This window comes from Hypanus sabinus, chromosome 5 (genome assembly GCF_030144855.1).
Source record: "Hypanus sabinus isolate sHypSab1 chromosome 5, sHypSab1.hap1, whole genome shotgun sequence".
NCBI lineage: Eukaryota > Metazoa > Chordata > Chondrichthyes > Myliobatiformes > Dasyatidae > Hypanus > Hypanus sabinus.
Window position 1 is genome coordinate 47784242 of NC_082710.1, and position 67755 is coordinate 47851996.

The 67755-nt window shown below is 39.7% G+C and overlaps 1 protein-coding gene across 2 annotated transcripts; it reads right to left on the reverse strand.

Moving 5' to 3' along the window:
- Positions 1 to 31881: 31881 nt before the first annotated feature.
- On the reverse strand, positions 31882 to 38126 carry LOC132393686 (GTP-binding protein Di-Ras2). Of its 2 annotated transcripts, none has more exons than XM_059969091.1 (2): positions 37909 to 38126; positions 31882 to 33723 (listed from the first exon to the last, which is right to left on the reverse strand). In XM_059969091.1, exon 2 carries the CDS (start codon positions 33696 to 33698, stop codon positions 33102 to 33104), a length of 597 nt encoding a protein of 198 aa, XP_059825074.1. In that variant the 5' UTR covers positions 33699 to 33723; positions 37909 to 38126; the 3' UTR covers positions 31882 to 33101. The 2 variants fall into 2 exon arrangements, with proteins under 2 accessions (XP_059825074.1, XP_059825075.1); XM_059969092.1 differs by lacking the exon at positions 37909 to 38126 and adding an exon at positions 34093 to 35153.
- Between the last annotated feature and the right edge of the window lie 29629 nt (positions 38127 to 67755).

Here is a 67755-nt window from a genome sequence, read left to right on the forward strand (position 1 = left end):
CGCCTCCTCCGGGCAGGCCCCCAAGCACACCAGCAGGATATTGGTTCTCTCTAGAACAGAAACGCTGCCCGTCTCAACAGGGTCCGGACACATCAGCATTAACGATTCCTGAACCTCAGTCTCCTCCACATTTGCCTCCAAGAACTCCATTTTCACTGACCAACAACCGTCGTCTGGATAATCACCGGCACTGGTACCCCGAATCTCCAGTGTTCTCAATGTCGTCAAGGGTAAATGCTTCCAATAATGGTTATGAAACAAACTGTACAGCAACTTAACTGGCGCCCCGGTGCCGAGGATGGCTTTAACTTGACTTCCATCCATCCGTAACAACACCTGTGCGCGTGGCCCCTCTAAGCCTTCAGGAATAGAGTCTGTTCCTTTCGGGAGTTCCTTGGTACATTGCTGGGAACGCGCTCCCCCAGAGACCCCAAGCCGTTCCCCCACTGGGCCTCCTCTAAGTTTCCCGACACCTCTTGAATCAACGGAACAACTGATCCCCTTGACAGATCCCCTTGGCACCACAGGCAATTTATCTGCCCCCCTAGGCAAAAAGGGATACCCTAACAACTTCCCACCAATCTCCTGCCACGGGTATGATAAGCCCCCCAGCTGCGGCATTTGACTTCCAGTCGAACCACACGCATTTTCCCACACTTTCCCAGAACTGGCAGCGGTCACTTCGAGGTAATTGCGCCTGACAGTTCTAACAAAGTCACCAGCCCGCCTACTCAAACTTTCAACCCGTCCCTGTCGCTTTTCCTCAGCCAAGTACTGCCACTCACCCAATAACTGAGGGGTCCGCTCCGCCCACGCTTCCGCCCCTTTAGGGCTGGACATTATTCCAATAACTGGGCGGAGCTCACCACTGCTGAAACATCCCAACCTGTCACTGCTCAATCTCCAAACAGTACGGACAACCCATGGTCCCACCACCATTTCGTCAGCACTAGTCGGAACTCGAACGACCTCCAGGCTAGCAACAGCAGCCACCCCACCCAACACACACGTAGCGATAACCAGCAATCACACACCCACAAAGGCACACCAGCTCTTCGCCGCAGACACAATTTAAATAGGGTGATCACACAGCCTCCACAGAAATCAACCCCGGACGAGCACCCCACAATGTAACCCCCTGGGTCGCCTCAGGCTCGCTCAGCTCGTTTCGTCTAGGGGAGCAGCCTTCGGCCCCGCCAAACTGGGTAATCAGCTGGTGTGGATGCTGTGGGATGTCCCCGCCTCGCCCACAAACAGACAGTACACCATATGCGATTAAATGAGTACAATTTATAAAGGTTACTATAACTAAGTGATTAATAACGATACAGTATATATGAAGAGAAAATTAAAGAAAAGGCACCAAACTTATCAAAGTCCAAACCACTTCGTGCACAGCCGTTGGAGCTCAATTACTGAAGTCTTCTGGCCACCATTCGATCCTCTCCGAACTCCTCGACTCGCAGCTCAGGACCCTCCGAACTCCTCAACTCTCCAAACAGCTCAGGACCCTCCGAGTGGTCAACCAAGCACATCTAGCTTCATCCCCCCCTCCGTCCTCGGAGAATCTCCTGGCCTCGGACCCCCCTTTGTGGTCCGATCCTCGCCCAGCTTAGAGCATTGCGTCCTCTCTCTCGACCCCCTCGCGCCGATCTGCCCAAAAGCCCGTCAACAAAAGCTTACAGACTCAGAAGAAAGAACATTAATCCCCATTTGGTTTACAAAGGAAAACCATTCTCGTTATCAGTAAATTAGCATTCCTGCTAGTTAACAAAAAGAAGAAACCCTCTTTACAGTTGTAATCATTGAGCTATGGGCATGTCCACACTGCTGTTAGGGAGAGTTCATGTTGGTGTACCATTCTACAACTAATATCTTGCCTATGTAACTACTATCATGGTTAAGCTTAGAAAGTGAGTTAGGTCACACAAAAAGATATGAATTGCTGTGTCTCTGATGCACCATCAACAACTCTCGGAGACAGGAGGTGAGCGATAGGCTTTTATTAGCAGCAAAACGGAGCACGGCATCTTGGAGACTGAGGGGGGAGCAGTGCCTCCAATCGCCTTTATACAGGGGTCTGTGGGAGCAGCCACAGGAGCAGTCAGCAGAGGGCCGTGTCAAGACAAGTATACATAGTTTACCACAGTATCTTTGTTTGATATACTGTACTTGCTGAGATTAAAGTGTAAATACCCCATCTACTGCAATAGGATTTAATCTCATGCCTCTGGATAAATTGTTCAGGTATCTGGATACTGTAGCAATAGCTTCAATAACTTAATATGTGAGTGACTAATTGAGACAGGTCTCAGAACTAGAGGGGTCCCCTGTTTTACTCCAACGTACTCAACCTACTATCCATAAAAAATTATAATAAGAAAGAAGACACAGGTGGGAGTAGTTGTGTGTGACTACTAGCAGGTATTTAACCAGCTCTTTTATAATAGCAGAAATTTATCCTAATTAGAAAGAGGAATCTAGGCATTGGAATTTAATGCTGACAAGAGTATATTGGGAAGTCAAATGGGGATAGCCAAGACAGAGTAGATGGTAGGGTGCTCTTGAACAGAGACCTTGGTGTTCAAGTCTATGGTTTCCTGAAATTGATAGACTGGGTGGTCAGGGCACAACAAATGTAAGTTGGGATGTTACATTGCAACCATCCAAAGAGCTCAAGGAAAGTATGGGATCAAAGAGTGTGTAAAGAGACAAAGAACTGTGGTAGACCTGATGAATGGAAATCGCATAGGTACCATCAAAGAGAGACTAAAAAAGTTAATGGGAGAAATAATTGATTATGAGAGAAAGCTAGCAAGTAAAATGAAAATAAACAGAAAAAATTGTTTAGAAATAAATAAAAAGGAAGAGAGTAGCTAGGACTAATATAGGACCCCAGAGAGTGAGATTAGAGAATTAGTAATGGAAAACAAGGAAGTGGCAGATAAACTAAATACAGTAACTACAGATATAGTAGATCAGTATTTATCATGATGAAGATCACTGCAAACATCCCAAAGATTTCTGATGGGTTAGATTAACATGCTATGGAAAAACCTGCAGCAATCACTATCATGAGGGACAAGGTATTAGGCAATCAAATGGAACAAAAGCAAGCAAATCACCAGGTCCTGATGGCCAGCACCCAAAGATTTTAAAGGAAACTTGATTTGGTATTGGGAAATGAACCTGGTCAGGTGTCAGATCTCTAAGTGAGAGAGCATTTTGGAGATAGTGATCATAATTCTATCTCCTTTACAACAGCACTGGAGAGAGAGATAGGAACAGACAAGTTAGAAAAGCATTTAATTGGAGTAAAGGGAATTATGAGGCTATCAGGCAGGAAACTGAAAGCTTAAATTGGAAACAGATGTTCTCAGGGAAAAGTACAGAAGAAATGTGGCAAATGTTCAGGGGATATTTGTGTGGAGTTCTGTATAGGTACGTTCCAAAGAGACAGGGAAGTTGTGGTAGGGTACAGGAACCATGGTGTACAAAGACTGTAATAAATCTGGTCAAGAAGAAAAGCTTACAAAAGGTTCAGAGGGCTAGCTAATGTTAGAGATCTAGAAGATTATAAGGCTAACAACAGGAAGGAGCTTAAGAAGGAAATTAGGAGAGCCAGAAGGGGCCATGAGAAGGCCTTGGCAGGCAGAATTAAGGAAAACCCCAAGGTATTCTACAAGTACGTGAAGAGCAAGAGGATAAGACGTGAAAAAATAGGACCTATCAAGTGCGACAATGGGAAAGTGTCTATGGAACCAGTGGAAATAGCAGAGGTACTTAATGAATACTTTACTTCAGTAGTTACTATGGAAAAGGATCTTGGTGATTGTAGTGTTGACTTGCAATGGACTGAAAAGCTTGAACATGCAGATACTAAGAGGCTGTGCTGGAGCTTTTGGAAAGCATCAAGTTGGATAAGTCACCAGGACCAGATGAGATGTACCCCAGGCTACTGTGAGAGGCAAGGGAGGAGATTGCTGAGCCTCTGTCGATGATCTTTGCATCATAAATGGGGACAGGAGAGGTTCCGGAGGATTGGAGGGCTGCGAATGTTGTTCCTTTATTCAAGAAAGAGAGTAGAGATAGACTAGGAAATTATAGACCAGTGATTGGTAAGTTGATGGAGAAGATCCTGAGAGGCAGGATTTATGAACATTTGGAGAGGTATATTATGATTAGGAATAGTCAGCATGGCCTTATCAAGGGCAAGTTGTACCTTATGAGCCTGATAGAATTTTTTGAGGATGTGACTAAACACATTGATGAAGGAAGTGCAGTAGATGTAGTGTATATGGATTTCAGCAAGGCATTTGATAAGGTACCCCATGCAAGGCTTATTGAGAAATTAAGGAGGCATGGGATCCAAGGGGACATTGCTTTGTGGATCCAAAACTGGCTTGCCCACAGAAGGCAAAGAGTGGTTGTAGATGGGTCATATTCTGTTTGGAGGTCGGTGACCAGCGGTGTGCCTCAGGGATCTGTTCTGGGACCCTTACTCTTTGTGGTTTTATAAATGACCTGGATGAGGAAGTAGAGGGATGGATTAGTAGGTTTGCTGATGACACATAGGTTGTGGGTGTTGTGGATAGTGTGAAGGGTTGTCAGAGCTTACAGCAGGACATTGATAGGATGCAAAACTGGGCTGAGAAGTGGCAGATGGAGTACAACCCAGATAAGTGTGAGGTAGTTCATTTTGGTGGGTCAAGTATGATGGCAGAATATAGTACTAATAGTAAGACTCTTGGCAGTGTGGAGGATCAGAGGGATTTTGGGGTCCAAGTCCATAGGTCGCTCAAAGTAGCTGCGCAGGTTGACTCTGTGGTTAAGAAGGCATATGGTGTCATCAATCGTGGAATTGAATTTAGGAGCTGAGAGGTAATGTTGCAGCTATATAGGATCCCGGTCAGACCCCACTTGGAGTACTGCGCTCAGTTCTGGTCATCTCACTACAGGAAAGATGAGGAAACCATTGAAAGGTTGCACAGGAGACTTACAAGGATGTTGTCTGGATTGGGGAGCATGCCTTATGGAAACAGGTTAAGTGAACTCGGTCTTTTCCCTTTGGAGCGACGGAGGATGAGAGGTGACCTGATAGAGGTGTATAAGATGATGAGAGGCACTGATCGTGTGGATAGACAGAGGCTTTTTCTCAGGGATGAAATGACTGCCACAAGAGGACACAAGTTTAAGGTGTTAGGGAGTAGGTACAGAGGAGATGTCAGGGGTAAAAATTTTTAAACAGAGAGTGGTGAGTGTGTGGAATGGGCTGTCAGCAACAGTGGTGGAGGGGGATACGATAGGGTCTTTTAAGAGACTTCTGATCAGGTACATGGAGCTTAGAAAAATAGAGGGCAATGGGTAAGCCTAGTAATCTCTCAGGTAGGGACATTTTCAGCACAACTTTGTAGGCCGAGGGGCCTGCATTGTGCTGTAGGTTTCTATGAAACTGTTGCAGAGTTAATGGAGTCCGTGCTTGAAGATATTCAAAACTCAGTTAGTTCTGGGAAGTTACCAGTAGACTGGAAAACTGCAAATGTGAAAGGAACAAGACAAGAAATGTGCAACTTAAACTTGCTTTTCGTAAGATTTGCTGCTGATTAATTGTTGGAGTCTATAATCAAGGAAGAGATAATTAGTAATTTAGAGGAGCTTAATGCAATCAAAACACGTTAACATTATGTAATGAATGACAAATCTTGTTTGGCAAATGTGCTGGAGATTTTTGTTAATATAACAAGCAGATTTGGTAGTGAGGTATATGTGGGTGTTGTTATTTTGGGTTTTCAGAGGCAGTTGATAAGATTGGACATCACAGACTGGTCCATTAGAGTACATGGCCTTAGAGTAAGTATATTGGCATGAACTGAAGATTGGTTCTCACACATAATACAGAGTTAGAATAAACAGGTCTTTTTAGGCTGGAGTGTCTCCAGGATCAATTCTTGTCCTTCAATAATATAAAATGTAAAATAATTACTGTGAGAGTGGGTTGGGTGTAGGGTGTAAGCTTATTTATTTCACAAAAACGAGTGTGTGAAAGCATGTTGAGATCTGGATATTTCGACTCTACAACTGGATGTATATCAGTATAATAGTTTCAGAAGTGGTTCAAAAATGATTCAGTGAGCTTTTCTCTTGATTGGTCTATCATGAGAAACTGAAGAAATTAAGTTTATATTCTTTGGAGTTTCGAAGAATGAAAAGCGATCATTTGAAAGATATAAAATCCTTAGACTGAGCCAAATGGTTGAAGTCAAGATGTTTTCACTTTTGGGAGAATATTGATCAAGGGTATATAATTACAAAGCTGGCTGGTGGCGTAGTGGCATCAGCACCGGACTTTGGAGTGAAGGCTCCCAAGTTAGAATCCAGCTGGCTCCCTTGCACGTTTTGCACCCATGCTGGGTTGAGCATTGAGCTAGCAACTCGGCTGCTAAAAAAATGTCCCGATGACTCCACTCAGAGTTAAGGGCTTTCTTCTTCTTCGTATAGTTACAGAATTAGGTGTGGTCATTTAAAACTAAGGCGAACAGGAATTTGTTCTCAGAGAGGGTGATGAATATTTGGATTCTACTTTTACTGAGAGGGTTATGAAGGCTGGATCGTTGGGGATGCTGAAAGAGGAAGTAGATACATTTTAGGAAAGGAATTGATAGCTGCGGAGAACTGGCACAGAAGAGATGAGCCCTCAGCCATAACAGCCTTGATCCTACTGAATGGTGGAACTAGCTTTAGGAAGAAATGGCCTACTCCTAAATATATTCTTATGTTGTGATACAAGTATGACATCTTAGCAGTATGCCGTAAGACTGACATCTGAAGCCAGGACGAAGTCATGGGTGTCACAGATAATATAATATTTCCTAATCTTCGTGATTTTTATGACCTGTGATTTCTGAAATCGTGCACGTTCTATAATTTTAATGGAGATGCAGGATTGAAGAATTGAACTCAATGTTTAAACTCATAATCATTCACAATCATTTACAATTGGGTTGTTATTCTCATCGTTTTATTTCCCTTTTGGCTCTCTTGATGTGACTCTAAGCACATATACTGTGACTGCTCTGTGATTTAGGAGGAAATTTTCCATGACAAAGCCTTTGCCTTGGTTATGATCAATTCTGTTGCCTGAGTACAGTCGTTAGAGATAATGGAAATGTCACAAACATAGAGAATCAAAGTACAGATCCCATGATAAACCATATATTTAGGAAATCAACATTCAACTTATTGCTGGGTTGGGTTTAAGACTCTGATGCTAACCACATTCATGTTGTTTTTTTTCCAGAGCACTGTTTGTCAATTTGAATCCTGAGCACAGATCTCTGACTCAACAAGTGGTTTGAGAAATCTTTGATCTTCCATTATCCCATTGTTCAGAAATCCCAATGATTTGGCACTTTCTCACTTGTTTTCCTTTCCCAAACTCTTTTAAAGTCATCAAGAACTTATCTCATTCCTTTTTGAATACCAGGGTCCTGTTCACCTGCTCCTTTAAACTCACCAGAGTCCCATACTCATCATCTAAACTCCTCTCTCTCCTCCCCTGCACTACTCACTAATTCAAAATTTTGCACCCATCCAACTAAGGGGAAAATTTGCTATTTGCTCTGTCTATGCTCCTCAACGTTTTATGCAGCTCAGTTCCATCCCTCCTCAGTCAATTCATAAGATTTTCCATTCTGGCCAAATCATCATAAACTTCCCCAGTGTTCTCTCCAGTGTAGTCACAGTTTCTCTGCAATGTGGTGGTTCACTTTTTGTCTCCCAGAGCTCTGTTTAACAACTAGATTTCCAGATGAAGGTCTATGACTCAACATTAAGTTATTCTTCCAGCTATATGCATTTGTTCTGCATTAAGTAGTATGATGTTTCGTCACTATCACGGAACATGGGTCAACAGCGTGTAATGCATTACAAGTACAAAACAAGTATAAAGCAATAGACTTAATAAATCTAACATTAAAATAACATTCCCAATAATATAATACACATTACATTTCTTGTGGACAAACCACTGAAGATGACCACACATAGTAAAGAAGCAGGAGTACAAATCTGTAAGAGTTCAGTGAATGAGGCAGCTCTTCCTACCCATGGCAAATAAACCCACTGTACCACTTAACAGTGACCATCAGACATTTGTGCACAATCAGGCCTTTCAACCCATCAGAGCACAGGGTGAAAGCTGGATATATAAAATTATTAACACAAAAGATTCAGTGAATGTTGGAAATCCAGAGAAACATATACAAGATGCTGGGGGACCTCAGCAGGTCAGGCAGCATCAATGGAAAGGAATAAAGAGTTGAAGTTTTGGGCTGAGACCCTTCATCAGGCCTAGAAAGAAAGTCCCAATAATATAAAATTGTTGCTGAATAGGTTTCTCCTGAGGATTAAAATTTCTATGATTCTACTCCATTAATTCCAAGATTGTCTGAAGCCAAGGGGTTGGTCCTTTGGAAGGAATTCAGCCTAGGGAAAGTGGAGGATTAAGGCTGGGGCAGAGAAGTGTTCATGCTGTTGTGATTACAATGTTGACCTGGAGGTTAGTGAAGAATTAACCAGGTGTGGGATAAAGTGCAGTTCAGCCCAGGAGTGACCTAGGATGGGTGTTCTGAGGACAAAACAAGGTGTAATTTCCCATTCACTGCATGGGAACTGTTAACATTTGATGTTGAATCCCATCAAGACTGCAAACACCACTGATGTTCAGAAATGCATCGTCATATTTTCAAAGTAACCTGCAATTATTTGGAAATGTTCATTATCACATCTCTCAGCATTAAATTGTTTTCAACTGGATGGCGCTAAAATAAACAGCACCAAGTAATTTAATTTCTAGGCCTTTGCCAAAGTGATAGGATTTCCTGCTGGCTTTCAGATTATCTTTAACTGGTGAAGAATGCTGTGGCCTGCCTCTGAATCAGATATAGTGTGGACAGCATGACTGGATTTTCCTCTCTAATTTTAGCACATCTTTTCACTGGAGATGGCCAGTTTATCTGTCTCCTGCAGATTGCACTTAATTCTGTGACTAAACATTTGTTTTTCAGACCTGCTGATATGTGTATGTACAGACAGCTTCTGACAAGTCGACATACACCTATCTCAAAGTTATTGGTATGCTGACGATAACATTAAGATTTAACCCCAAGGACTGCATCTGAGGGAAAGTGTTGCTTAGGATTTGCACTAATCTCCCCAGGCTACATTCAGTGGACAACTTATTAGGTACAAGGGGTACCTAATAAAGTTGTCACTGAGTATTTCTGCATGTTCATGGTCTTCTGCTGCTGTAGCCCATCCACTTCAAGGTTTGACAAGTCATGCATTCGGAGATGCTCTTCTGCCCCCCCCCCCCCCCCCCGTTGGTTATTTGAGTTACTGTTGCCTTCCTGTCAGATTCAGACTGCACTAGTCTGGCCATTCTTCTCTGACCTCTTTCATTAACAAAGCATTTTCACCCATAAAACTGCTGCTTACTGGAGGTTTTATTGTTTTCCATACCATTCTCTGTAAACTCTAGGGACTGTTGTGAGTGAAATTCACAGAAGATCAGCAGTTTTAGAGATACTCAAACTGTCCCATCTGACACCAACTATCATTCCATAGTCAAAAATCTGAATCACCTTCTGGGAGAAAAAAATCTTGCTCAAGACATCCCTAAAACTTTTTGACACCAATGATAAGGAGAAAGATTTCTCACTATCTCCCCTTTCTTTGCCCCTCATGAATCTAAATTAGATTCCACACTACTCCCCCTCTTCACAACCTACTCCACCCTACCTCCCCACAACCTCCTCGGCCTTATCTATTGAGAAGAAAATAATCCCAGACTATTCAGTTTCTCCTAGAGGAGGTATTTTCAAAGGAGATGTGAGGAACAAGTTTTTTTAAAAAACACATAGAGTGGTGGATGCCTGGAATGCGGTGCCTGGGGTGATGGCAGAGGCAGAAATATTAGTGACTTTTAAGAGATGTTTAGATAAACACAAGAATCGAGGAAAATTGAAGGATATGAGCATCGTGTTAACAGAAAAGATTAGTTTAGTTGGCCATTTGATTACTAATTTAATTAGTTTGCCACAACATTGTGAGCCAAAGGGCCTGTTACTATGCCGGATAGTTCTAACTTCCAATTAAATGATTGGTCCACCACTTCTGTAAAGTAAGTAGACCTGTGAAACTGTCTCAAGATAATTTTGCTCATTAGTAACACTCCCTGCTTTGAATCAAAGGAAAAGCCTTTGGGTAGAATTGGGCCACACTATTGACTAGGTGGAATTACCTTCTACCCAGAAGAAGTTACCTATAGTTGTGGGAGACCAATCATCAATTAAAGGTGTTGATTATATAATGAAAATTTTAAATTAGTTCAATATTGACTTTCAAAACTGGAAACTTAAAATTAAATAAATCTAAATGCTTAGTTATAAAAGGAGAATCAGCTGGGGTGGATTGGGAAGTTAGACTTACAATTTGGCTCCAGATAAGCAACATCAAACATTTAAAATTTCATATTTCTATTTATGTAAAAATCTTGCAAGAAAATGATTGCTCTAGTTCAGAATAAAATGGTTAAGAGGAGTATTAGATTAATAGTGACTTATAGTATTGCCAAGAAGAAAAGTACATGTAAACTTGAAAATGGGAGACTTCTGTAAGAGAAAAAAATCAAAGGAAGAAGCATGATGAAAAGGAACCTACTAAAACAAAATTAAGTACACCCTATCCTCATTATATGTGGGGGATACGTTCCTCGGAGTCAATGCATAATGTAAATAATTATTTAAATGGAGAAAACAGGGATGCGTTCCAGAGGGCTTCCTGAATATGCTTTATCCGTAACTTATTCATATTTTCATACCAATATGACACGAAAGCAGTACCACAAGGCAATATTCATATTATTTTGATCAAGTTAAGTTAATATTCAACATAATAAATCATAGAAAGTTAACATACTAGGGTGTACAATACTCACCAACAGTTGCAGGTGTGTTCACTCCGGGAGATGAGTGATTGTTGTGGTGTCGGGCAGCTTTACATGGATAAGGAGGATGGTTGTGGGTCGTCGGGATCATCAAGCACAGCAAGGGGTGAAGGAAGACTCAAAGAACTCTCAGAACTGCCGGCACCAGCAGATGACACCGGTTTGAAGAAAGTGGTGAGGGCTGTTTGCTTGGCAGCATTTTGTTTTTCAGCATAAATTTGCTTATAGGGAAGAAGGGTTGATGGCAGGGAACGACTCAAATGTTGACTTCATTTTAAACTTGGGTCCATGTCCTTCGCCATTTGTGCCAAGTGTTCCAACTTCCACCATTTCCTCACCGTTGGTAAACTCCTGGGATTTTCAAAATTGTCTGTTGCTTGCAGCATCTGAGAGATAGTTTGCTGTAAAAAATATGCCTTGAATGTAGATCACACTTTGGTCGAGTGGTTGAATCAGCAATGTTGTGTTAGGCGGCAGGAAACGCACAGTTATGTTAAGATGAATGCTGTCCAAATGCTTAAGATGGGCTGGCGCATTGTCAAGCAACAAAAGAACTTTAAAGGCAAGATTCTATTCCTGGCAGTAGCGTCCCAGAACTGTGTTACCTTTACCTAACGCCGCCCTGTTTATAATTTCCAAGTGTTTTTTCAAGTGTTAAAGTGATTCTCTGCTGCTTGGCTGATGGCCCAGTAATTGACATTGGATGCTTAGGAAACACAGTTTAATATTTCAAGCACAAAATCACTGCACTGTTGGTAAAAACTCAGAAGTTTAAGAGCGCAAGATCGTACATCCACACCTTGCCAAAACCAATGCGAGTCTGGCAGGAGTGAGATTGTGAAGCATTCACATGTGACTTGTATTGGCGGGAAAGCAGTGCTCCTCGCATGACTGTGAGCTATGGACGCATATAGAAACAGGTTCCTCACATAACTGTGAATCCGCATTGTCTGAAGATGCATACAATGAGGATAGGGTGTACCTGTAATTACTATCTCTCAGGCTCTTGAGCAAACCATCAGGTTCTAGCAAAAGGTGATAACTTCACACAATTTCACTTGCCCCATCAGTGAATTGTTCCCACAACCAACGGAGTCACTTTCAATTTCTCTTCATCTCATGTTCTCATTAATTATTGCTGTTTATTTATCTTTGAATTTGCAGTTTGTTGTCTTCTTTTGCAGAGAAGGACACTGGAATTGTAGTATTGAATAAAGATTCATAGTTAATAAACAGGAGTCTGATGTAAGCGTCATTGTTATCCAAAAGTTCCAGAGTGTAGGGTCACGGAGACAGTGCTTGCTGCGAACCTGATTTGGCAAATTGCAGCCCGTTGAAGAAGCTGGAGCATACCATGACCAGACTCTTGAAGCACTTGATGATGATGGATGTCAGAGCCAAAGGTGGTAGTCATAAAAGCACTTTATCTTAGTTTTCATTGGCACTGGGATAATAATGTTCTTAATGCTGATTGGAGTAGGGAGAGGTTAAATATGTCTGTATGTATTCCCACCAGCTGATCTGAGCAGGATCTGAGGATATTGCAGTGGCCTCTATCTAGGTCAGTCAGTTTCTGTGGATTCACTCTCAGGAAAGCTGATTTGACATCTGTGATCACCTTCCGTTTGAAATATGCATGGTATAAGTGTTTGCTAGGGCATTTCAGAGGGAGTTGAGTAGATGTTAGGATTACAGAGAATACTACAGCAAGCAAGGGAATTGGGGACTGCAGGAAAGTGGATTTGAGGCCAATAATTAGTCTTGGTCTTATTGAATAATTCAGGTTTGAAGCCAAAATGACATATTTTGGCCTCTATTTATGATGTCATGTATTCACATGATTTAAAAAAGGGTGGAACAGTATTCAGGGCTTCTTCATTAAAGTAGTAGCTGGCACCATTGAAGTCCCTAAAGGAACCCACAAAGCAAACCATTCCCCACTAATGTTCCTTGTAACCTATTTTTCACCAGTTCCCAAAAGTACCACCAGTATCTCAGAACAACATAATACAATTTCAGGGTTAGTTCACATTACTTAGAAAAGCTGATCAGGCACTTCCTATCATATGTTGCACTGGTGACCCTGACACAATTTCCAGGTAAGTGCTACAGAGGCAACAGCATTCCCTTAACCCTGGCACATACATTGTCTTATAGGCACAGTTCTACTACAAGGCACACCTCCCTCCCAAAACAACATGGACTGAGTCCCACATTGTCAACATGGGAGTTTTGCAAGATCAATAAAATGCTTCTGCTGTGTGAGCCCAACATCCCCATACTATTCCAAAACAATCTCTCCCACACTGAATGCCCCAAAACCTATATGGACCATGATATACCCCAGGCTCTATTATCTGCTCCTAGTCTCAGTTTCTGATTGCTTTTCCCTGTTAGCATTAGCCCCTCCCTCACAATATAGAGAGAACTTTCTAGCCTCCATCACATGCTCTCTCCTTCACCATCTGACAATTGCTGGCTAAAGCCCTAACGTTCTCTCTCCCTGCACTGCTCAATCCTTTATATCATCTACAATAACAAACCATCAGTAAGATTCCAAAGCACATTTCTCCCCTCACTCCCTACCAATGAACATCCTTTTCCATAACCTCAACCTCCCAAGCCCAGGAGAGAAAGACAAAGCAGTTCATTTGCAATTCCAAATATCCACATTGCCCTGACTCTTGTAGCTGAGGCTTTTCAGACACACTTAAAACATCCAGCAAATTATTTCTCAGTAATCCTTACATAAACATCACAGGCAGTCATTTCCAAACATTGCAGAGTGTAGATGGAAAACAGCAAAATAGAAGCTCTGGCTTTCAAGTGCAGAAGTTGTGTTTTGTTCCAATCCACTTTTGTTATTATTTCTCAATTGTGTTTTCTCCCTTTGATGTGTGACCCCTATTGTCAATTCTTTAGACTGTACAAAATGATGTAGCATATTTTATTAATTGGAGAGCTATGGTCCAGGTGCAGGTCGATGGGACTAGGCAGTTTAAATGGTTCAGGCTGGACTAGATAGGCCAAAGGGCCTGTTTCTGTGCTGCACTTCTCTATCACTCTATGGTTCATTTAAGTTTTGATACTTTGATCGTATTTTTTAGATCCTAACATTTTATCCATCCTTTAACAAGAATCTAACTTTGGAATCGATATCACAAGGGTCTGGAGTAGGTGAGGGAGGATTTTAATGCAACAATGTCTTTTTTTTGGTCTCAATTACAATCCTTATATGCTTTGATCCTTTCAAGCAATCAACAAGCTATCAGTCTCAGTTTTGAATGATCTCAGAAATTGAGCATTAACAACCATATGTAATAAAGAATTCCAAAAATACATAATCCTCTGAAGAATATTTTTTCATCTTTTAAAAGACTAATTCCTTATGATTGCTCTATGCCTCTTTGTTTTCTAGCTGGGGAGACAGTCTCTCAGGATCTGTTCTGTCGAGGCCTCCAAGAATTCTCAAGCATAGGCCCAGTTCTAAAACAGTAATGACAAATCAATACAAAATAGAAGGCTTTTTCTCCAAATTGCCTGTAGAATTTTTCCAGATGCCAATAAAAAGTAGTGAAGCTTTGTTATTTAAATCATGCTATGCATTGGATTTCAGGGCAATATATTAGAAATAGATATGTTAATAACTGTTAGCAACAAAATAACTATTAGTCTAGCTTAGTAGTTATTATTAATATAATTAGAACATTAAAAAAGGGCAAAATACTCATTGTAATTTGGTTATAAATATTAAGATATTATTATAAAGGAAAAAGTGTAATACCTATACACAAAAGTATGCAGTAATATTCACAACATAGTCATTGATGCCTATATTTATGGTCATCAGTAAGCTCTTGAGAATTGGAAGTATGATTACTCATCATCAGTTAACTTTACTACCATGTCAAAATCAGCTCTTTGCATGATGCAGCCACAACTGCAGCATTAGTATTATCTGCAACTGTAATCATAGAATATAATAGAATGATATTTTACTAGATCTACATTGCATGGTTTTCAATTTATTCAAAAATTTTACTTTCTGCAACTTCATTTTCTCCAAAAGATAGCAGCTATAAGATAAGCCATTTGATAATATATCTGCGACAAATTAATTTATTTAAACTATGTTAAGTGCAGAGCAATTTATAGTTGTAAAGAACTGTTGATACAGGGTCAACTAGAAAATAGACTGGTATTTAACTTGACACAAGGAAGAATATTTCCATACCTATAAATATTCCATCAGCCTAGCTGCCTTTAACATTAATGCCCAACTGTGTCCAAATCCTGCATAAAAATATTTTAATATGTTAATGAAAGAAATCATTGCATGGATAATGCATACTGTGAACAGACTGAAATGCGAATTATCCACACAGTTTAATAGCACTATAATTTCAGGCCTGATTGTGAAAGTGCAATTTGACTCCTAGGACTCAATATGTATTGATAAATTGTTAAATGGACCACATATTAAATAGACCAATATTTACTGCTGCACTTACACAAAAGATTTTCTCGACCTCTATCTAGACTCTGTACTTCTGTAAAATCATTTTGCTCCATTAAATGTAAACATTTTTTTAATACTACCATCTTGAATTACTGATCTGTGTTGACAATCAATGAAGGTCAGAAGCAAGGACAGCTGTAGTAGTGAGCCTAATGCATCTGTACACTGCCTGGTTAATGGGAAAGAGCCTAACTGGCAGGAAGATATATTTACCAGATCTGCAATTGGTCTAGTTCCATATGTCTGGATATTGTTCAACTTCTTTTTAAAAAAAGGGGAAATATCTTTAAAAACTATTGGATAAAATCCTTAATTTGAAAACAATAGCAAGATGGTACAGTGATTGAACAGCTACAAACATAGATTAATTAACCTTCTCATAGGCTGTAAAGAAGTTGGAATAGTATTTAATAGCGATAAAAAGCATGCAGACGACATACACTCTTCCAATCGTTCACACATACACTCCAAAATGCTCACTGATGCTCTTCTTTCTCACACTCATGTAGGAAAGGTTGCTTGCAGTCACATATTGTTGAGGAACTTTCATCCTCTTAGACTCTAGTGTCTGGATGAGAATATGCTGGCAATCATGAGTTGAATTTCAAGAGACAAAGGCCACCAGTAGTCAGGTATCACAGACAATGACAGCTAATTATCCCATGATCCCTTCTACTCTGTAACAACTAGACATTACCAGACCACAGGAGGTAGAGTTATTGTTGATGGAGCAACTGACTGAAAGGTTTAGGGGAAAAGAAAGCAGGAGAATTGGGAGTAAGTGGAGAAAGGAAGGTGAAAAAGGGAACTGAAGGATGGATAAGAGATTGAGAGAGGCAGTTGAGGGAGGGAAACTAAGGAAGAAGGGTCTGAAGGAAGGAGGGTGTGAGGAGGTTAAGGAAGTAATCATTAAAAGATAATGTGGGAAAAATCAAGTGCATTTAAGTCTATGAGTGTGCAATCAGTTTCACGTGTGTGTGATTAGACAGTAATGAAGGAAAAGTGGACCAGGCAGACTGAAAGCTGCAATCATACATCACACCTTTAGCAAAAACAGATTAGCAATCAGCGAAAAGCTATGGAAGCCAGTTCCACCAGTGTGATAAATGTTAGAAAGCTTTATGATTATCCACACATGAGCATGCTGAATTGAACACAAAATAACTCAGGGTTACATCTTCAAATGTATACAAAATGGATTTTCATGAGGTACTGTACTCTTGTCTGCACTTGTTTTTAATTGTTCAGGAAGGTGCAGATTAGCAGACATGGTGAAACTAGTTAAAACTGTAAACATCTTGATCAAACAGATGCATCCATAAGCTGCACACTGCACAATGCTCCAATTCTATAGTGTTATTTTCCTCCACCAACATCCCTGTGTCCCTATATCTTCAGAGATGGTAAATGAGCAACCATGAAAACAAATCTCAGTCTCTTTCAATATAATTCAGTTGTTGCAAGAAAGAATTTAAGCAACAATAAAAAGACTAGGTCAGTTGTCCTCTTAACCCTGCTCCTCCATTCAATAAGATTATGGCTGAACTAATCTTGGCTTCAACACTACTTTCATGCTTTGTTGCATTCCCCTTGACACCTGTGTAAATTAAATGACTGTCAATCTCTCTTCTGAATATATTCTATGGCCCTCCAGACCATTACAGAGACCTCATCTTCTGATGGACAAATTCTTCCTTATCTTCATACTAATAATTATTATTAATAGTGACTCCTTATTCTAATACAGTCGGCCCTCCTTATCCATGGGGGATTGGTTCCAGGCCCCCCCCCCCATGGATACCAAAATTCACGGATGCTCAAGTCCCTTATTTAACATGTATCAATGCAGTGGTCTTTCGGACCCAGCGGAACCCCGGACTTTATTTAATGTCTCCGTGCGGTGGACATTAGGACCTGGTGGCGTTGCTCTGAATCCGCTGTGTTTCTGTTCACGAAAATAATCACGATCACAATTGAAAATAAGGTGGAAGTAAAGCGATCGGAAAGAAGTGAAACGCTATCGGTCATTGGAAAAGCATTAGGCTACAGTCGGTCAACGATTGGAACAATTTTAATGGAGAATGTGAAAGGCCCTGCCCCGATGAAACTACAATTATTACTAAGCAACGCAGTGGTTAAATTATTGAAATACGTATGTTTCTTAAGTGTTTTATATGCATAGAAAGGTAAAATATGTACTACATACTAAGAAAATCGTCTGACTAACTGACGCTAAATAATACCGGATGTACTTGTTCCGATTTCAAATCCGACTTAAAGGTGGACTCAGGAACTGAACTCATTCATAACCCAGGGACTGCCTGTACTTTTAAGTCATTTCTAGATTACTTATAATACCTAATACAATGTAAATGCTATGTAAATAGTTATTATACTGTATTGTTTAGGGAATAATGACAAGAAAAAATAGTCTGTACATGCTCAAGCAACGAGTGCTGGAGAGAGAACTTCCGGGTTTTCCCGATCCGCGGTTGGATGAATCTGTGCATACGGAATCCGCAGATAAGGAGGGCCAACCGTAAAATGTAATGCTATGATATGAAGCATCCTCTCAGCATCTACAGAGTATACCTCTTCAGTGTCTTCAATGTTTCAATAAATTCACCTCACGTTAGTCTAATCTCCAATGCCCACAGGCTCAACCTTGCTTCATACATCAATTCCTTCATCTCAGAGATCAATGCTCTGAACTTTTTCCATATGGCCTCCAACCTAAGTATATTATTATTTAAATATGGAGATGAAACTGTATAAAGTACTCTAGGTATGATCTCAGGGTGTTTGATAAAGTTGCATTAAAACTTTAGTTTTGTAGGTTGTATATAATTTCTTGCAATAAAGGCAACTTTTCATTTATTATTCTTTTGATCCTACTGTACTGCAGTGTTCTGTAGACTCATTCTACTTACGTGACAAATAACTTTTTTAATTCTTGCCTCCAAAGAACATAAGAAACAGGACAGTAGGTTAACTCCATCCTTTGAACCAGATCCACTATTTGTTTGATCTTCTGCCTCAACAGCATTTTTCCTGTACTCGCTCCACATCCCTTGATTCCCTTTATATCCAGAAAACAGCTGATTTGTTTTGAATGAGCTTAATGAATGAGTCATCACAATTGTGCATGATGGAAAAGTCAAGTAATTCATGTAGAAAACCCTAGATTTTACACTTCATACTCAGTTTGCCAACTACTTGCCCTCTCTAGAAACCTCCATATACTGCATATCCATATATATGCTCTTTATACCCTTCTTTCAACTTGGTAACCCACTTATTTTTGTGTCATCAATAAACCTGGCTACAGAGCACTTGGTTCATCATCTTAATCATTAATGTAAACTAAAAATAGTGAAAGCCTCAGCACTGATCCCTCTGGCACCCTTCTGGTTACTGATTTTCAATTTAAAAATGACCCATTTATCACAATATTGTTTTTATGAGTCTGGTATTCCCCACACTAACTCTTATTTGTGCAGTAACCCTTTAAAGCTACTTCCTTTGGAAATGGCTTTGGGAACTCCAATATCACATCTATTAGCTTCATTTTCTCCACTGTTTGTTCATTTCTGAAAGAGATATAGCAAATCTGTTGAAAACTATTTATTTTTTCATGAAATCTCATCGAGTCTGCTGTATTGCCTTATGATTTTCTAAGTGTGCTAGTTGTAACCACCAAAACAATGTTTCCTGACAAACAAGAGGAAATCTGCAGATACTGGAAATCCAAGCAACACAGGCACACAATGCTGGAGGAATTCAGCAGGTCAGGCAGCATCTATAGAAAAGTGTACAGTCAACGTTTCAGCCTGAGAGCCACCAACAGGACTGTTGATGATGGTTCGCAGCCCAAAATGTTGACTGTACTCTTTTCCATAGATGCTGCCTGACTTGCTGAGTTCCTCCAGCATTATGTGTGTGTTGCTTAATAACGTCTCTCATCAGTTTCACAATGGCAGTCATTGGGTAACTGATTTTCTTTCCTGCTGCCTGACTCCCTTCCTTTTTTGAAAAGTGACATTAGTCAATAAGGAAAGTAGCAGCTGATTCACCCTTCCCATAAAGAAGCACTGGAGCTTTTTCAATGGCTTCCCTTTCCTGTCATTACAGAAATCATAGTAATCATCCATAGCAGGAATCAAATAATAAAAACCCACTTTCTTCTGGGACTCAAAACAACAGTTTATGGGCTAGGAATTAGTCCTTGTTCACTTGACACACTGTAATAGAAGGCATCTATTGAATCACACTTCCAAACTTCCGTTATACTGAATTAATTGTACTTGAATGAAGATTTCAATCCCTAAACCCAATATGTTATACCAAAAACATATCAGATGAATGCTGGATAAGCATCTTTCTCAATTACTCTTCTGCATCAAACTTTGTTTTAATATTTTTGATAACAAAGCTCTATTTCTACAAAAGAAACAATGAAGCTTTCTTTTTTGTATAAATGATGCAATTTAGCTGAAGCCTGGAACAAAATAATTTCAGGATCCTTTGATATAACTGAAGAGAGAAATAATGTATAATACAAAATACTCAAGATAAATAATGATAACAGATGGTATGACATGGATAGGAATCAGATGACTTTTCTTCTCTATTAGTATTTCATTTTGTACCTGAACACCATGTAATGTTTTTTTTTAATCCAAGAAGACTCTACTTGTTACCTACTTAAACTATAGTTGATGTAAAACTATAGATGATGTAAATGAATGAACGGAATGTGGTTTTGAGTGATTCAAGACTCGTATTTCATCCTAAGCCATAATTAAACAATTGGGTTGGTTTTAGAAATTCAAGATTTAGATTAAACTTTATTTGTTGTCTTTGGCCTCATCTCAAATTTGCAACAAGGCATTCAGGGTTAATTTAGAATCTGGAGTCCTCTCCCACTGGGAGCATTCTCAATGAAGTCCTGCAAGATGAACTTCCCACATCAAAAGCATCTTCACTGGGAATACTAAAGCCTGATCCTATGAGTAAATTAAATTGACATTTGGCTTAACTATTGCCCAAATATGGCTAAAATAAATATATTTTTAAAACTCTGTATGTGTCTGAAACAATGAGAAACAATAACAAAGGAGAACATAAATGCTTCTTCTCTCAGCCTGCTTCACTCAAAGGAAAACAAGCCCAACTTATCTAATTTCTTCCAGCTATGACACACACACTTCCATCTGCATCAGAGTGCTGCAGTGGAACTTAATATCATGGCTCAGATACCAGAAAGCCACTAATGTCAATCATTGATTGGTCAGGTTGTTGATTCCAAAGATCCGGACAGTTGACTAGTGATTGTAATAATGGTCATGTAAATTATAATGACCTGAAATTTTGTTAAGTGTGCCTGTGTTTTTGTATGTTTTTTTTCTCCTATAAGACATTCACCTATTATGATGGATGTGTAAGTTTTAAAAGTGAGAAGCAAGGTTCACAGGATGAGTGAAAATGATGGAAATATTTAAGGGAGGATTCAGTACTCATTGCCAGATTTAACCATCAGCTCTTCAACCCCCAATGTGTTATCATCTTAGATTCAATGAATTCCAAGAACAAAGAACCCATGCAGACAAAGCTGCAAACTCCTGATATTTCTCTTAATGAATGATTACTATACAGAAATTCCCAAACTGCTTCACAAGAGTTATCTTATGTCCAGGTTGGGAAGAAAGGCTTACCCATAATTTTTTTAAGCAGTTAATTCCCACACCTGAACTTACTTCAAAGTTCAACATACAAAGTAGAATTTATCGAAGTACATATATATTACTACATACAACCCTAAGATTCATTTTCCAATGGGCAGATTCAGCAAATCTACAGAATACTAATTATAACAGGATCAATGAAAGAACAACCAGAGTGCATAAGTTAACAAATGGTGCAAATGCAAATATAAATAAATAGCAATAAATAATCAGAACATGAGATGATGAGATAAAGAGTCCTTAGAGTGAGATCATTGGTTATAGGAACAATTCAATGATGGGGCAAGTGAGTGTAGTTATCTCCTTTTATTCAAGAGCCTGATTGTTATGGGGTAGTAACTGTTCTTGAATCTGGTGGCGTGAGTCCGGAGGCTATAGTACCTTCTACCTGATGGCAGCAGTGACAAGACAGCATGTCTTGGGTGATAGGGGTCCCTGATGATGGATGCTGCTTTCCTATGACAACATTTCATATATATGTGCTCAACAGATGGGAGTGTTTTACCCATGATGGACTGGCCCAAATCAACTTCCTTTTGAAGGATTTTCCATTCAAAGGCAAAGGTGTTCCATATCAGGCCTTGATGCAACCAGTCAACACACTCTCCACAAAACATCTATAAGAAGTTTGTCGAAGTTTGTCGAAGTTTTAGGTATCATGCTGAATCTCCGCAAACTCCTAAGGAAGGAGAGGTGCTGCCATGCTTTCTTCACAACTGCACTTACGTCCTCTGAAATAGTAACACCTAGAAATTTAAAGTTTCTATCCCTCTCCCTCTCGGATCCTCCAGTGAGGACTGGCTCATGGACCTCCAGTTTCCCTTTTCTGAAGTTTACAACCAGTTCCTTGGTCTTGCTGATATCGAGTGACGGGCTTTTGTTATGACACCAGAGTCAGATTTTCAGTCTCCCTTCTGTATACCGATTCATCACCACCTTTGAATTGGCCCACAACAGTGGTGTCATCAGCAAACATGAATGTGGCAATGGAGCCATGATTAGCCACAGTCACCGGTGTAAACTGAGTACTTGATAACAAAGATTAAGATTCACCCTAAAAAAAATAGTTCTTTTAGGGCCAGGATGACCAAAGCATATGTAGTCCCATTATATAAGACCAAACTGTGTATGAAGCATAAATCCTGAAATATAATTCTAACAGTAGTTTGTAGTTGCTAAAGGAAGCATCATATAAAACAACTTTCCAAATACCAGAATGAAAACTCATCCCTTACGGTGAAATTACCAAGAAAAACAATTAGTACCCAATAAAGCAGTAAAGAGTAGTAAAGGGTCTCAGCCTGAAATATCGACTGTACTCTTTTCCATAGATGCTGCCTGGCCTGCTGAACTCCCCCAGCATTCTGTGTGCGTTCCTTGGATTTCCAGCATCTGCAGATTTTCTCTTGTTAGTAAAGAATCACATGGATTTTAAATGGAAATTGTATTAATGTGTAAAAACTGCTGCTTCTGTTACAAGTAACCATTTCTGAAGTACTAAACTCTGCATTTACTTAACATCCACCTAGAAACAGAGTAGAGATTGTTGTACAGCAATAATAAGTAGGAACCCTTTGCTTTATAAGCCATTGGTTAGGGTGCACTTTGAGTATTGTGAGCAGTTTTGAGCCCCTTATCTGAGAAAAGGTGTGCTGGCATTAAAGAGGGTAAATGGAAGGTTCACGAGATGATTCCAGGAATGAATGCTTTAACATATGATGAATGTTTGATGGCACTGGGCCTGTACTCGCTAGAGTTGAGAAGAATAAGGATTGATCTCATTGAAACCTATCAAATAATGAAAGGCTGAGACAGAGTGGATGTGATGACGATGTTTCCTATTATGGGTGAGTCTACGACCAGAGGTCACAGCCTCAGAATACAGAGACATACATTTAGAACGGATCAGGAGGAATTTCTTTAGCCAGACGATGGTAAATCTGTGGGATTCATTGACATAGATGTCTGTGGAGGCCAAGTCATCGAATATATTTAAAGCAGAGATTGATAAGTTATTGATTAATAAGGGCATCAAAGGTTATGGGGAGAAGGCAGGAGAATGGAGTTGAGAGAGATAATAAACCAGCCATGATGGAATGGCAGAACAGACTTGAAGGGCTAATGCCCTAATTCTACTCCTATGTCTTACAGTTGTTTGGTGTTTTCCTTTAAGTAAAGGTGAACAATATAAATATCTGTTTCAATTTCCTGGATTAATAGCAGCAAAGATTGAAAATCAAATCTATAATTGTTCCATATTGGACTCTTGATTTCTGATCTATTTCTAAGATGACACACTATCAGAGCAATTATTATATTCTACACGCTATCATAATCTGTAACCTCAGGGCCCAACTTCTTCCTCACTCATCCATTACTATCAAGCCTGAAGATGAGCTCTGATTTAATGAAAAGAGCAGATGGGCAATCTGCACGTACAGTACTGGGCAAATGTCTTAGGCACAAATGCATACAGGGTTGTGGGACAGGTGATGGAGAAGGAGTGGTGGGGTGGAGGTACATCCAGCCCTGAAACACTAGGCAAGGTCATTTGATTCCAAACATTTGGTTTATTGATCGTTACTGAATGCCTCTCTGGTGCTTCCTGCTCCCTCTCATCTCTCCCTTCCCCTTTTACCAAACATGATTCCACTCTGCCTGCACTTTCCCACTCTCAGTCCACAATAGAGACCCAGATCAGAATCAGGTTTATCATCGTTCACGTATGTCATGAAATCTGTAGGTCTTATTGCGGCAGTGGTACAGTGCAATACATTACTACAGTAAACTGAAAAAGTCTTCCGCACCCTAGCTCTAATATATATATATGTGCCTATGACTTCTGCACAGTACTGTATATAATGTGAAATGCATTTGAAATAACTATGTAATTGCACAACAGATCTTGTTGAAGCTATGTAATCCCTCCACATTTTCTGTGAATGGTAATGAAAAATAAAACTACGAAAAGGATGAGGAGACTTCAGCAATGACAGAACCTAGCTAGTGAGCGCTAAAGAAAAGGACGAAGCATTCATAGATACATTCATCCAGAAATGATGAATGGATGATCCATCTTGAATTTCCTGTCCATCGATGACGCCAATTTCTAGTCCAGGATTCCCTACATGGGGTCCACAGACCCCTTGCGTGTTGGTATTGGTCCAGGGCATGAAAAAGGTTGCGAACATCTGTTCTAAACAATTAGGTTCACTCTACATGATAACAAGAATGGCTGAGAGCACCAGATATAGCAGAGGACAAACACTCTAGAACTCAACTGTCTATCCAGGCATGAACTGGCACACAAGAAGCAACATTCTTGCCACTAATGTTATTATTATTAAGTGAGATGGACTGAAATCACTTGTCCTTGACTTTCAATGACATTACCGTTGCTAAGTCCCACGCCATAATTTTCCTGTGATTATCACTGTCCTAAAACTCAACTGGAAAGGCCACATACTATAAATGGAAACACAAGGCATTTTTCAGGTGCTGAAAACTTCAGAGAAACTTACAGAAAATGCTGGAGTAACTCAGCAGGTCACGTAGAATCTATGGAGAGGAATAAACAGTTAATGTTTTGGCCAACTGGTGGGAGTATTCAAGACATTTTAAACCTCTCACTGCCACGGGTGGAAATTCCCAGTTGCTTTAAAAGGGCAATAATTGTACCAGTGCCTCAAAAGAATAATGTGAGCTGCCTTACTGACATTCACCTGGTAGCACTCACATCTACAGTGATGAAATGCTTTGAGAGGTTGGTCATGACTAGACTGAACTCCTGCCTCAGCAAGGACCCGGACCCATTGCAGTTTGCCTATCGCCACAATAGGTCAACCGCAGATGCAATCTCAATGGCTCTCCATGTTGCTTTAGATCACCTGAACAACACAAACACTTACATCAGGATGCTGTTTATCAACTATAGCTCAGCATTTAATACCATCATTCCCACAATCCTGATTGAGAAGTTGCAGAACCTGGGCCTCTGTACCTCCCTCTGCAATTGGATCCTCGATCCTCGAGTTCCCAACTGGAAGTCCATAATCTGTGCGGATTGGTGAAAACATCTCCTCCTTGCAACACTGGTGCACCTCAGGGGTGTGTGCTTAGCCCACTGCTCTACTCTCTATATACCCATGACTGTGTGGCTAGGCATAGCTCAATACCATCTATAAATTTGCTGGTGATACAACCATTGTTGGTAGAACATCAGGTGGTGACGAGAGGGCGTACAGGAGTGAGATATGCCAACTAGTGGAGTGGTGCCACAACAACAACCTGGCACTCAATGTCAGTAAGATGAAAAAGCTGATTGTGAACTTCAGGAAGGGTAAGATGAAGGAACACATATCAATCCTCACAGAGGGATCAGAAGTGGAGAGAGTGAGCAGTTTCAAGTTCCTGGGTGTCAGGATCTCTAAGGATATAACCTGGTCCCAACATATTAATGTAGTTTTAAAGAAGGCACGCAGCTGCTATTATTAGGAGTTTGAAGAGATTTGGTATGTCAACAAATACACTCAAAAACCTTTATAGTTGTACCGTGGAGAGCATTCTGATAGGTTACATCACTGTCCAGTACGGAGGGGGAGTGTCTACTGCACAGGACCAAAAGAAGCTGCAGAGGGTTATAAGTTTAGTCAGCTCTATCTTGGGTACTAGCCTACAAAGGAGCGGTGTCTCAGAAAGGCAGCATCCATTATTAAGGACCTCCAGCACGCAGGGCATGCCCTTTTTCCACTGTTACCATCACAGACTCAGCGATTCAGGAACAGCTTCTTCCCCTCTGCCATCCGATCCCTGAATAGACATTGAATCTTTGGACTCTACTTCACTATTTAAAAAATATACAGTATTTCTGTTTTTGCATGATTTTAATCTATTCAATATTCGTACAAAGAATACCGAATAACATTTATTTATTTAGTTATTTATTTATTTTTCTTCTATATTACGTATTGCATTGAACTGCTGCTACTAAGTTAACAAATTTCACATCACATGCCGTTGATAATCAATTTGATTCTGATTCCTTTACATCAGTGAGACTCGACGTAAATTGAGGGACTGCTTCATCAGCCACCTTCCTCTAGTCATATAAACAGCTCATTCCACCACAAAAGGCAAGATTTCCTAGTGACCACTCATTTCAATTCAACTTCCCATTCCCATTCTGACATGCCGGTCCACGGCCTCCTCTACCTTCATGATGAGGCCACCCTCAGGTTGGAAGAGCAACACCTCATATTCCATCTGAGTGGCCTCCAATCTAACTGCATAAACATTGCCTTCTCTAATTTATGGTAATTTATTCCTCCTTCCTCCTTCTTTCTTTTTACATTTCCCATTCTGACTTCCTTCTTACTCCTTCACTTCTCCTCATCTGTCCATAACTACCCTCTGGTGCTCCTCTTTCCCTTTCTCCCATGATCCACTGCTCTCTTCTTCTTCTTCAGCCCTCTACGCCTTCCACCTATCACCTGCCAGCTTCTCATTTCAATCCCCTCCCCCACCCCCACACTTCCCCCTCACTTGTCTTCACCTATCACCTGCCAGCTTGTACTCTTTCCCTTCCCTCACCTTCTTATTCTGGCCTCTTGCCCCTTCCTTTCCAATCCTGATGAAGGGTCTCAACCCAAAATGTTGATGGTTTATTCCTGAGAAGAGAAAATCTGCAGTTGCAGGAAATCCAAGCAGCACACACAAATGCTCGAGGAATTTAGCAAGCCAGGCAGCATCAATGGAAAAGAGTAAATCGTCGACGTTTCAGCCTGAGACCCTTCATCAGGAAAGAAAGAAGTCCTGATGAAGGATCTCAGCCCAAAATGTTTACTGCTTGCTCTTTTCCATAGATGCTGCCTGGTCTGCTGAGTCCTCCAGCATGTTGTGATTGTTTATTCCTCTCCGTAGATACTGCCTGACCAGCTCAGTTCCCCCAACTTCATAAATAGCATGACTACTAGAGAAGATTAGAAGCTGGGACTTCTGCATGAAATTACTCAACTCCTTACATCCCAAGACTTCTCTAATACCTACAAGATACAAGTCAAAATGTCAGGCTTCAGTTGTACAGCAAGTACAAGTACAGCATCAACAGTTTGCAACCATTTCACCACCGATGCAGCCTACTTCACTGGCATGACAAAGCTGCCCTTCTGCATGAAATTACTCAACTCCTTACATCCCAAGACTTCTCTAATACCTACAAGATACAAGTCAAAATGTCAAGCTTCACTTGTACAGCAAGTACAAGTACAGCATCAACAGTTTGCAACCATTTCACCACCGATGCAGCCTACTTCACTGGCATGACAAAGCTGCCCTAAGCAGCAAAATGCTCTTCAGTTAATCATCCAGGCCACATTGACAGCACCTTTCAAATTCCAACTTCTATCACCTAGGACAAGGACAGCAGGGGCTTTGTAAGTTTCAAACCACCTGGGTTTGTAAGTATGTCACTGGTCCTTCGCTGTTGCAGGGTCCTGGCACTGCCTGCCTAACTGCACGTTTTCACCAGAAAAGCTGCAGTGACTAAAGAAGGCAGCTCACAATCTCCTTCTCTGCAGCGATCAGAGGCAGGAAACAAATGCTAGCTTTCCCAGCAATATCAAATCCTGGGAGTTGAATTAAGCTTAATTAAACTTAAATTTAATGATATTTAATATGCAAATACAACCAACTCAAAAGAAATAATGGCTGATTAACTTTCTTTCTGCAGTGTTAGTAGAAAAGAAATTTCACTTTGAGTCATTCAATCAGATTTTTTTCACATTCACCTGAAAAGGTAGTTGAGTTCTTGAAAAAAATCTGTAAAATAAAACACACTATTAATCTTTAGCTTTTCAGTGTTTCAAGGATGTGCCTGCCTATGTTACTTGAACAATTCTTGGAGTGTGATTTGAAACTGAACGGTAAAAAAAAGGAGTAAAATGGACCAAAATAAAACCCAACTGGATGGGAAACAATCATATAAATTTTGCACGAATATGTAAAGTGGTACTTTGCAGTTGGAAGTGACCTAAAGTCCACATCTAAAGTCCCCAAATCGCCTGTTTTATTGATTATTTAAGAGAATTCCATTCCCTCCTACCACAGAATTTTTGCCTCTTTAGAAGTATTAAAACTTACCAGTTATAGATTCTGTTTCCCTGGGAAGGGCATTAGTGAGTCTTTAAACTCCTTCAAAAGTTAACCAACCATTCTTTCATCATAAAATGATTGTAACATTGATGGTGATTTTATACACATTCCTCTTACACTATGAGACAACATTGAATATTTTGTTGAAATAAATCAAACTACAAATGCTGCAGATTGAATCTTTTAGGTTTTCTTTCTACTTTACTGACACTGCAAATATGTTTCCAGGAAACTTTATTTTTCAGTACAATTATCTTCATTTCAAGCAAGTTCCTCTCTTTCGAATTCTGCACTACTATTATATCTTTAGTTTCTGTGTATTTTTTCCCAATTCACCATTAGATTTCCATCATGAATTCTACTCATTCTTTGAACATATACATTCATTCTTTTCAGTATAGAAAATAACAAAACTAAGTTTTCTTACATCGCTGCTTTTTCAATTAGATGTAAATATTTGCATCTGGTTTCTCTTTAACTTTGAGTATGTGTAGATGCACACAGACCTGGGATTTGCATGGCTGTTTCTTAGTTCAGTTCAACAAAATTAATTGGTATTATTTTAATACCCCCTTGAACGTCATGATAATATTGTAAATCTCAGACAAAATTGCTTATTTCCTTGCCATTACTTGTGAATCTATCCTCTACAACCATGGAAATATTCATTCACATTTTCATTTTTATTAATTTATCCTAAAATATTCTTCATGATGCCTTCATATTCTTTCAGCTGTCCTGTGCTCTTACTGTGTTAATTATTCTTTTTGTAATAATCTACTGTTTATCTACTCAATGTATTAACTTTTAAGCTCATTGTGCATTCAACTTTTTATCTAATGTTATCTGATTATGGACAAAATTTGTTCATATATTTTTATGATGTTAAATATTTTTCTAGAAGTCTGCTGATTACATTTTAAATATCTTTTTATTGTACTTTATAAACTATACACTTATACAGTCATAAATTAATTGAAACAGCTTGCTTATTCGACATTATAAAGTAAATGATTGTTTTACCTGAAGATGCTGTTCCTTTGTAATTATCTTCCAAATGATTATAAAATGTGATTTCTATTTAAATTTTAGACTTCTTAAATCCCAGAAACATGTTTGTTACTTTTGATATTAAAATAAGTTCAATCATTGTCTTCTGAAAATATAGGTACAAACGTCAAATGTTTTGAACACAATTTAACAGAATTAATACTAAATAAAGATTTATCTTTCAATTAAATATCCTCCAATCCCGTAATTTTTTACCCTTGTTTATAACAATAAGTTGCCTTGAAACTTTTGGTGAAAATAGCTTAAAACAAATCTTTTGCTTTTCTAGTCTCACCAATAATTACTCACTTAATGCTTACAAGCACATTTAAGCATGGTTCTGAAGCTAATATACTCTCAATGGCTACTTTATGCGGGTCACCTGTAATCTGCTCATTCATACAAATATCTAATCAGCCAATAATGTGGCAGCAACACAATGCTTAAAACACAATGCATTGACCATCCACACATGGTTGAGGTTCAGTCATTGTTCAGAGAAAACATCAAAATAGGGAAGCTACATGATCATGGAATGAATGCTGGTGCCAGAATGGGTAGTTTGAGTATCTGAAGAACTGCTGATCTGGGGTTTTCACACATGATGGCCTCTAGAGTTTACACAGAATAGTGCGAAAAAACAAAGATATCCAGAGAGCAACAGTTCTGCGGCTGAAAACACCTTATTACTTAGAGAGGTCAAACTGACAGGAAGACAACAGGAATTCAAATAATTATGTGTTATAACAGTGGTATGCAAAAGCACACCTCTGAATGTATTACCTGTCCGCTTGAAGTGGATGGGCTGCAGCAGCAGGAGACCACACCAGGTTCCACTCTTTTATCTAGTGAAGTGGCCACTGAGTGTATATTCTCCTTCAAGCCACATGAAATATGTGTCATCCACTTATTGATTTTTATTCAATTTATTGATTTTCACTACATATTATCACACAATTTTATGTCATATGTATACAAATTTCCTACCTTGCTGTCATCAATGATAAATATTTCACTTGCATTGCACCTGATGATCATTCATGCAGCCTATGAATCTCTTAAACAAAAATGGAAGCATCTTAAAATAATTTGGTTATTTTCGTAAGTATAATGCTGAACCAGCACGTCTGTAACCAATCCTGCTTTCCTCTACACTTCTACACCCCAATCTATTTACGAGTTCATCAACGTTTGGTTCTTTTTAAAAAAAAATTAGAATGGACCAACATTTTCCAGGTACGTATTGAGTTCGATCAGTTTGTTTGAGCTCTATACCACCTTACAGGCATGCCATAGCTTCATCAGCTTGAGCATTTCTGGAATGTTTCCACACTATTTTATGGATTTATGCAAGTCCCGATCTCTCCATTAATTATGTGATTGAGTTTTTTTTAAAAATCACTTTAAATAAAGCAATTGTCCACAAACATTTTAACACTCCAAACCTTTACAGCACCTCCTAAATTCAAGACAACTCTGCCAGGTTTGATTTCAGCATTACCGAAACAAGGAAGGTATCGAGAAGTCCCAAGCATTGATATGAGGAGATGGAGGGGAACGTTGACGGGGGAGTCGGAGTTTGGGTGAATCGTCCACATATTATTAAAAAAGAATTAGGCTAATCGCTATTATGATTTGTAGCGATCATAAATCCGTGACGGGTCACAAAGAAATGGATTAAAAACTAACTACCCCTATTTAATAAAGGCGATTTATAATGATTTTAAGGGGGCTTTTTTGCAATTCTCTAAGCGCGTTCTTTACATAACAAGCTTCAGTTCAAGTACCTTCATCAGCGGCACTGAGCCCCTTTCCTGCCGACCGCAAGGGGCACGACGCGAAAAAATCAGAACCGACGCAACTGGTCACCTCACTTAATCACGTGCTTCTAAACGTCACTGGTCAGTCACATGAGACCATGGTGCCAAATCATTTGATTCCTTCGTTGACTTGTATGTTGAATTGAAAGGGCAGCAGCTGGAATGAACCCCTACCGATACCCTATTGACAATGACAACAGTGGTAATACTAACTGCCCCAAATTAAGATCCCGGATTAATGAGTATTTTTCCCGTTTTTCAGAAAGACACATCTAGAATTACTGCAGGCAATGAATCGCTCTTTTGGTTCTCTTGGTCTTTGTGGAAGTCAACCTGTCTTCAAAGTCGAAGTTTTAACTTATTATTATTTGCTTTATGCTGTTCTAACCTATTTTATCTGCAATATTTTGTCGCTGTGATTTCAGGTCGCAGACCAGAGAAGCATTAACTTGCTCTATGGTCCTATCCGTTGAGAATTCTCAGTATCTTCCGTTTCGTGTCAGATTTCGCGAATCCTCTGAATATTGCTCTGGCATCGAAATTAAACCATGCCTTGAAAAAGAAACACACGCACGCAATTATACCTGTGGCAAAGTGAGCTATTTTATTGTCAATGTGAAATATACAGCGCAGGACTGTAAAAACTTGTAGGCACAAATGACTTAGGTACAGGCATTTAAATAACATTAATGAAATATATTTCAATGATTCTGAACAGAATTAATACATTTGCTTTATTTCTATATCAAGCAGTCGCTCCCGAAAAAAAACATACATTTCAATTTGGAGCGATGGAACAATACGTCTCTACAAAATAATTCATAATCATATCCCCTCAGTCGGATCAATGCTTTGCTTAAATATATTTAAACTTCGGCCAGCTTTCTTCCAACAAGTATTGGGCATTATTTGATCAACTATTGACTGCCTTTTGCCCTTTGATGTAAAAAATTTTCTTCATGCTTATTACTACCTTCTTGTTATTGAGTTTACAAAACGTAATGACACACAAGCCTCCTCTTTGGAGGGATAACAGAAGGTGCCTGTATTTTAAAAATCCATGGTGCTATTTATCTACTGACTGAGTGACGCTATGTAAAATGAACTAGATGTACATGATCACTGTGCTATTCAGTATCTTTACAGTTTTATTGTTACCCCCACAAACCCAATCCTCGCCCTCAAGAATAAAATTGGGAAAAAATGCTGTAAAGAGAAATTCACCCGGATTAAACGTCATCGGCACTGATTTTAGGATGTTTTTTTAAAACGTCATGCAAGGTTAATGCATCTATTATATAAATAGCTTAAATCAATAGTTCATTATTATGACATTTCCAGTTATATTGATTGAAACTATTTGTCCATTGATCTTAAAAATATTCGTCCATGGACCTTATTTTAGAATATATGTTTGCATTTATAAGGTGCTTTTTGTTAGTGAATACGTCTCTATGCATTAATAAATAAAAATAACCGCGATTGAACACGTCAAAATGAGTGTGCTTTAATTAGTGAGTGGCTTTGTACTCAAATATAAATATTCGTGTTGCATTCGGATCATTTAAAAGAAGAAACTTTGCTATTTAATAGAAATACACGGCTCCTCCATTAGGGCAACCTAATAGTTCCGCAAGGGGACATTTCATTTATGTTTTAAATCTTATTTTGGCTTGATGAAAAAGAAAAGACAACACGTTTCGTCTTTGAGATAAAGCCCCACGGGCGGCCGCCGGGTCAGTTTCTTCTCTTCATGTTGAACCTGACCGGTGCACAGTTTTTTTTATTACTGTTGCCTACGGGCTGCTGGCAGTTCACATAACGACACACTTCCCCTTGAGTTTCTCTGTCCTCTTTTGCTGCTTGGATTTCTTCCCGTCGATTTGCAGGCTCACCGCCCTGCGCTTCTCCAGGTTCAGCAGTTCCTGGAAGAGCTCCTTCACGTTGTGATTAGTCTTGGCTGAGGTCTCCATGAAGCCGCACTTCCACCGCTTGGCCTGGGACTCGCCGTCACTGACTTGCACCTCCCTCAGCGTGTCGTCGCACTTGTTGCCCACCAGCATGATGGGGATGCTCTCCACGTCTCCCTTGATCTGGCATACTTGTTCGTAGATGGGCTTCAGTTCTTCCAAAGACTGTTTGCTTGTGATGGAGTACACGAGGATGAAGGCGTGCCCTTTGGAGATGGAGAGGCGCTGCATGGCCGGGAACTGGTGACTCCCCGTGGTGTCAGTGATCTGTAAAGTGCAGATGCTCTTGTCACAACTGATGACTTGGCGGTAAGTGTCTTCGATCGTGGGGATGTAGCTCTCCCGGAAGGTCCCTTTGACAAACCTGAGTACCAGCGAGCTCTTGCCCACGCCTCCCGCTCCGAACACCACCACCCTGTAATCATTGCTCTGTTCCGGCATCTTGTTGGTTGGCTCACACCGTCACCTGGAGTCAAAGGGAAGAATATTATATACGTTCAACTCATTTCTAAACCGATCTTTTAACAACATAGAAAAAACAGTGGCCAGTTTATCCAATGTCAAAATTCATAAGCACAAGATATGAACCATATGCAGTGAACAGTTAAACGGGACTATTCCGCTACAGCTCGCCTTTCGAAGGTTAAAATGACACGGGGGCTTCTTTGCAGGACCCTCTCGTCTCACAGACTCCGAATACCTCGGGGATCATTTCGGTTCTTAAGCTACAGATCGAAACAAAACTAGAAATCACTGCAGGTCCAGAGTCATCTTATTGCCCTTGTCAGAAGACCGCTACCCAGTGTTAAAGACGCTTAAAAAAATAAACAATTACCTTGCGAAACCACAGCGTGGAGTATTTAGTGCCGAACGTTTATGCCGAGCTGCGCTGCGTTCAGTCTTGAGAACCCATCGCGGCTGAAGGATGGGAAGGATCGATAGCGAAGGAGTCGGCTTTCTGCTGACTGAAAGGGCTGGAGGGAGTTTCTGTCTGATATTAAAGACACCAGAGACACGCTCCATGCAGCGATGTTACGTATCTGGTTTGTTTAGTGAGCTCGGCGTGAGCAGGGAGCTGCCTATCGTCATCAGTGATTTTCAACGCTACGTCTCGGTGCGGGTGGTCAGGATGCTGCAGCAAGGGTCGGAGACCTGTTCAGTCTGAGGCAGTGCTGCTAATGAATCTTCCACGGGTAAGAGCAACCCCCAGCAGAACGCGATGGAGCGAGCGCAGCACGTATCAAATCCGCACTGTCAGCACTAAAAATAAACTATTTTCCATTCAACGCGATACGACTTGGGCAACGCTTCGTTTTGCGGGCTTTCTCTCAATGGACAAAATTTTCACGAATAATCAAGTAGCTGAAACAGTAATTATGCAATGAGGCGGAGGGGGCGGGCGGGAGCTGCAGTATTCCAAAACAAAATAAAGCACAAAATAAGTCGGACAACACCTGAAACTAAGGCTAAGGTTTACGGTCGAATATCTTTCCTCTGCTTTCCGCCTTCAAACGGTGTCACAGCTCCAGTCATCTTTAGCACTCTACGCTTTCAATTCAGTTTCTTTGTCACTCTTCCACCCCCCACCCCCAACCAAATGGCAGGCAAACACGCGGATTTTGTTTTCCACGTACTGCCGTCACTAACAGGTCTTATATTTACTGCATTTTAAGAAGTCAAGGTTCATCTATTTCCACGGGTTTACCAATTATAGAACGTCACTGCGGCACCCAAAGGCAGGGCCTATCTGGAGCAGCCCCGGTCCTCTTTAAACTATGTAACAGGATGAGAAATAACATTGCTCATTTTAGCAGTAAAACACTGCATGCTTGGCATGTTTAATGTCGCATATCATTTTACACTCCCAGAATACTTCAAATTATTCAGAATTATTCTGATTGTTAAAGCTCTACTTTCCTCGGCGTATTTCCCAGTCAGCTTTCCTTCATTTTGAAATCTAAAAATCTTAAGTATATATTCCAATGATTTAGGCAAATCCAGATGGGGTTATTTTGTAATCTGTTCTATTTACATTACGCCAGAGATCTGATATTTTTTCTCTTTTTACACAAAGTGAGGATTGGACCAATAGTTGTCTTTCAGGAATACTTAAATTATTTTGTCCAGCCGACAAATAGCCTCTTAGGCACTGAATAACGGATGGTAAAACAGCTAAAAGCAACACAATTAACACAACAGGCCAGGCAGCATTTAGAAAAATAGTACAGTCAATGTTTCCGGCCGAAACCCTTCGGCAGGATTATTTGTACCATTTTCCCTAGATGCTGCCTGGTCTGCTGAGTTCCTCCAGCACTCTGTGCGCTGCTCGGATCTCCAGCATCTGCAGATTTTCCCTAGTCAGTTACCCAGAGTAAGATTTGTAATCACTTTTCAAGTCCAGTGGCAACGAGTGAGAAATATTTAGATTTATGACACGCTCATGGAACATGCAGAGCGTAAATGGGGCAGTGTATTAGCTCAAAACAATGTCCTTTGTATATTTGATACTTCAAAGAAAAACGAAGAACGTCCTATTTAGAAGAATAGTGGGAAGCAAGTGGGAAATATGTAGGCATCAACTACTATCTTGGTCAATGGTCTGTTCGGCGAATTTGCCTAAATTACACTCCGTCTTCTAAATATTTCTATTGAAATTCTAAGCCCAAATTGCTCAAAGTTCATCTACATGGAACTATGAGGAGAAATTCCAATGTTTGTTTATGCTTTTTTATGTGTGACTATCAGAAAACTACTGTTGTCGGCATTAGGCATGTATAAGGCAAAATACCGACACACCATTCAAGAGCTTAGGTGTTTAAATTTATACTTTATCACGATCCTGAATAGTTTTACTGTGATATCGACACTGCTGCAAAGAATTGACAGCCAATTAAGCTCTGATATTCCTTGGTTACCTAGCAACCTCTCCCATTCAAAGACACTAATGTGGGAATTATTAATGCTTCTTAAAATTATAAATGAGATACAAAAAAACCTCATATTGCCAGAATTGCTAACTGAACACAAACGGATTGGCTGATGTTTAAACATGACTACAACAGAATATAGGCAGCCAGAGCAATTTACTGTTACTCATTTACCGGACACGTCGGAGAATATTCAGCAATCTATTGTGATGGGAAATTGACAGAAAGTTGTATTGGTCTTGGGTTCTTAGTTGCATCTAATGGAAGAAGCGAAGCATCTGCCAATCTAACCTGAAACTATGGACAAAGTTTTCTCCCCCCCTCCACCCCCCAACACACACACACACACACACACACACACACACACACACACACACACACACACACACACACACACACACACACACACACACACACACACACACACACACACACACACACACACACTCACACTCACACTCCAAAGCTGATTATAGCGAATTCGCTGTAAGACAGAAGAGAAACGGACCACAAGGAGTCCAGAATGATCAGGGGTTACTTTCCACCCACGGTCAGAATCATCATCATCAACAGTAGATCGCACGGGGTCAAGTATTGCAAGCGGATGGAAATAATATTCTATGCTTTAGGAATAACGGATTAAACGAACTACGTGGTAGTTGGAGAATTAATAGCTACAAGCAAATTGAGTAGGTTGAAGGTTGAATATCCGTTAAAAAGTGTTCTTTGCTCTAATTGGCCTCTCCCAATAAACGCAAGCTGACCGACCACACGGGCATTGGTGATATCGCGGTGTGCAGATGAGAGACACGCTTGAACAATACATGCTGATATCAATACACACGCGCATATTTATCTCTGCTTTTTTTTACAGTCTGGAGAATGGGGATAAAGAGATAGGAAGCAGTACCGCCCCTCATTCATTCGGCAGTTTGTGTCCCTGCACATCCTTTCGGCCGTTCACCGCCCGCCTCTCTTCCTTTCTTTTTCCCCCGGGCAACATAAAGGAACAGCAGCGGTAGGGCGGCACGGGTGCTCAAAGGAAAGCCTTTTGCCACCCCCACCAGAACAGGCTGACAGAATTTCCTGAATTCGTTTCGATATCCGTTATCACCCCACTGGAGGTTACTCTAGGCGTTTCCGATCACTTTGATTGATTTTGACCGGCTGTTTACAGCCGTTCCGAACATACTCAACGGGAAAAATAAGTTCTGAATGAGACCCCTGTGCGGGTCTTCCGATGCCCGTTTGGGACTCCTGGGAATCAGTGCTAACACTCGGCGATGGCACTAATTAGTGTGCCGTTCCTAAAAAAAAACCCCTCCTGCACCATTTGCAAAAAGCAGCAAACACTCAAGCGGATTTGCTCGAGCATTGCTTTGTTTCTGCAATAATGAAACAATTATATGCTGGATTTCTTTTAAAATGAAGGTCCGATCGACCGTTTCTTTAAAATAAGACGGAGGCACACCCACTCCGCGATACAGGAAATGCTAGAATTCATTTCAAAGAGCGGATCCTTCAACTCCTGGGGGATAAAGGCGTCGGCACCTTTCACGGGGTATAGGTAACATCGAATCTGTTATAAACATGCATCCACAATCGTGAATTCGCTCTTACTTAAGACAAGGATTTATATTCCTATGCATATTTATGTCTGTGCGTATGTGCATGCTCATACAGCAGAAATTAATTCCCAGAATGGAAACTGAGCAACACTTTACCTTCGGAAGGGATCCTCTTTTTTAAAAAAACTGGAAAGGCCGCTCGAAAGGGTCACATGCCGCCGCAAAGGAAAGCTCGGGTCTAGTTTTTCACGTGGACTGAGTTCGACAGTGATGAAGGGAGCCTCGCCAAGCTCCGGCTCACTGTGTGATGGTCTGCGATCGCCGCGACCGGCTACGCCTGGGGGAGGGAATAAGCGCACGCTGCTCTCGGCCCAGGATCTGTGATTAGATACACCGCCTATTATTGCAGCAGACAGATGGCACGTGATCCCTTTCAAAATAAGAGTCTCCGGCACTTCCAATCCATGTCTCTACCTGGCAGAATTGTACTTTAAACATGGGGTAAAATGTACGTTTTTGGGTATCTTATTGCCAAGCCTAGAGGGTTGGTGTATTGATAATAATACTGATATTAGCATATCTGTTCAATCAAAATAAATTCTCCAGCAATCCGTGCCCAGATAGATGGCTAGACATGGGTGGGATGTCAGTAAATGACACTGAATTTACCCCTGCCCTTGCCCAAGTTGCCCTGTGTGAACTTTCATAGCGATTGGTTGAGACTGAAAGTCATCAATAATGAGCCCAGTCCCGTTCACTCAGTTATGGACTTCTTCCAGCATGCACCATCTAGATGCTGCACCAGAGAAGAACACTTATATTCCTTCTAGTCTTAGTGCCCACCTTCATCAGCAGTAAAATCGTAATACTCAGATTATCACATGTGTATCATAATGTACAGTGAAATGTGTCATTTGTGTTTATAACAACCCAACCTAAGCATGTGCTGGAGGCAGCCCGTAAGCATTGGCAGTCCTTCCAGCACCATATTAGCATGCCCACAATGTTGTTTTATTAAGATTTTTTAAAAGACCATGCATGATATACTCTAGTCAGGCAACATCCATGGAGCCAGAAGCAGGGAAGTGTATCTATTCTGACTCCCTTTGCCTCAAGTGGGAAACATAGAAAACCTATAGCACAATACAGGCCCTTCAGTCCACAAAGTTGTGTCGAACATTTCCCTGCTTTAGAAATTACTAGGCTTACCTATAGCCCTCTTTGTCTTAGGTTCAGAGAAGCTGGGGTAGGGATGAAAAATAGCAAAGGGACCATCTCCGATGGGATGAGGCTGTGTTTGAAATGGTGACTTGCCGTTGATAAATTAATGAAAAATGTTAAAGAAAGAAGCAATATAAAGGAATGTAAAAGCTGTAGGAAATGTCGAGCTGGTCATGCTGCTGTTGTGGAAAAGTCAAATCAAAGAAATCAAAAGAAATCAAAGGAAATTTCTTGGAAAGGATGAAACCAAGGTTGCCATGGTGAGAAGTTGCTGATGAAACCATCCAACGGATGCTACATGTATATAAGATGTGCTATTTAGTTTAATTATTTGAGATTTGGAGATTCAAAATTTGGTGCCACATGGAGCAAGTGGATAGATCTAGATATGACCCTACAAAAATTACAGTGCCTGTTTTCCAACATCCATAATTATGGGAACATTACATCCAAGGATATATATTGTATGAAAATGACATACATGTGGGCAGTGGGGGTGGGATGGTTTTGTTGGTAAAGCATAAAATGAAATCCTTAGAAAGAAGTGACATAGGATTGGAAGATGCAGACTACTTGAGGGTACAATTTTAAAAAACTAATGGGAGTTATATAGAGACCTCCATAAAGTAGCCAGAATGTGGGGTACAAATTACAAGGGAGATGGGAAAGGCTTATAAAAAGATCAATGTTATGATGGGTATAGGGGATTCCAATATGTAGAAAGATTTAAAATATCAGATTGGTACTGAATCCCAAGAGAAGGAATTTGTAGGATTCCTATGAGATTGCTTTTTAGAATAGCTTGTGGTTGAACCTAATAGGAAAAGGCAAATCTGTATTGAGTGTTGTGTAATGAACCAAATTTCATTAGGGAACTTATGGTAAAGGAACCCTTAGGAGGCAGCATTCATCATATGATAGAATTCACTCTTCAGTTTGAGAGGTAGGAGCTAAAATCAGATCCATTGGTTTTACAGTGGAGCAAAGGAAGCTTCAGAGGCAGGAGAGAGGAGCTGGCCAAGGTTGATTGGAAGGAGACACCAGCAGGGATGAGAGTAGAGCAGCAACGGCAGGAGTTTCTGGAAGTAATTCAGAACATGTAGGATTGATTAATTCCAAAGAAGAAGAAGCATTCTAAAGGGAGGATGAGGCAACCTTGGCAGACACAGGGAGTCAAATGCAGAATAAAGGCAAAAGAGAGGTCATGTAGTATAGTAAAATCTAGTGGGAAGCTAGATGATTAGGAAGCATTTAAAAACAACAGAGCAAATACAAAAGCAATAAGGAGATAGATGAAATTTGAAGGTAAACTAGCCAATAATATAAAATGGGTTAACAAAATTCCTTTTCAGATATAAAGTATAAAAAAGAGGCAAGAGTTGACATCAGATTTCTGGAAAAACAACACTGGACAAGAGTAATGTGGGAGAATGAAATTGTATATGATCTGAATAAGTATGTTGCATCAATCTTCAATGCAGAAGCATGCCAAAATTCAAGAGTGCCGGGGCAATAATGAGTGTAGTCACTATTACTAAGAAGAAGGTGCTTGGGAAGCTGAAAGGTCTGAAGTTGGAGAAGTTACAAAACGAAATGGATTACACCTCAAGGTTCTAAAAGAAGAAGCTAAAGAGATTGTGGAGACATTGGTAGTGATCTTTGAAGAATCGCTAGATTCTGGAATGGTTTCAGAGGACTGGAAAATCGCAAATGTTACTCCACTCTTTAAGAAGAAGGCAAAAGACATGAAATTATAGGCCACTTAACCTGACTTCAGGGAATGGCAAGTTGTCAGAGTCCATTATTAAGGATGAGGCTTAGGAGTACGTGGAGGCACATGGTAAAATAGGGCAAAGTAGCATGGTTTCCTTAACGAAAAATATTGCCCGACAAATCTTTTGGAATTTTTTGAGGAAATAACAGGCAGGATAGACAAATGAGAGTCTGTGGATGCTGTTTACTTGGATTTTCAGAAGACATTCGACAAGGTGCCATACATGAAGCTGTTTAATAAGCTGAGAGCCCATGATATTACAGGAAAGGCACTAGCATTCACAAAAGATGGGCTGGCTGGCTAAAAGCAGAGTAGGAATTAAGGGGCAATTTTCTGGCTGCTAGTCTTGTTCTGAATGGGTCGGTCTAGGTTCCACACTTTTCACATTATAAGTTAATGATTTGGTTGAAAGAGTAGATGGCTTTGTAGTCAAGTTTGTGGATGATATAAAGACAGATGGAGCGGCAGGCAGTATTGAGGAAACAGGAAAAGGACTTCGACAGATTAAGAGAATGGGCAAAGAAGTGGCAGATGTAATGCAGTGTAGGGAAGTATATGGTCATGCACTTTGGTAGAAAGAGTAAAGGGATAGAGGATTTTCTAAACAGGGAGCAAATTCAGAAATCATAAGAGCAAAGTGACTTTAGAGTCCCATTGTAGGATTTCCTGAAGGTTAACCTGCAGGGTGAGTAGGTAATAAGGAAGGCAAATGTAATGTTAGCATTCATTGAAGTGGACTAGAATATAAAAGAAAAGATTTAATGCTGAGTCTTTATAACAAATTGATTAGACCATACTTGGAGTATTGCAAGCAGGCCCCATGTCTAAGAATGGATGTATTGGTGTTGCAGAGGGTCCAGAGGATGTTGATGAGAATGATCTGGGAATGAAAGGGTTAACATATGAGGAGTGTTTGATGGCTCTGGGCCTGTTCTCGCTGGAACAATGAGGGGAGATCTCATTGAAACCTACTGAATATTGAAAAGCCTAGATAAACTGCAAATATTTCCAATAACGGTAGAGTCTAGGCCCAGAGGGCACAACCTCAAAATAGAAAGATGTCCCTTTAGAATCACGATGAGGAAGTATAAATTTAGGAAAAGACTGAGTTTGTGGAATTCATTGCCACAGATGGCAGTGGAGGCCATGTCATTAATTATATTTAAAGTGGAAGTTGATAGGTAGTTTGTAAGAGCGTCAGAGGGTACGTGGAGAATGGGACTGAGAGGGAAAATTAATCAGCCATGATTGAATGGCTGAGCAGACTCAATGATTGAATGGTCTAATTCTGCTCTTATCTTATGGTCTTATAGTCTAATTATTATCGTCAGAGCAGCAATTCATGGTGATTGTTCAATACAGATGATTTTTTGAACATGTCTCACCTGTAACCTGTACTTTTCAGTTGAAGTGAGTACATAGGTGAAAAAGTGCTGTTTGTATTATATGCAATGATAACTCTAGCAACCATAAATCAATTACCAATAATACAGCAGAGTAATTGATTAGGACATGAACCTGGTTTGTAGATATTCAACCAAAGTGAATCAACTGCACATAAGAACAGGTTAACTGTAAGTTTAATAATCATTAGTGAGCACAGTGGTAGAATTTAGTTTATCCATATATACTGTAGCTAGATTTTTATATTGCATAGTAGTCCATTGCAACTTTATCATTGTTAGGTAAGAGTGGCTTCACAGTAAGTGAGCTGGTAGAATCACTGCCTTACAGTGCAAGGTTCAGTGGTTGCATTCTGTTAGCTGTGTGGAGTTTGTACGTTCTCCCAGAAACAATAAGGCTTTCCTTCAGGTACTCTGGTGTCCTCCCACAGCCTGAAAATGTGCAGCTTGGTAACCTAAATTGCCACTGTAAGTGCCCCTAGATTATAACTGAATGGTAGAATGTGGAAGCAATTGTTGCAAATGTAGGGAGAATTAAATGCAATTAATTTTGGATGAGTGTAAATGTGTAGTTGATAGTGCAGATTTAGTGGGCTGAAAGGCCTGCTTAAAATCTGTGTGTCTCTAATTTAATTTTAGGTTTTATATAACTAAAAACACTACATCATTTCTTTGACTGACACTTGTTTTGATTGTGAATTCCAATGGGGACATTACCAAAAAATTTTATTCTATTGTGGTATGAATAACTACACCCCTAAAATGTTTTCTTAGCAAGTTTGATCACTTGGAATAAATCAAAGTCTGAGAGATTAACATGTAATTTCAACTTTTAATTTACTAATACCAATATACTTGTTAGTCAAGTTATCATATCAGGAATGCAATTTAGATTTCAAAATTAAAAATTCTGAATAATCTTACATTTATACTTATGATTCATAATAATATTTAATATAAATAATTTAGTATATAACTGTGCAAATGCTTCTTATAAAATTAAGATGATCACCACATGAGATCACATAAAGTGAACAGCTTATAATTAACAGTTAAGATACCTGCCTGCAATCTTATTGTAGTCACATGGTTATAATGTTTCCAAAAAGATGTATGCAGAATTATGGAAAATACACAAATATAATAAAGCTACAGATATATTCAAATAAGTCATCAGTTGTGATTTAGATACTGGGAAAAGCAAATTTAATTTTCTCCAACTTATAAAGTGTTGAATAAATGGTTCATTGAAATATTTATCATAAAATACATTACATTTCATTTTTAGAAGGTCTGCAGCTTCAGGTGATGGGTGTACTCTAGAAGCAGTGTCTATATTGATCAGATAGGAAATAGTGGTGCTATGGCTCTATTGCTTAATATGCCTGCCAATTGGTTTTATTAATTGAGATTGGAAACTCAATATAACCTTAAGCAGGCCAGATGATATGAAAAGAATGATAAAAACAAACCTGGTGACTTTTTTTCTCATTTATCTGTACTGGCTAGCCTGTTGGGCATTTCCCAGATCCTCAATATTTATATTATACCAATAAAAATGCAATCACCTTATCAGAGATTTCCCTTTGTTTTACATTTTCCTCCCCCACCTTCCCTTTTACCAAAAACTACCATTTTTAATCTCTTTCCTAATTATGATGAGGAGTTCTGTACCTGAAATCTTAACTGTTTCTCCTTCCATAGGTAATTGCAGCTCTGTCCTATTTTGTGTGTTAATGTGCAAGCATTCATAGAATTTCGACTATGAGAAAGTGCTTTGGAATCAGTAAACTGCTTCTATAGATTACACAAGAGAGGTAGCAGATGCTGGAAGTCTAGTTCAACACCCACAAAATGCTGTAGGAACTCGGTGAGTCAAGCAGCATCAACGGAGGCGATGAAGGAAGGTGAACAGTTGACGTTTTATGCTGAACCCCTTTGTAAGGACAAAGTACTTCAGAGGGTTATTCAGAGTACTAGTTGCCAACAAATGCAGCAGGAGATATGGTGCATCATATAGGACTGTATTAAGCTCTTCAGTGACTGTATAAACCCCATTCTTCCACATAACACCAGCTTTTTCTATGATATATTTCTACCCGGAGGGCAATAATGACAGCAGCAAATAATTGCTCCCTCTCATTGGAATAATCTTTTAGAAATGCAGCATGACACATTCCCTAGTGGATATTCTACGCTAGGATTGCCTCATTGATAGCTATCGAGAAAAATGTGATGATCCTCAGCGCATGAGGGTTTTCCTCGATGGGCCATATAGCCTAATTCTTTTCCTATGTCTTATGGTCATATGCTCTTTTCCATTGCCTGTTGTTGGCAGGTGTCAGTCTCGATCTCTGAGACCCAGTATAAACTATCAATGCCTGATCACATTCTCTCAGAGACCATATCAGGAAAATAACAAATACATATTTAAATAACTTCTAAAAGTTTCCAAAATGAGAAAAATTTTGGAGCATAAATATGAAACTAAGGTAAAAGGTGACATATCAAACTATATGATGGATTTTCTTATTCTGAAACATTTGGAATATTAAATCATTTTATAAATAAGGCACAGACATATACTAAATTACTGATGCACAGCATTAAAATGATGCTTATATCAGTAGTTAAAATGAAGTCCCTTTTGTTGTGGGAATGACCGTTAATCACAAGTGAACTTGCGTTAAGTTTTAGTGAGGTTTTGCTCCAAGGGGAAATCTAGCTGTCCTTCCCAAGTGACAGGGACAGCTCAAAAGCAAGGCATTCCCATTTCTATCCCCATTCCCATTCTGACACATCATTCCACAGCTTCCTCTTTTGCCACAAAGAAGCCACTCTTAGAGTAAAGGAGCAACCTGATGGCATGAGGATTGATTTCTCCAACTGATAATACCTTCTCCACCCCCTTTCCTCTTCATCTATTCTCCACTCTGGCTTCCTACCTCTTCTCTACCTGTTTGTCACCTCCCCTGGTGTCCCTTCTTCTTCCCTTTCTCCCATGGTCTACTCTCCTCTTCTATCAGATTACTTCTTCAGCCCCTTACCTTTCCCACCCACCTGGCTTCAGTTATCACCTTCTAACTCATCCTCCTTCCCCCACCCACACCTTTTCCAGTGTTTTAACCCTTCCTTTTCAGAGATGTTGCCTGTTTATTTGTTTCCATGGATGCTGCCTAACTTGTGAGTATCTCCAGCATTTTGTGTGCATAGCCCAGTGTTTCCCAACCTTTTATAGTCCAAGACCACCATAAAGCACCTTCATACCTGCCAACACCCCCCAAAGCACTCTCATACTTAACAGCGCTGCTCTTAGGCACAATATACTTTCCAGCACCCCCATAGTGTAAAAGCATGTCTACCATATGCTCGCATGAGAAAATGATTCTGCTTAAAATTTTTATTTGTCTTTAAACCTAGCTTGCACAGTACCTGTGCGTGGTACAGCAGCTTCAATGTCAATGTGATCCTTGAGCTTGACGGATTTGATGGATTTAGCAGGAGTTGAAATATCTGGTTCAAGTTGGACAGCAAAAGCCTTAACTCCCCACATGTCCAAGTGTTTTCTGTTTTTTGTGAGTATGCGGTTCACTGCACTGAAGTCTCTTTCAATAAGGCAGGAGGATGGAAATGCAGTGAAGCGAAGTTTGGCTCTTCTTGAAGGACCAGGAAACTTTGTATGACAGTCTAGCCATATACCACAAAAGCCAATGTTTTTGAAAAGCATTTTTGCTTCTCCATCAGACAGAATTTTGATATTTTCTTCTTGCAAGCTCTCTTCCTGTTCTTTCACCTTGCAAAGAAAAAGGTTAATTACCCAGAGTGTAATTTTCAGATTGTTCAAACCCTTGAATTTATTTCTGAAAATCCTTCTTCAGTGACTACAGGTGTAAGCAATACTCTTGCAAGTCACTGTCTGTGAAAGAGAATGCCATACTTTCCATGCAGGGAAACTGTGAAAACATTCTTCTCCCAATGTTTTGCTTATATATTTCCAATTTCTGATAAAAGTAAACACTGCACTTTTTGCCTGGATTAAATTAAAATTCTTACCCTGCAGTTTCATATTTAGAACATTCATTTTGTCATACTGATTGGCTAGGTATGCCACATCTCTACATAAAATTTAATCTTGTTTCCTAAGCCCTTGTCAACTTTGAGCAAAAATTCAACTATAGTGTCAAAAAGCTGAATTTTTTAAACAGTAGCCTTTTGACAGCCAACACACTTCACTGTGAAGAAGCAAGCATTCAACCTCTTCATCGTTATCTTAGCATAACTGGCGAAATATTCTGCTATTTAATGGATGAGCTGCTTGAAAGAGTTGCTGCTTGAGGTTTTTGACTGCAAGATGCTGACAATGAATTACAAATTGGATTGCAAACAAACTTGGAGTTTCTTTTTTCATATATGTCACGAAACCAGCATGGTGACCTGTCATATGTAGTTCTTCATCTGTTACTCAAGAAATCGTGTTCCTATTCAGAATATCTTTATCCTCAATATACACTGTGAGCTTTTCTTAGATTGATTCTGCATCAATATTTATTTTTAACTTTTGACAAAAGAGCATTTCTTTGTAATCCTTTCCATTTTTGATAAACAGTACATCTGCCATTAGTAATGCCTCATTGTTTCACACAGTTGACTCATCCAGATGTATCCAAAATTCTATTTTTTTTCTAGCTCTGTGCATCATTGATACTCAATGTCTTCACTCATTTTGTCAATGCAACAAGCTACAGAGATATTACTTAGAGGAAAAATGCTGTTATCCATTTTGAGAACAGTGGTGAGCACTTCTGATACAGCAGGCATTATTAATCTTTCACCAATTGTATGAGATTTTCCACACTTTGCTATCATTTTGGAAATGTTATAAGAAGCAACGAGACCACTATCAAGGTCATTTTTAGCTTTCCTGGCAAATTATTCGAGTGTGCAGCACTTTTCAAATACTACTTTCATCTTCTGGAACTGAGTAATATCATAAGTAGCCTTTTCAGGGTGCCTTTTATGGAAGTGTTTCTGGAATCTTGATGGTTTAGTGGCTTCATTAAACAGTACAGTATTACAAATAAGACACATGGGGTGCCACTGATCTGACAGAAATGGAAGAAAACCATACTCCAGGTGCGCAATGTTGTATCGACACACTTTCTGTATTTTCTGTTTCTTAGCGGGATTAGAATTTAAGGTTTCACTGCCTACAGACTCATTGAGACCGTGCTATAGGTATTTATCAATCATTAATTGGGCTAAATGAAAATTTAAAAATTAACACAAATTGGGAATGCCTGTCGGATGTTGATGATGGCAGTGAGTTGACACAGATGGAATGATGGTAGCGGCACGGAAACAAACAGCAAGGCAAAGATAAAGATGATTACAGCAGCGAAAATTATGTTGAGGAGGATTCAAATTGGAATCTCAGTGTTAGTTGGGATAGAGCTGGTGTTTGGCAAGCTACCTTTATACTATACCAGTTACTGTGTTTGACCAATCACATGAAGTCTCATATTCCTCAAAGATGGTTCTTGACTGCATGTACAAATCTGAAGTCACTTCGTACACCTTATGAGGAATCTTTAGGATGGGAAGGTTCATTGATTGGCTCTATTTCAGTGTTTGGTTCCGACCAGCACTGTATCGCTGTGAGACCTATTTTCCATGGATCTATAGCGTAAGTTGTGAGTGTGTACTTGAACTACCTACTGTTAAATTGCATAAACTCGTACCATGCTGCAAATCAAAGGGAACTATTGGGCACCCTGGTTGCTAATTATCCCCAATAACATCTGTTTGGTTGGTAAGGATTGATGAGCTTCCCAAGTTTCAGACGCATTGTGATGACAAGTTCTTATCACCTACAGAGCTATGACTCTTCCTGTGTCCCAGTGCCTCATCCTTATTTTCTGTAAGTGCCTGTTCTACTAACGGTTGGTCAGGTCTTGTGCCTCAAGTTAGGGTGCTGCTAACCATGCCCTCCCAAGAATGTTGAATGCCCTCAGACAACTTCTATTTCCCCTAATGCCCCTTTGGGGGGTGTGGTACTGACCCCCCCGCCCCCCCATCCCTTGGGTTTCACTGGTGTAGCCCTTTCCCAACTTTTGTTTTATTTTAACTGCAGTAGAATTCAATTAGCAGTGTGCACTGATATCGATGCAGTGCTGATGTGCAGAAGGATAACCAGAGTTGACAACCAGGAATTTAGAGACTAACAGAGGACACAAGGAAAATAGGTTGATTGCATCCACAGAATGCACAGCCCCAGGTTTGCATACAGATTTGCAAAAATAGACAGAATAGCAATCTATCGTGATGTGATGTTACCAATGCACACACCATCAACCCAGTCTCATTATAACCTCCTGACTCATTTTGAAAGGAATTTGGGTAATCATTTGAAACCAGTTTAAGAGAATAACATGAACATCTTAGGAACAATCAATAAATTCCACGAGACAATGACAACTGACATCATTTGTACCCAATACCTTATAACAAGTGGTAACTCTAAATATCTTCCATGTTCCAGTTTGGTTCTCTTTCAGACACTTCCAAAGATAACATATGAACACTGTCACTGATGAATATCTCTGATACAGATAGAACCAGTCATCACAATCAGCTATTATTGCAGCTCAGCTACTGATTGTTGTAATTACCCTGCTGTATATCTGTCAAACAGGACTTTCCTCTTGTCCATCAAAGAATATCTCTAATCTAAACTATCATCCAATTTTCTTTGGAATCAAAAAGAAAAAAAAGCTAATGTCTTCTTTTAACATTCAGCCAACTTCAATTTTTACTTCAGCAGGAAAGGGAGAAATGCAGAGCCAATTTTCTGTGCAGGAAATTGTTGATGTTGCTGAATGTAAAATTTTAACTTATGATGTCTTCTGAACATCTGTGAACTTGGCTATGGCAAATATTTACAGAGATTTTGTTTTACAATATTTGAAAGCTATGTAATGATAATCTTGATATCTGGACAATTCATATATCATTTTTATCCTGCAATGTTCTAATGCTCTGTGTATGGTCTGGATATAAAGCATATTTTAGAAGCCTGACTTTACTCTCTGGAACCTAAAATGTGTGCTGTAGTAAGTGCAAGTGTTACTGTATTGAATATTTATTTAAATTAGATACTGTACAAAATTTCACAACTTCAAGCTCATAACCCATCAGGTACGTTGCCTATTTAATGGAATAGATTTGTTAAAAAGAGAAAAAAAGTTCCTACATTTTTAGAAATGCTGCACTTTGCAATTATATTATAACTGTTCAATGAAACAAAAAGATCAATATAAAATAAATTAATTTTAAATGCATTGATTCCAATCGAGTTACAGCAGCTTATGATTACATAATCTAATTTAAACTCAAGACAGATTGCACTCAGCTTTTACAGAATCAACTGCAAATATTTTTTTCTTATTCTTTTATTGTTGTATTGGCAAGTTTTGGCCTGTAGAATACTTGTTGAGAGGTCAGTTAGATAAGTCAAATTGATTTTGAGTCAAAAATCCTTATCAGTCAAGGACTTAAAAAGCTGAGGATGGCTGATGACATAGAGAAGACTAAAACTACTGTATCTTTGAATTGCAGAATTGAATCATAGAGACAATATTTTGTTCTTATCGGGAAATATTCAATCTTATCAATCTGCCAGGTGGACTAAAACGAATCAAAACACCTCTACTATAATCAGAGAGGTCATTAGAAAAAATGTCATTAAAAATCATCAGGATACCAGGGACAGTATGTGATAAAATGAATGTAGATGTTTTCCACTTGAAACATTTGCTGGAGATAATTTAGAAAGCAGGCCAAATGCACCCACACATTATGCCAATTCCATTAGGAGAGTACTACATCAAGTACTATTTCTATAAGTAAGTTTAATGGAGAGGGAACAATACTTTACCTAGAGTGTGTCTGTGGGTTTAGAAAAACGCCATGACTTTAATTTTTCATACAATTACATAGGCTAATCCTTTCCTCTGTAGACTGATGTGGATCTTGCTGAAATTTTTGGAGGTTTCATCGGGGTAGATGAAGGGAGGATGATTCTCCTAATTGAGTAATTTAGAATTAAGGGTCACAGAATCAGGATAAAGGACGGTCATTTAGGACTGAAATTAAGAGAAATATCTCCATTGGAAAGTTGGCGATTCTTTGGAATTATCTACCCAGAAGGGTAGTGTTGAAAGTGTTGTAGTTCCTGACAAAGTGTTGAAGGTGCTGGACTATAGTGGATTTTATTTAAAACTGGGATTGAAAGATCTATGTATATTAAATTATCAAGAAATATGAAGATAGGTTAGGAAAATTATGTTGAAATAGAATTTAAGAATGACCTTAACTTAATGGTGGAGCAGGCTCGATAGCCTGAATAGCCTATTTCTGCTCCAATATTCTATAAACATTCTTTTCAGGATTTCATTTTGATTATTTATCCTATCTTTTTTCTCAGGTAGTGCCTCAGGATGGATTATTTCTATGTCGGTTTTGTGGGTTCTGAGGTGACCCTAGTTCTGTGCATGATTTGTAGTCTTTGCTCCAGGCAAGACCTAAGAAGCTTGCTAGGCTTTGGATTGTTCTGCACTGTTACCAGATAGATACAGTCATGGGTCCTGAATATTGAAGTATATATTTTCAAGAATTTTTTGAGGTCGTTTTCAAAGTATTTTTCTTTTCTGTCCTTGGAAATTGTTTGCTGGAGCTCAGAGCAGAGGGTTTATTTCAGGAGTTTTGTGTCAGTATTCATCAGCAGCTAATCCAATGTTTTACTCAAGGCAGCAATAGTTATGTCAAAATATTGAACTCCTGGACTATAATAACAGTGTGATGTTCAGGTCTGTTGCTGTTTTGGCATTCTGAATTCTCTTTCAAAGACTGGAATTTCTTTCAACATAGGGGGCCATTGTACCCCAGCTAGTACACAGATTTGATCTCATGCAAACTTGGCAATGTGGCATTGAGTTCAAGACAACTGAAAGTCAGCTTTTTCTGTATGAAATTAATATACAGACAAACGAACATCTGCTCCCTTACTGAATGCAGACAGACAGATTCTTTACACACATGCAGGGGAGCATGAACACATATGCTCTTGCCCATATTCCCTTCTTACACCACTTCAACCCACTTTCCTGTACTCCTTCCTTCCCTTTCTCAGTCCCACACCCATTCCTCTCAGCAACCTTTCTGTTACTATTCTCTAACTCATACTGCTCTTCCTCTTTAACTTCCACTCCTTTCTCTCATTTATCTTCACTCTCCAACCACTATTCCTTACCATCCTCAGGGTTGCCCCCTGATTGATGATTGTCTCTTGCCACCCCAATGCTACTAGCTTTGGTGGCACAAGATTATAGTCTCCCATGATAACCCTCACTTACTCATTCCCAAAACACCGCTGGGGAAAGGGCATTACTGAAAGCGGCCTGATGTCAACAGATTAAATATACCTGGTACACTGTGATTGGACAATGGGATTCAGTGCAGGTTTTGCTGGTGATAATGTTTGCAATTTTATTTGCTAGTGACAGTACATGTAGTTGCATAACTGTGTAATACTTTGCTCCCATTGTAACTCATGCCTGTGTCTTTGATAGACATCATGGTGATGGGTAGATCAGTTGAGTTATACTGATTTATACATTGAAATTACTCATTTTATTTCAGTATATAGGCTTTTGTCTATAGGTTTTTACAACCAGAAGTTAGAATACAATACTGAAAGACAGATTGTATTTTGATTTGAATGTGAAGCTAACTTGACATAGAAAAGATCATTCTGACAGAGGGACACTGACCTGAGACAATGACTCCATTTCTCTTCTCAGCAATGCAGCTTGACCTGCTCAGTATTTTCAACATTTTCTGTTTAAATTTTGATTAGTGAAACTACTGTCGAGCTTGAGGTTGAAGGATTACTAATGTTACATGCAAAATGAACACGTGAGGAATGAATAATTCAGATGTCCTCTTCCTCCCTATTTTAAGCACTTCAGATAGCTTTGTGTCTTTTCAATCTGTGCTATTTGGTAACTAAGGTGAAATAACGTGCCGGCAGTTTTAATTCAATGCTGTTGCAATGCAGGGCCATATGCATACAGTAATGTATGAAATAAAATACCTTACAATGTAGAGCACATCTACAGTAAGTCCAAATTTGGTCAAAGCAGAATGCCTGGAGACACATAGCATGCAAGTTAACAGAATGGGAAAAGAAATGCCAGTCGAAATAACATATTGTCAGTCAAGTAAAATAATACATTGAGGGAAACAAAAGTTGTTTATGCAGCTAAAAAAAAAACAGAACTCAAAAACAGAATAAAAAATCCAATGACTGTTGTCAGGAAATAAGTTAAAATGTGAAATTTAAAGTTTTTTAGTCAGAAATTATTACTCTTTGTGGAAGAATAGGATAAACCAAATTGAAGATTATGATTATACGTCTTTGGCATAGTCATTGCCAATCCAAATAGATTATTTTCTAAAACAGTTAGCACAGTGCATAATTTAACTCTCTGAAACTAATTCTTCTAGTTTGATAACTTGATTGTAATAATGAATGCCAAAGATAATAAATCTCTGAACAATGCTTGCGTAGCTTGCAGTTCCAAACAGCACAACCATTTTTTTTACTATAGTCTTGAATGGGGATACAGGCAAATGGAAAGAAAACGTATTTAATTGGGGGAGGTGAATTATGTTGCTCTTAGGCAGGATTTTGGGAGTGAAAATTGGGAACAGACGTACTCAGGGAAATGCACGATGGAGATCCGAATCAGAATCAGGTTTAATATCACCGGCATATGTCATGAAATTTGTTAACTTTGCAGCAGCAGTACAATGCAATGCATGATAATTTAGGAAAAAAAACTGTGAATTACAGTAAGTATATGTATGTTAAATAGTTAAATTAAATAAATGGCAGGTAGTGTTCATGTGCATGTGTTCAGAATTGGATGGCAGAGGGGAAGAAGCTGTTCCTGAATTGCTGAGTGTGTGCCTTCAGGCTTCTGTACGTCCTTCCTGATGGTAACAATGAGAAGAGGGCATGGGAATCCTTAATGATGGACGCCACTGTTCTAAGGCACCACTCCTTGACGATGTCTTGGACACTATGGGGGCTAGTGCCCATGATGGAGCTGACTAGTTTTACAGCTCTCTGTAGCTTACTTTGATCCTGTGCAGTTGCTTCTCACCCACCCCACCGTATCAGATGGTGATACAGCTCTCCATGGTACATCTGTAGAAATTTTCGAAATTTTTGTGCGACATACCAAACCTCCTCAAAATCCTAATAAAATATAGCTGCTGTCTTACCTTCTTTATAGCTGCATCGATTTGTTGGGATCCTTGGAGATATTAACACCCAGGAACTTGAAACTGTGGGTGAAGGTTCTTTACGGTTCTGGATAGTTTTGTCCCATTGAGACAGGATAATTATGGTAGGATGAGGGAACTGTGATTGAGAAGTGATGTGGAAATTCTGGTCAAAAGGTAAAAGAGAAGCATACTGAATGTTTAGGAAGCAATGATCAGACAGAGCTCTGTAGAGTTATAAAGTAGCCAAGAAAGAGATTAAGAGAGTTAAGAAAACTTGAAGGGTTCATGAGAAAGCTTTGGAAAGTAGGATTAAAGAAAGCCCCTAAAGTGTTCTACGTGTACGTGAAGAACATGAAGATGATTAGTGTGTGGGGAGGATAGATCCAGGGTGAAAGAGAAACCATGTGCCTGGAGTCGGAGGGGGTAGGAGAGGTTCTTATTGAATACCTTGCTTCAGTATTTACCAGAGAGATGGACTGAGGCAGTGTAAAGCAGGCTAATATGCATTAAGAAAGAGGATGTGCTGGAACATTTGAAAACATCAGGATAGCTAAGTATCAGGTTCGGATGGGATATACCCCACGCTATTACAGGAATTGAGGGAAGAGATTGCTGAACCTTTGGCAATGATCTTTGTGTCTTCTCTGGTCAGAGGTGGTGTAACAGATTGGAGGGTGGCAGATGTTATTTCTTTGTTCAAGAAAGGTAACATGGATAATCCTGGGAATTACAGATCAGGGAATCTTACATCAATGGTGGGCAAACTATTGGAGAGGATTCTTAGATGCAGGATTTATGAGCAATTGAGAAGCATCACCTGATTAAGATTAGTCAGCATGGCTTTGTGAGAGGCAGGTCATGTCTACAAGCCTATTGCAATTCTTTGAGGAAGTGACAAAACAAATTGATGAAGACAAGAGATTCTGCAGATGCTGGAAATCCAGAGCAACACACTCAACATACTGGAGGAATTAGCAAATCAGGTAGCATCCGTGGAGAGGAACAAAGAGCTGATGTTTTGGGCTGAGACCCTACATCAGGACTCAGATTGATGAAGATAGAGCAGTGGATGTAGTGTATATGGATTTTAGTAAAACAATTGACAAGAGCTCCCATGGCAGGCTTATTCAGGAGTTGGCAGTGTGGATTCAAAATTGGTTTGCCCAGAGAAAGCAGAGGCTGGTAATAGACAGAATGCATCCTACCTGAATGTCAGTGATCAGTGGTGTTCTGCTGGGATCTGTTCTCTGAACCCTGCCCTTTGTTAATTTATGAATGACTTGGATGAGGAAGTGGAAGGGTGGTTTAGTAAGCTTGCAGATGACATGAAAGCTGGTGGTATCGTGGATAACATGGACAAGTCATAGGATGCAGAGCTGGGCTGACAAGTGGCAGATGGAGATCAATCTGAAAAGGTGTGTGTGGTGAACTACATATACCTGTCTGGACATGCCCCCCCCCCTTGCTGACTGCTCCTGTGGCTCCTCCCACAGACCCCTGTATAAAGGCGATTGGAGACACTGCTCCTCCCTCAGTCTCCAGGATGTTGTGTGATGGTCTCTTGCTGCTGACTGCTCTCTTCCAGCTAATAAAAGCCTATCTCTCGCCTCATGTCTCCGAGAGTTATTGATGGTGCATCAGTGTGAAATGACACACTTTGAAAGATCAAACTTGAAGGCACAATATAGGGTTAAAGGCAGGATACTTATCAGTGTGGAGGAACAAAATGATCTTGGGGTCCACATCCATAGGAAGTTTAAGAAGGTGTATGGTGTGTTGGCCTTCATTAGTCAGGGGATTGAGTTCAAAAAGGTATGAAGTAATGCTGCAGCTCTGTAAAAATGTAGTTCGAGCACACTTGAAGTATTGTGTTTAGTTCTGGTTGCATCATTATTGGAGGGATGTTGAAGCTTTAGTGAGGGTGCAGAGCAGATTTACCAGGATGTCGCCTAGATTACAGAACATAATTTATGAGGATATGTTGAGCATGATAGAGCTTTTCTCTTTAGTGTGAAGGAGGGTGAGAGGAGACCTGATAAAGGTGCATAAGATGGTAAGAGGCATAGATAGAGTGGACAGCCAGTGCCATTTGCGGAGAGCCCATGTGGTCCATGTTTTCCAGGGTATCATTGTAAACTTTCATTGTTGAGTAACATCATGAGATTAGCAGGGAAACAGGGGAATCCATTTAAGCATGTTCTCCATGCCTCTTTGAAAACAATCCAGTGGAGATGGTGGATGTGTGTTCAATTTCAGCATTTAAGAGAAATTTGAATAAGTACATGGATAGTAGGGGTATGGAGGTATGCAGGTTAATGACACTAGGCAGAATAATAGTTCAGCGTGGACGCGATGAACCAAATGGCCTGTTTTAGTGCTGCTGTAATCTGTCATCTTATGACTCTTAAGTAAAATCTTCAGTTATTCACCTGGCACATAAGCACTCAAAATAGAGAAGCATTCAGGTACATTGAGTCTCTCTGTTGAATTCAGTGAATCTGCTCAATATGGCAAGCACCTCCTGCCCTTCTTGTGGTAGACTTTTCAGACCAACAATGGTTTCATCAGCCTCCATGGAACCTGGAGAACTTGAGTAGAAGCAAGAATCCACCATCCTGAAAGACTCAGCGAGTGCAGAGGGACTATCCAGAGACAGATATCAGAAATAACGTGTATGTTATTGCATTCAATGTGTCAGTGCAGTTGCAGACCTCTGTGGTGAGCGCCTCATTAAAAGCCGAAGAGCTTTCCAGCTCCCCACTGCCTTCACTCAGGGCTGCCAAGCCAATGAGCACAGTTGGAACTTCTGCCCATTCTGCGGCTACGAGCAGCGGGGTTGTCCAGGAGGTTGGAGAGAATTCTTCTGCAGGAGGGAGAGAAGTCTGTCAGTAAGAATGTCTCAGTGTGATGATGTTATCGTGATTGAATACCTGAGTGCAAATTTAAGGTTTGAAATGTGGATATGGGTACTAGAATAACGCTAGGGGAATAACACAACATATAATATGCATCACACACAAAATGCTGGTGGAATGCAGTAGGTCAAGCAGCATCTATAGGGAGAAGTGCTGTCGACGGTTTGGGGCCGAGACCCTTGGTCAGGACTAACTGAAAGGAAAAGTAGTAAGAGATTTGAAAGTAGGACGGGGAAAGGAAAATGCGAAATGATAGGAGAAGACCGGAGGGGGTGGGGTGAAATTGAGAGCCAGAAAGTTGATTGGCAAAAAGGATACAGAGCTGGAGAAGGGAAAGGATCTTGGGACGGGAGGCCTAGGGAGAAAGAAAGGGGGAGGGGAGCACCAGAGGGAGATGGAGAACAGGCAGAGTAATGGGAAGAAAGAGAGTGAAAAAAGGTGGGGGGGGGGAAGAGCTAAATATATCAAGGATGGGGTAAGAATGGGAGGAGGGGCATTAACGGAAGTTAGAGAAGTCAATGTTCATGCCGTCAAGTTGGAGGCTACCCAGCCGGTATATAAGGTGTTGTTCCTCCAACCTGATTGTGGCTTCATCTTGACAGTAAAGGAGGCCATGGATAGACATATCAGAATGGGAATGGGCATATAATGTGCATCATCGCTTATAGAGATCATAGAAAATGATCACAAAACAAGGCCATTTTGAGGACATATTCAAAACATTGTGTCTATGCCAGTTGAAGAAAAAGCTACCCAGCCTAATCCTACCTTCTAACGCTCAGTCCATGCCCCACAGATCACTGCTCTTCCAGTACACTTTCAAATACTTTTTAACTTCTGTCTCTGATATCTTTATAGGCACCCATTGGATGAGAGATTTTCCTCAAATTCTCTCAATTAATTTAAATTTATTTGCCTGTTTTTTTGATCCCTCTGTTAATAGACACTTCCTCTTTGTTTAATCTGGAACCTTCATAATTCAATATATTTAAACTAAGTCTCCACTATCTCCATTTATCCATAGGAGACAAGTTCAGACCGTTGAATCGCAGCAAAACTTTTCCAGTCCTGGCAGCATCATCTCATATCTCATCCAGTGTTGTCACTTCTTTTCTATTAAGAGTGATCGGAACAGTACACAGTCGTCAGGCTGTGATCTAACTAGTATGCATACTGTTCCAGCTGAAAGTTCTTGTTACTTTATTTTATAATTTTGTATCCTGGACTTATCAAAGAAAGCATCCTGCATGCCTTTTTAACTGTGTGTTTATTTTTCTCCTCGTTTAATCAGACTGTTTATTATCCCCGTGTAGTTCAAAGTTTTCCTCTTCACTGTCAAGCACGTGGTAAGTCTTTGTATCACTAGCAAACTTCTTTATTATGCCCCCTTCATTGAGTCTAAGTCATTAATTTTAAAATAAATATGAACAGGGGACCAGCTAATGAGACTTGTGGGAGCTCATTGGTAAAGGAGCTCTTACAAGATGGGATGCCGTACAGCCAATGAAGTGACTATCTGTTCTCAAAGCATTTTCATCTGTCTCATTTCCCCCAGAAAATCAACCTGCAACATCTCTCTCACATGCCTTTCATCTCACCTGGTTCCCCTGCCACACTACAGGTATTTTGCACTCCATATTAACCTCGCAACATGTCTTTGGGATTTGGAAGGAATCCAGTGCACCCAGGGCCAACCCACACAGTCGCAAGACGAACATGCAAACAAATTCTGCACAGCAGCATTCAAAGCCATGACCGGACAGGGGTCACTGGAAATCACTACCTGCTGTACCACTGTGCTTTTCAATCACACAAAAGAAATGCTACAGAGTTAATTTGGTTGGAATGTGCTGCTCTTCCTTGAATCCCATGAGCTTCTGCTGTTTTGATCTGCCTGCCACAGGGGGTTTGCCAAAAGTCTAGTTGAAATTCACACAGACTGTTGTATGCCAAGTGCACACCTCTCATTGCTTTGTTACCATGCTGAAGAATTCACTCAAGTTCTTTAAACATAATCTTCCTTAAACAAACTTGAAGCATCTATCTCTTTCTAAATGAAGGCTGTGCTGTCAGAATTGATTCTGATATTTGCTCAACAGAGTTAAACGAATTGGTCAGTATACACTTGGATTATCCCTTCCTGTCTTTTTACAATAACAGTAAGATAATGCTGTTAGGTTAGTGATAGAAGCATGAAGCAGTCCCTAGGTCTAGGTGTATAGGTATTGAGGGAAGGTATTTGTCAATGTATTTACTGATCCGACCACATGGGTGAATGCATTATGTTTCTTTTAATACTGCATCCAAGTCCTGAGAGGTTCATTGCCATCTGTGATCCATGCTGTCTCGTGCAAAGATAGTGTTGAGAAAGTATGGAGGCTGCAGAAGGATTTAGACAAATTAGGAGAATGGGCAAGGACATGGTAGATGGAATACAACATAGTGAAGTGTATGGTGATGCACTTTGGTAGAAGGAATATGTTTTATGGTCTTACAGCCATAAAATGGACCAGGAGGTCTTCCTGGATCCTGATATGTGGATGACTTCTTTCTCCTTATTCCTGCAATGCCCGATATGTTTCATCCAAAGTTTCTTCAGAAAACATCAGCCTTACTCTGCCACTGAATTAAATGAATTTCTTGCTACAAATGTATATGACTCTGAAAGAATATATACTGTCGATTTGGCCTCAATGTTCAGTGGTATTACTTCATGTTGCGTTATTTGAAATAGAAAGCTAAATCATTTTCACTAGCTTTGGGACAAACTACTTCTGAGCTGATTTTTTTTTTACCAATTTTAACCAATGTGTCCATGACCACATTCTGATGCTGAATGGACACAATCTTGAATAGATATGGACTACAGCTAGTTTAGCGATACTTTGCAATATCTGGCAGGGCCACTTGAGTGTGGCAGCCCTTATCAATACTTTGCTACTCCAAGTTCAGTGCCAGAACTCGAAAGAACATTCCCAGTCTTTCAATCCTGCCCTCTTCATTAAATTATCCCCTCTGTCCAGTGTCATTAACGTTGGTGGTTCACAAAACTTTGTTGCCATTGGGGAGGGCTTCATCTCCAGTGGCTAAGCCACTTCATCTTCAACATTCAATGAGACTCCACTCAGAAAGTTAGTAAACAAAATTAGATAACGTGGCTTGGAAGTAATGTACTTCTGTGAATTGGGGATTAATTAGCAGACAGAAACAATAAGTGAGAAGGAATAAGTGGGTGACATTTGGATTGGGAAGCAGTAACTTGAGAGTCTCAGAGGGATTGGTGCTGGGGTCCCAACTGTTGGCTATCTATTTAGGTGATGTGGGGGATGACACTAGAAGTACTATATATGTTGTTAATGATACAAATTTGGGTGTAAGTGTGAGAAAAATGTAAAGAGAGATCAAGAGATGGCAAAGTAAGCAAGGAGTCACACCTGAAGAAAGCACTCCAGTGCCTCTACTTTCTCAGAAGGCTAAGTAAATTAAGCATGTCTCCATTGACCTCACAATGTGCCTCATTATAGGAGGGTGGATTGAACTGAACAGGCAGGGAAGGAGGGTCAAACTGGAGAGATTGGGGGAGAGTTAGGATTATGGAGTGGTAACATGGTTCAGACCAGGAGATGGTAAGGGTTGGGTAAACCCCAGAGATGATTTAGTGTTTAATCCTGTAGGAGACAAGGGAGGGTCAGCTTGGAAATTGGAAGAGGAATAGATACTAGATATTGGTAGTGGGTTTTGGGGAGAGATAATGCCAAAAGATTGGACTGAGAGATTGATATAGAGATTTGGCAAGAGATTGACAGTGAAGAGAGTGTAGGAGGATTTGAGGAAGAGTTGCAATGACAATTAAATATGTTGTAGTTCCCAGTGTCAGATTTCACAGGTGTTGAACACAAGTGATTCTGCAGATGCTGGAACTCCAGAGCAACATACACAAAATGCTAAGTCCATTCATCGGGTCTTGATGAAGAGTTTTGGTCTGAAATGTTGACTGTTTATTCATTTCCATAGAGGCTGCCTGACCTGCTGAGTTCCTCCAGCATTTTGTGTGTGTTTCACAAGTGCTGGCCTGTTTAGGCCTGTCCCTGTTAAGTGCAGAAGGATGTTGAATTATGTGATTTGGTTTTAGGATATCTATGTCCATTTCAACTGCAGAATTCAATCACCCACAAAAGTGTAGTCCTTTTGCTACCATGACTAAATCAAATAATGCTGGCATTAATGCTGAGGCCTTATGTTTATTTCCAATACTCTTTTACAAAATGGTATAAAAGAGTACATTTTGGAAAGTATGACTATCAACGGACGTAGTAAATAGGTTTGGCAGTTGGTAGATCAAAGAACATTTACAACAATGTTGGAAAAGGTTCATCCATTTCTTAAACTGGATGGCATGCTTCTTAAATTAGTTCTTCAAATATTATAAACAATTCCAGAGGAACAATAAAGTACGGAACTGAATCCCTTTGCATTCCATCAACTTAATTACAATATTTTGTTTTATTCAGCAGTCAGTGGAACTGAAGGCTCTCAGTGGTACATCTTCTGGATGACCCAGAAATAATTGCCTGATCTATTTATAGAATGTATTTACCATATCAAGGATGTATGCAAGCCCGGGACCATTCCATGAACTTTCTGAGTGACAGTTAAACATTCAAATGCACCTGTTACTTTCTTTTAGACAAATAACACTTAGGTGATACTACCATCCTTTTGTTTTATTTTTGTGGAGATAATTAATTCCACCTCTCCCTCACCCCGCCACCAGTCATCTTAAATTATTAATAATTTTGAGATTTTCCTTTAGAAGCGTGTCACAAGACCGTTGATATTTTTAGGAATTGTATTTCTTCATAAATAATGATGTTTTATTTTTATTATTATTAAAATGAAGTCAAATGCCTTTTCATGTTATGCTTCACTACAGTCAAACAGATGGCAAATTATAATCTTTCATGTGAATAGTGATGCACCCTGTGGTATCTTATGGAAACATAAAGGGAAAGTGCCCAGATATATAATTAGAAGCAGACAAAAGAGTTTTTCACTTGCTGGATTACTGAAATGCATTGAACAGGTGAGTTATGAAACAACAATATTTCCTTAACTCGGCAATGAGCGACAGATTGCTGCATTATGCTTCCAGGACAATCAAAAATCACTGAAGCAGTCAGAGCAGTGGGACAAATATGTTCATCAATTATGAACCTATACCATTCACAGATGCTTGTTAAAACTATGATACCGCATATGCCAAAGTAAATGAGTAGGATGTATATTTGCTATTACCGTGATCTCCTCCTGCACGTGAGAGTATTCAATCACGACTATCACTGAAATATTACTGATGAGAGTGAAACACTAACCAACCTCACATTTCCTAAATGCCATCCTCATTTCTGCACAAAGGTAGCAGATGTGATATGAAAGGAACATTAGCCGTTATATCATATCTGTCATCTGGCATTCTTGCTTGTCAGGCTGCAATATGTAGTTCTGTGGATATTTCCCTGATCAATTATGACAACTTGCACTTTCAACCAGCTGTGATATAATAAAAATCCGAAGATGCTTTGAAGGGTGAATACCAAGTTTTTAGAGAGAAGATAAATACCTTCTACAGAAGAACCTAAAATACAAGGGTCAACTTGCATTTCTGATTCTTGCCTAACATTTAAAGGCTGAAGTATGGTAAGGAGGGATTATCATCTCTTGCATTGCAATGCCTTTGATATTCTGTAAAACCACATATAAAAAGATCCATTTTTATACAAGGCATCAGTACATGTGAGGCACCCATATTATTAAGCTCCTGCCTGGGGCAGTGTGATGGTATGGCTTTATTGAGCATGAAGTTCTAAACTCAACTAAATTCTTTAAGCCCTTTTCAATATAGATAGCTATGGATACTCTCGCTAGAAAAGGAGGTTCTTTTGTGGCTAGCCAATCTTCTGTCGCTAAATTTGCCTGTTTATTCTCCATAGATGTTTAGCTACCAACATCCACAATTTGAGTGGGTGGGTCCCTTCTTACCAAGGAAGAGATACTTCCAGTTAACAGAGTTTAAACACAGTTCATTTTTTTTCGTGATACACTTTTAAATCCAGGCAACATTCTTAAAACACATTTAAAATTCACAGAGGATCTCTATCTTTTTTATAAAAGAATTTCAAATTACAAACTATTTCTAAAACACAAAGAATATCTATAACACAGGTACAATTTCTATAAGCTAAAATGACATGAGCTGTAAATGAACTAGTTATTCATTGGAGAAATAGAAGGCAGAGGATTCTAGTTCACCCTATACATGTCATTCTTCTTGATGTTCTTAGATGAATCCTAATAAGCCTGGTCTGCTCTCTGTGTTGTTTCTTTGCCACTTGGTTAACTTCTAAACATGTTTTTTTTTTTCACAATTACCTTTGAACACAAATGGTCTAAAAGCTTCTGGAGACAGAGTTCCCAAGTACTTACAATTAATGCTGTGAAGCTGACTCTTGAATACATAAACCTTTCAACTATGAATGTATCAGATATTTGATGTGCTAAATGATGATATCAATCTGGGCTGCAAGCTTCCTTGAACTAAACAACTTAGCCAGTGTTGTCTATTTGAAACAAGCCAAAGTAAATAACCCATCATCTTACGACTTACCTTTTGAGCAATAAGCCAAGGTGGTGTGGGTCTTCAGGTCTGCAGTATAGATAGTGTTTGTTTGCAAAGCAGTCTTTTTAACTTTTAAATTGATTACTGCTTGCTACTTACATTAAGAACTGAAGACTGGCTCTCATTTATGACAAGAAGCTAAACAAAGAACATTGGCTGTAAATTCAATTTATTCAGAAACAACACTGTTATCTTTAGAAGCTGCTATTTTTAGAAAGCTGAGCTTGGTAGAAAGGTCCCCTCCACCACCGCTCCTGGACAGTGAATATCTATCTCAGCAGCGGGGATCTAAATCAGAGCAACAAGGAAGGTGGCAAAATAAATCATTTAGCACTGAATAAATCAGACCATCAGTTGAATTATATTGAATTAATTTCTGTAAATAATGTGGAGGACTTTGGAAGTCACAGGAAATGAGGAAGTCAGTAGAAGAAGCAAAAATACGTATACATTTGGTTACCACACTAGCATTTCATTTTTTTTCCCTCTTGGAGAGTCATTCAGGATTGTGGATTACTTGTTCCCACTCCATTTCTGTGGCTCTGAGATGACCAATGAAGACAATGAGAGGTGACTGTGGTTTGAAGGTGATGAATCATTTTTTGTTTTACATTCCAGTAAGCTGGGCGAGTTATACGTTGGAAAGGTGCTTTGATCATATTTCAATGGATGAGTGGCATTTTGCTTACCCTACTTCTGCTACTTGTTCCTGCTGAGATGATTAAGTAAATACATTCAATTAAAAAAATGGCTGGCATGAATGCCGTCAATGATTTTTGGCATAAGCACAAAAGATTCTGCAGAAGGTGGACATCCAGAGCAACATGCAGAACATGTTGGAAGAACTCAGTAAGTCAGCCAACATCAGTGGAGGAAAATAAATAGTCGGCATTTTGAGCTAATTCCATTCATCAGGAGTAGAAAGGAAGGAAGCCAGAATAAGCAGGTGTGGAGAGTTGAAGGAGTATGAGCTAGCAGATGAAAGCTGTGATCAGGTGAGGGGGAAGCTAGGTGGGTGAAGGAGGGGAGATTAAGTAAGAAGCTGGGGAGGTAATGGGTGGAAGTGACAAAGGGCTGAAGCAAAAGGGATCTGATAGGATGGGCCAGAACAGCGGAAGAAAAGGAAAGAGGAGGAGAACCAGAGGCTGCTGGGGAGAAGACAAGGAGTGAGGGGGTAACTAGAATGGGGAATGGAAAAAGAGAGAATGAGGGAGAGAAACTACTGAAAGTTGGAACTATCGACGTTCATGTCATCAGGTCGGAGGCTATCCAGACAGAATATAAGATGTTGCTCCTCCAAAGTAAGTTTAGTCTCATTATGGCTTCAGAGAAGAGAAAAATGTTTTTGATATTTTTGCAACACACACAAAATGCTGGTGGAATGCAACAGGCCAGGGAGCATTTATAGGAAGAAGTACAGTCAACGTTTTGGGCCGAGACTCTTCGTCAGGAACATCGACTGTGTTTCTTCCTATAGATGCTGCCTGGCCTGCTGTGTTCCACCAGCATTTTGTGTGTGTTGTTGTTTGAATTTCCAGCATCTGCACATTTCCATGTTTTGGTATTTTTGCAGGTGGGTCTTGTACTGAGGTTTCAATGGGGCAGAGAAACCACCTCAAAGGAGAGACACTGCAACAATTAAGCATCGTGCTTGTAGACTCTGCCTGAAGCAGGTTTGTAGTATCGGATCCTGGAGCTGTGACAAATATTATGAAGGCAGCTTCTGTTCATGCCTCCTATAGGCTTTGTTTGCAGCAGAATTTTGCAATGGCATGCCCCCCTAGCCAACATTTTTAGGCCCTCTGTCTATTGAACACTTCATTAAAGAAGCTACATTTGCCACTTGATAATTAAACTTTTTCCCATATATCAACTTCCCTTCTGTTCCTATACCCAGTGTTAAACCACTACATTCAGTTGCTATCATTTCTGAACACTTGGTAATCAATATGTAGATAATATTGAAATAAAATTATTTGGTAAAGAAAACCAATGACTATATTCATAGATCTGAATAGCATCATGCTCTATGTTATTATCTTTGCTTTTAACACAGTTCAGATTTAATATTATGGCTCTCAAACATGATGCTGGTGTAATGTCCTGGTTCATATTTTTACTGTTATGCTGTATGTATTTCCTTTTGGCAGTTCTGTGAGAGCAGTCTGTTCTGTTTTCATAGGCAACATGAGTGAATCTGCAGATGCTGGAAATAAATAAAAACACAAAATGCTGGCAGAACTCAGCAGGCCAGACAGTATCTATGGGAGGAGGAAGGGTTTCGGCCCGAAACGTCGTCACTACCTCCTCCCATAGATGCTGTCTGGCCTGCTGAGTTCTGGCAGCATTTTGTATTTTTATTGTTCTGTTTTCATGCTTGTTTGAGTTACTGTTGAAGATAGAAGATGAGGAGAAATGTGTGTCATCCAATTAGGATGGTTGGTTTAAAGGGAGGTTTCTCTGGTGAGGGACACTAAGGTTGGTCTTGGGCTTTTGTTCGAGAGGAGGTGAGAGAGAAGATGCTGGGGAGAACCAGTCGTAGCATTTGATCCAGTGGGAGACCCATTTGTTCGAGATGGATTGCGAGCGACGTTCGGAAGGTGGTGCGTGCTTTCACGTTGACCGAGGGCCCAGCGTATGAGAGACAGAGAAGTTCACGATGAGCTCCAACTTGTGCACATTCAACTGTTTAATTAGAATGAGCCCTTTTCTTTTTGTTATTCTTTACTAACCATTAAGATTCATAAATATAATTCCTTTAATTGTATGTTTTTGTAACGGGGTAGCAAATTACACTGCATCCACACAAACTGGGGTTTGGGGTGGGATTGAGCGCACCTCAATCTCACCGGTTTGGTGAGGCCGGAGGTTGCCTCCCCTAAATTTATGCAGCCGAGGAAAACAGTGTGTTTCACTGGCTTCAGCAACTAAAATAACTCTCCAATACTTTTGAGAACAGAACCATTGTGAAACTAGAGAAAATTGAAAGCCCCATTTACTCATTTCCTTATTTCAGTGCAGATGCAACTATACAGATAGTTGAATAGTTTAGAATAGACAGACAAAATTGGCCTTGAATGAAACTTTCACTATAATGAACACAGTTCTTTTATGAATCCTCTAATTAATACTGGTTCCATTTAGAATTACAGTTGTCATTCTGCCAAAGCCAATTGGTTGCTTCGTTTTCAGTCTTAAGTGACATTTCTGCCCACATGCAGCATGATCAAATTTTCCTACTCCATTTCAGATTGAGTTGAAATAAGTTAGGAAGTTCATCAACCCACAGTAATTATAACTTTGCCACCAATCATGTTAAAATTACGATAGCAAAATATATCAAGAATTACTTTTATTAATTTGAGATGTGGGATCATTCCAAGGCAATAGGTGTTCATTAAAATATCTGGCTTGCTGAAGAGCACATTTGAATGTGAATTAAATTGGCTTGTCATGTGAAAACAATTACCACGTGCATGTAACTCATGCCACTGTGTGCTTTTCTGCAGGGAAGTTGTTGGAAAAAAATAACGAAGAACTGGGCAACACAAACACAAAAGAGAAATAAACAGTCGATGTTTCAGGCCAAGGCCCTTCATCACCAACTGTTTGTTCCTCTCTGTAGACGCTGCCTGACTTGTTGAGTTCCTCCAGCATTTTGTGCGTGTTGCTTAACATTTTCAGTGTTTGCAGTCACCCTTATCTTTATGTTTGCTGACGAACAGGATTAACTTATACCTGGAAAGGCAGGAAGTAATCAAAGTTAGTTACTATTGTTTTGTTTTGGGAAGATCTTTCCAATCTATTTGTTTGAACAAAATGCATTAATGAGGTAACAAAATACATTAATGAAGACGATATAGTTAATGGGATACATTTCTCACTCAGCAGAGCTCCCAATGCCATGAGTGGCTGATGTTATTTTAAGCTCACCCTTTAAACTGATCAGCATCTGGGAATGCAGTCTGAAGTAGAAGACATTGATGGATGTACTACACAGGAAGTCATGGGCTCACATTTTTTTTTGAACACTGCACTGGAGACCTTGGTTCTGGAGGAAGAGAGGAGAAGAGATGTGGTCTAACCACATGACATCAAAAAGCCAGCCAGATAAACACTGTAAAGGTAGTGGGAAGGAATAGTTATTGTACACTTGCCAATGCCAGAAGGAAAGGCCTTCTGGTGAGAACTGCAGGGTTCTTCCTGAAGGATAGGAAGATAGAATAATTGCTTCAGAATTTCAATGGACTGCTGGACCTCAGTTGGTGAAGCAGCGTGGTCTTCCAAATATGCCTACTGCCCAGAATGTGTGTGCACTAGGGACTGAAGTCATGAGCAATGTTGGCAACAGATACTTTTGTTTCATTGTAATCATGTACTGTCTCAAGTTTAGTACTGAATTACAAATAGCAGTGTGGACTACCGCAAAATGGAAGCATCATTGCTGCTGGCAATCAATCAGACATAGTAACTAGACAGCACTGTTTTCCAGTGGCCTTTGGCACACTTTCAGTGGGGGTTACCAATCCACTATCCATATTTTGAGGTAACTTTTTAGTTCTAATTTTTCTTCTTGCATTTCATCACTGAAGTGTTTTTAGTCTGTTCCATTTTACAGAAGTTTTAAAGTGATTCCTTGTTTTAAGTGGTTGCAAATCCTGAATC

What these genes read in the sequence shown, in the direction of transcription:
- LOC132393686 (XM_059969091.1), bottom strand. Translation starts at nt 33,698, where the DNA reads ATGCCGGAACAGAGCAATGATTACAGGGTGGTGGTGTTCGGAGCGGGA.